Raw genomic sequence first — 72089 nt, forward strand, 5'->3', positions numbered from 1 at the left:
GATATCCAAAAATAATTTAAAATTTTAAAATATTATTCTTTCTAATATCAATAAATTTTTGTATCAAACCATATCATCTATCATAATTCTTTAACTCAAAGGGTCAACATTCCTGACTTACTCAAAGTAGTTCAGATTATCATGCTTCCGCTGCGCACTCTGATCTAACAATCAAAATTTCTTAGGTTCACCAAAAAAAATTTGATCAAATTATTTCTTTATCCTAAAATTTCAAATTTCAATTGAAATCAAAGATTAACTTTTGATTCTCATTCATACCTTTACTGATGTACAATAATCTTGATTAACCCTTGAGTCCAATATCATATTTAAACCATCATATAGATTTACTATAATCAATATGAATCAAATATCAATTCTCATATCAATTCAATTCGATAATTTTCAAACCAAAAATCTTTATAAGTCAAATCAACGAGAAAATCCTTCGATGCTCCACCAAATTTAGACATAATCTGAATATATATGAATTTCAAATCATTATTATTATTTTTTTCTAAAATTTCTATCATCAGGATCTTCAATATCTATCAAATATCCTTTCATAACAATCATACAAGCTTCAAAAAATCAAATCTCCATTTAATAGTAGATTCAATTAGGGACCTCATTAACAAAAGCAAAGGAACTCCATATCAATTCCTAAATCTAAATTTCTAAATTGTAAATTCACATGGATCCCTTAATCTGAAATAAATATAAATCAGATCTTTTATCTTAATCTAAAGATATCAATTTTTCATTAACAACCTCAACAATAATATCAGAAAATCTCTTGATCAACTTAGATACGAAATCTTTAAATTGAAATTTCATACACATCATGTAGTCTCCAAAAGACATAATAAGATCCATTATCTAGATCTAAGGATGATGATTAAAGATTCTAGTACGATGAATATTCTATAACCTCAAAATCAATTTCATCAATAAAAAATAGGCTTCTTTGCAATATCTCCAAATATGCCTTCATCCTAATATGCCACTTTATATATGATCCTCATACCAAGTTCACTTTCGATAAATATTTCAATCAAGCACCATAAAAAAAATAAAAATTTTCTTAGCCCATTCTGGAACAACATTTTATCGTCAAATCTTTATCTTTCCAATAATAGTCAACTTCTCAACTAGAAGTAATATCATAGTATTATTTTCACATCGAATTGAACTTACGATTCATTTGAATAACCAATGATCAAATTAATAACCACAATGCATAATAAAATTTTATGTCAATCTTTTTGTGATTACTTTCGATCAAGATCTAACTAATCATATCATGATCTATAGATTATCCATCATATTTCAAACTCCATATGTCATAATCTCTTGCGATCCTTTTATACATAATCTCAATATTTAATCAAAAATTTTAAATATTTCTCCCACTACAATCATCAAAGATCTACACTATAATGTCCCTGGTGTCTATCCACTTACACCCATTCTATATCTAATTTTATGTTTCATAATTCATCCACTTATGCTCTGATACCATATTAATTGTCACGCCCCCGACCCGAGATTTTGAATCGAGGGTCATGGCAACCGCCGCATACTCATAGAAAACTCTTCCCATAAGCATGCAAGGCATATTATCATGCTATTCTAAAATAACAGCGGAATAATTAGTCAATAATTTAAATCCAAGATATAATGATCTAACTTTTTTTTTTAATATCTCAATAAATTCAACAACAATTCAAAGGCTTTGCATCAAATTCAATAAGCCTTTCAACCTAAAATAAAAGTACGAAGATTCTGCTTCTGATCACTCTTCTATTCATATCTTGTATCATCTTAATTCCTCAACATCTGTAAAAACAGTAAAATAAGAGTAATGAGCTAGACAGTCCAGTAAGCAACGATCACTTCTCAACAGATTTCATCAGGCATATAAGTAAATAATCATTTATAGAAAATAAGCATATAGAGTTCATCAATTCGAAATCAATTTCAATTATGCAATATAATTCATGCCAAATTCATTTCTTTTTCGAAATTTCAAGTTTCTTTCAAGATTTCAATTTCTTTTGTTCTTCAATTTCTTTTCATCGACCATGAGCTATGACCATATTTTCTCTGTGGCAGGATCATAATACCGCGTATCTGCTTGCGGTAGGCTGCGAATCATCTGACAGCCATGTCCTTTGGAACCGCTGGTCTCGCTGGCGGTTTGTCGCTGGTCTCTCTGGCGACATGTCGCTGGTCTCGCTGGCGACATAAACCCTCAGGATAATCAATTGCCAACGTATATGCCCCCATTGGCAGGGTCCTTTACATAGTCAGGTTGTCAATTCATAATGTTTCTTATATCATAATTCTTCATAAATCATGCTTTCATATTCTAATTTCGATAATAAAACATATAAACATGTAGTATCGAAATCAATCAATGTAATGCATCATGAAATCAATATGTTTAATCATGCTTTCATCATAACATTTCAAATAAGATATTTTCATAACAAAATACCATTCATCCAATTCATGCATTGTTTCACAAATCATGTCAGAAGAATACATTATAATTTATCGATAAATCTAGAAAAAGTGAAACATTACTTACCTCGAACGCACTCCAATAAATCCACATAATTCTATAAATTTTCTTCCAAAAAATTCTGTTCGTAGATCATATCGCAATATTTCATGATCAAACATCCACAATCCTATACAGAATCAATTTCAATAATTAGAAAGAATACGAATACCATATTTCAACGGTTTAGATTGGGTCCGATCATCTAATTTTATCTAATCAAAATCTAATTAGGACCTAAACGATCCAAAGTTTGACTATCAGATCAAATCGGATTCGAAGTGATAGGACTGAGGTTTCTTCATCAATTTCATAAAATCAAGTAGAGAGAGATAATCAAAGGAGAGAGAATTCATGAGGTATAATTCGAATTGATCAGGTGACACAATCCAACATTACGATTGATCCAATATCTTGATTGGTGAAATCAACATGATCAAATCAAGTCATTACTAGATCGGGATCATGGATGATCAAATCTAAAGATTCATGATCTGATCAAGGTGGGTGCCAGTACGCTGTCTGACAATCATGGATCAGGGTTCTTCATTAGAATCAGATCAAACTTATTAAAAGAAATTTCTTCATTCACTAACTTTTTTTTAGAGAGAGAATCAATCAAGAGAGAGAATATTTTAGAGAGAGAAAATTCTAGAGAGAGAAAATTCTAGAGAGAGAAAACTCATCTTGAATTCTTCAGACAATATGATTCAACAAATTCTGATCGATCAGATCAAATCATGCTAAAATTATCATGTGGATAATTAAATAAGATCATGAGAAATAAAATCTAAAAATACCTGATCTGATCAAAGTAGATGTCGGTGTATCGTCCGACGATCACAGATCAAAAATCCATTATGAGAATCATTTAAATTCATCATCATTCTTCTCAAAATTCTAAAAATCTTAGGAGAGATAATCTAGAGAGAGAATTCTAAAGAGAGAAAGTAGAGAGAGAAAGTCCAATTTTAGAGAGAGAAAATACTAGTTCAGGCTGAAGAGAGAGAAACTCTCTTTCTCATATTTTATTATTTATATCATTATTTATTAATTTTTTATTTTTTTTCTTCTTCTTTTCTTTCCTTTTTTTTCTCTTTTTCTTCACGGAAGAGAGAGGAGAGAAAATCCTATTTATTATATTATTATATTACTATTTTTTTTCTTTCTTTTTTTTTCTTTTTTTTTCTTTTTCCTTTTTTTTTTCTTTTCCTTTTTCTTTTCTTTTTCTTCTTTTTTTTCTTTTCTTTTTCTTTTCTTTTCCTTCTTCTTCTTCTTCTTTTTTTTCCTTCTCCCGTGGGTTCCTTTTGGGCTGAAACAGGGGACCTTAAGGTCCCCTCATTGGGTGGCCGGCCGGCGGTGCAGCCAGCGTGGGACGGTCGTATGCAGGAGGGAGTGACTTGCCGATAAGAAGAGGGTCAAACCGGTGGTCGGCGGTGACCACCGACGACGGCAAAACGGCAAAAAAAAAAAATTCTTCCGCAACAAAATCCGACGACTCCGATCGTCGGCGAGCGTGCACATCGGCACGGGAAGGAAGGGGGAGAAGAGAGGAAGAGGAGGAGGCTTACCTCCATCGCCGGTGGAGCTTTTCCGGCGAGAAATTGGATGGCACAGCGACGGATCTCCGTGAGGAATTTCCGACGATTGCCGCCGTTTTGCCCCGGGATTTCTCGATGAGAGGAGAGAGGAGGGTTCTCCTCCTTAAATAGAGCCGGAGGAAACTTGTTTCCGACTCCGATTAGGAGCCGGTGAACGGAGGAAGAAGACTCTCTTCGGGAGTTCTTCTCCTTTGTTTTCCTTTTTTTTTTTTTTTGTTTTGGGCTTTGGATTCGTTGCTTGGGCCGGGCCTCACAATGTAACTGGGCCTAGGGCATATATACATACTGGTAGGCATTCTTGAAAGCCTTGCCCTTTAGACAGGGTGTAGTTGCTATGATTGCACTCTCTGTTACATACTTCTCAGAGTGGTCAATGGATAAGTGCAGCACTTTCACCCAGTATTACTTGCTTTCTACCACTTCATCTGGGGAATCGTATGAAATGTTCCATGGTAATTGGTGTTCTAGATGTCAATGGAGGTGCGATTTTTGGCACCATAGAACCTGAGTACCTGAGGCAATCATAAGAGCCTCCCGATGTATGGTAATCATGCTTAAGGAAGTCCCGATGCTTACACAACAAATGCGAAAGGTTTCCAATTCCTCGTCATCTAACAAAGTTAAACGAACCTCTCGAGTCTCCACTAAGCTGGATATACGGCAATGATGATGATGGGTATAAGATCAGGCTTCCTAGTATTAGAAATATTTGATCAGGATACTATCTTCACAGAATCTTTTCGATACCATACATAGTAGCAAAAAAAAAAAAATAAATAAATAAAAATAATCAAATACGTGAATCAGCTAAAAAAGATTTGTCTTCACAGGATATGCAAGCTTCACTATGAGAAAAGAGAAAAATTACAAGAGGAGATCACATCCTCAATCCTCATACACCCAATCTCTCCCTCACAAGAAGCTCTCCCTCACAAAAACTCTCTTTCTAGGAAGACTCTCCTGAACTCTTGAAGCAACCGCTGTCTGCTATCTGACAGTCTGTCTGAAGTATTCTGCTCCTGCACTCTATCGGCATCTCGCCTCTGCTGCTCTGGATCCTCTACCGAACAACCAACCACCGTTTCGCTCTCTCTGTTTACCTACAGAGCCTCTTAAAGACCCTAAAACCCAAGCTATATCAGAATCAAACTCCAGATTGGACTTCCATAGCTTCTCGGCTATCCGATCGCACCTCAGATCGAAAACTGACCTTTGGATTGTGTCCCATCATGCCAAATCACGCCTATGATCTCCCTGAAATGGGTCACAGCCATCCGATCGCAATCGTGATCATCCTAAGCCATCCGATCATGCACCGATCCATGAGAACCCATCGTGGACTGCGGGAATTGGCTCTGTAAAACCTCCGATCCATCATGGACCATGAGAAACCTATGGAAAACAGGCGCCCGATCCATGCGCCCACTCATGCACAGCCCGATCCATCATGGATTGGGATATTGTTGGACACCCACATGCGGTCGTGTGCGCCTGCTCCCGCGTGTGCCGCCTGGGCCCAGGCCGCACTTGCGCGGGTGCCCGCCTGGGCCTGGGCCACACACTTCTCGTGCCCGCACGTCCGCGTGCTGGGCCGCACACGATCGCATGCTCGCGGCCTCTGCCGGCCCGCCACCGGCCTCCATCGCTCCAATTTTTGTGCCATCTTCTATCAAGTGTATCTACTTCATCCGATCTTCGTTTGGGTTGATCTTAGGCTCGTTGGATTTCTTTCATCGTCTCGGACCTCATTGTAGGCTCAATATGGATCAAATCTCGAGGCATCAAATCCTAACAAATTTTTTCTCGACTCAGCATTCAGCCTCCTCCTAACTCTGAGAGCTTCTGCATCTCCTCACCCCCATGCCCTAGGGCAATCATCTGCTGATCATAGATGGACAGACATAGGAGTCGAGCCAGGTCACTCGATCCTATCTCTATCGTATGCTGTGCTCCTCCAGACCTGAGACCTATTCAGGGTATCATCCTGCGGTAATAGGAATCTCACCTTACGATATTGCCTCTCATCCTCTCGAGTCTCACATCTTGTGTCCGATCCACCTTCACCTGGAGCTCTACCTCGCTTTGGACTCCTCTTGGCTCATAAAGCTCCACCTCGTATTAGACTTCGCGCAACACCTTCAGGATTCCTCCACCAGCTACCGTCCTTTAGCCTCTCGAATTCAGTCTGCTCTGTGAGATAAAATTCTGCTTGAAATCGGATATGTATCGAATCTCTCCAATCTCCTCACTGCACCATCATGTGTCCTCCAGTTGACCATTCCGATGCCTCTAATTGCACAGCTCGATCCATCCGATAGATAAATAGTACTCTCACTGCTCTCCAGGGAGTCAAACTGTTCCTCTCTGCAACATACATAATAGGTGCATGTAGAATCTAAAATTTACTGCTGGAAAGAATTAGATACCTCGTCAGATATCTCCAGGGCATCACCCTCTGACTCGCTACTGGTCGTCGCTGCAATAGCCCTCATCTGATTCGTGAGTTGAGGACAATCTCTGTCTAGATGCCTCAACTCATCACATCGATAACATCTGATCTTGCTCAAGTCCCTCATCCTGGACTCGGACCGTCCTCGTCGTGATTTTCTGTCGCTCCGTCTACCGCCTCCTACTCCTTCAAAAATCACCAAAGCTGAGTTGCCACCTAAGCTCGAAGTTGGATTCTCTCTCCTGAAAATCTTGTTCTAAAGAGTCGCTATAGTGACCTCATCCATTTTGATGATACTCTTCTCTACTAGAAGAGCAGTCACTCAAGACTCATACGAAGAGAAAAGCGATGCTAGCAAGACCAGCACTCTGATCTTCTCCTCAACTTTCTTGCCAACGTTGAGGAGGTCAGTGAGGATCTTCTAGAAGTGGTTGAGATATTTCTGCATACTCTGTCCCTTAATCATCTGCAATTGGTAGAACTGCCTCCAGAGGAAGAGTATTAATGAGAGACTTCATCACGTACAACTTCTCGAGCTTTGACCACAGCATCATCGGAGAAGTCTTGTCAAGTACATAGATCACCACCTCATCCGTTAGGTACAAGCGGATTGTACTCACCATCTGCATCTAGAGCCATCTCCAATCCTGCACCTTCATGATGGTCGGCTTCTCCTCATACAAGAGAGCATCGATAAACCCTTGCTGGATGAGCAAGTCCTTCACCATTGCCTGTCATAAGAAGAAATTGCTTTTTCTATCAAATCTGTTGATCTCCATCTTGATTGATCATGTCTTCTCCATCATCAATTTTGCTCATCACCATCGCAATCTACGTCCTGATATCACCTCGCTCTAATACCACTTGTTGGAGAGGTTTGGTCAGGACACCACCTTCACATGATATTTTTGATACGACGCGTCATAGCAGAAAGAAAGAAGAAATAAAATAGAAACAATCAAATGCATGGATCAACCAAAAAAGACTTGCCTCCATGGGGTATGCAAGCTTCACTATGAAAAAAGAAAAAAATTACAAGAGGAGATCACACCCTCAACTCTCGTATACCCAAACTCTCCCTCACAAGAAGCTCTCCCTCACAAAATCTCTCTCTAAAAAGATCCTCCTGAATCCTTGAAGCGATCGCTGTCCGCTGTCTGATAGTCTGCATAAAGCACTCTGCTCTTGCTCTCTGTCGGCATCTCGTCTCTGCTACTCTAGGTCTTCTACCGAACAACCAACTACCATTTCACTCTCTCTGTTTACCCACGGAACCTCTTAAAGGCCCTAAAACCCAGGCTATATCGGAATCAAACTCCTGATTGGACTTTCGTAGCTTCTCGACCATCCGATCACACCTAAGATCAGAAATCGACCAATGGATTGCATCCCATCACACCAGATCATGCCTCTGATCTCCCTAGGATAGCTCATAGCCGTCCAATCATGATTGCGATCATCCTAAGCCATCCGATCGTGCATCAGTCCATGAGAACCCATCGTGGACCACAAGAATCAGCTCTGGAAATGCTCCGATCCACCATGGACCGCAAGAAACCTATGGAAAACGGGCGCTCGATCCATGCGCCCGCTCATGCACCACCCGTTCCACCGTGGATCGGGATATCACTAGACACCCGCATGCAATTGGGCACGCCTGCTCTCACGCGTGTCGCCTAGGCCCAGGCCGCGCCTGCGCGCATGCCCCCTTGGGCTAGGGCCACGCACTGTGCGCGCCTGCCCATCCGCACGCAGGGCCGCACACTCGTGGTGGGGCTGCACACTTGCGGTCGGGCTGCGCACCGCTGCGCACGGTTGTGCCACCGCGGTCTCCGCTGGCTCGCCGCCGTCCTCCATCGCTCCGATTTTCTATCATCTTTTATCGAGCATATCTACTTCATCCGATCTCTGTTTGGGCTGATCTTAGGCTCGTTGGACTCCGTTCGTCGTCGCGGATCTTGCTGTGGGCTCAGTGTAGATCGAATTTGGAGGTATCAAATTCTAACATCTAGTTCCATATTTCAAGATCAAGAAACTTTGATTATGTCATATAGAAGCGAAGTACGGGACATTTTTCAACAGAGCTTCACTGTTAAGCTAGGAAGCAGCCCACAGATTTATCTGTATCATAATGCATGGATGGGAAACGAACCTCTGAAGAACACTCCCTAATCTCTTTCTCATGGCTAACAACCCTCCCTTGAGTGTGGCTGAATTTGCGTGGGCAAGTAGTCAACAAGAATGACTGCTTTAGAAGTCTGATGAGCTCTACGACCTTGAAAGAGTTTCGGATCCTAGTTAGCCTAACTAATGCACTTCATCGCCCTAATATCGCCGATGCCTGGTCATAGATATGGAGCACTACAAGAACTTTCAGCGTTCGTTGTTGTCACTACTTTTTGATCCATGGTAGCATCGCCTCCCTACTTGGAAAATCACCGTATAAACTCCCCATCTAAGAGAAAACTAAGATTGTTGCTTTCACACCCTGATCCGAGAATATCGGCCAAGGGTCACGATAATTGCCATATACTTATAGAAAATTCTCTCTATAAGTATGTAAGACATCTCAAACAAATATCAATTAATGCATCATAGTAGAATTAATTTAAATGACTAAAAATCAAAATTTAAATTTATTGACCAAGTCAAAGAATATCCAAATTTAAAAATCTTATAGCAAATAAATCTTCACTAAAAATTTAAAATAACAATAAAAGATCTAAGTTCAATGATATAAATAGTGACAAATCTTGTCTCTAAACTTGCTCTCAAATAATGCCCATGTTTGTAATTAAGTATCTGAATCTAAAAATAAAAGAGAGATGATAAACTCGATAGTTCAATAAGTAATGAATATTTTAATTAGATATTTTAAATATTATCATAAGATATAATGTTCAAAAATAATTATCATAAATAAATATAAGAACATATTTCATGCTAAATTATGTAAATCAAATATTTTAAAATATTCATATGCAAATATAACCATAAATTCAATTCGAGTCAATAACATATAACTTAACAGCCTTAACTATGATCATACAATGAGCTCAATCAGAGTGCCCATGTATAACTCCTATCGATCATGACAGGGTCCAGAGAACCAATGCACAACCTCCATTAATATGATTCAGAAAACCAATGCACAATCCCTATTAGTAAATTCTATTAGCAGGGTTCAGAATATAGTTAGTCTGAGAGCTCAAATCCGATGCATATGAAAATATTTTTTATAGGATAACATATATATCATAATTCAAATCAACATATATATATATATATATATATTCCATAACAGATCAATACATCATAATATTTCAAAAATTTTAAAATTTTAAATTATTTTCTATTCAAAATATTATTTTATAAATCAAAGACTAATTATTTATTTTTAAAATAAAATATAAAATATCTCACAAAAATAGTTCATTATTTATCTTTACAAAAATAATGAATGAACATATTCAATCATTCTTGAGAGTGTCCTTTAAAATCTATTATTCAAAATATATTATTTTATCAATTTTAAGCCATGATTAATAAAAATCTTAAGTTTCAAAATCCTTACAAGGCTGATAGAATCAGTTGTTAGATGTGTCCCTTAGAAGCAAAGTTGGCCGACATATGTAACCTTTCTAGTGGCTTAATTTTATAATTGAATAAAATAAATAAGATTAATTTTTTATTCATGTTGAGTCATGCATCTATGAATCGTCTAAGAAATAAATAAGATGATGACATATATTCTCAAAAATTAAGAATTTGAGGTATGTATCATTAGTCATTAATTTTTAAATACTTTCAATCGAAGAATCATCATGAAGATGGTGATTGATCCAATAAGATTGGTAAACGGATTATTTTTTTCTAGATAAATGAGTCTCAAATCTGCAGTGTGGGGATACTGGAGTAAGAGTGCAGATGATTGATAGAAAATAATGATATCGAGTGTGACCAATACGAGTAGTCATATAGATGTCTATCCACTCATCAGTGACATACTCGATATTGCAGTGGTATGAGTAATCCTTAGATCTGCGGTGCCTTGACTATTTACAATAGGACTGCTATAGTTTGACTGCATAATCACATGGTTATCTAGCCATTCAAAATCTTACGGTATATGTTAGCTATATTATGTTCATTGTAAGAATAGAACATACACCTAGATGGGATCTATTGATCTTGATAGATAAGAAGTAGTCCTATATTATTCATAAGACTGAGTTCAGAAGATCATGCCATGACAAAGTGAATGATGAAAAAGAATTTTCATAGAATTTTATTTATGAACTCAAGTTGATTGAATATTACATATAAAAAAATAGACTATTAGCGATAGCTAATTGCCATCGCTAATACTAGAGTTGTCATTGCTAATACTATTAGCGATGACAAGCCATTGCTAAAATATTATCAAAAATAATGTTGTTGCTAATTATCATTATTAACGATGATAAAAATTTCATCACTAATAATAATAATTAGCGATTGTATTAGTGATAATAAAATCATCACTAATAACTTAAATTTTTTTATTAATTAAAATTTAAAAAATTATTAGCGACGATAATATAATTGCTAACATCATCGCTAATAATTTTTTATTTTTTAAAAAATTATTAGTGACAATATTTGCATCTCTAATACCGTCGCTAATAATTTTTTATTTTTAAAAAAATTATAATTAATAATAAAAAATTTATAATCAAATATTTTAAAATCTATTTTAAGCACAGTAATAAGTAATAATATTTTTTAAAATCTATTATAAATAAAATAAAAATTATTTATCATAATCATAAATATAAACTTAATTATATTATATTAAAAATATAAATTTTATAATTTTATAAATTTATACTACTTTACGAGTATCAATATTATATACATATAAAAAAAATCATGTGAGATCCTCCTCGTCATCCTCCTCATCCTTCTCCTATTTCTGTATGTCCTCTCTAGCAACTAACGGATGAGAGTTAGATATTCCAGCATCCTATAATAAAAAAAAATAAAATATTATTAATAAATTTTGATATAAAACTATATATATCAATACGGAGATGTATATTTTGATATACTACTTTGATTCTTGAACAGATTGTTCTTACACATTTCATTTGATGATACAGAGCTATAGATACTGTCGGTCCATCAATTAGATGGTTAGATTGAATTTTTATCAAAATTTCTTTCTAGGCTCAAACCTAAGCATGTGAAGCTTCTAAATATAAAAATTTAAAACAAGTAAAAAAAATTATAGCTAGACTTACCTACTAGGATGGCTGTGACAATGAGCCCAACTGATCGTGCAGATGTGGATCCCAAAAAATCTCAATAATTGTATTGTGCGCAGCATCTCGAAAGCTCTGAGGTTGCTGGCTCTAAAGCCTCCGCATGACCTCCTTCACATGGGCATCACCCCACATCTGGATTATTGCGGCTTGAGAGGAGGAGTATCGAGCTACTGGAGGGTCATAGCTATGGCCAAATGTTGCCCAGCTATGCAACCCAAGAGGGGGGGTGAATTGGGTTTTTAAAAAATTTTAAGCTTAACTAATAACTTATGAAAAGTGTTTGTCAAAAGCTAAATGAATGAGGAGAAAGACTTTAGTTCAAGATTAATTACCTAAAGCAAGAATGCAAGGAAATAATGAAGAGTTAAAGAGAAGCAATAATGCACACCACAAACACAAGGATTTATAGTGGTTCGGTGCCAACCTTGCACCTACATCCACTCCCCAAGCTCCTACTTAGGAATTCCAATCCACTATACTTGTATTCAATCCGAATACAAACGTCGGAAACTCCGACACTAGCTATCCCAAGCTAGTCCACTTATTTTTCGGGTACAAGCCAACCCAATACACTCCGATTTCAGGTTCGGATCAACCTTCCCTTATTTTGGAACCTCTCCAAAATAAAAACAATTACTCACAAAGAGTAAAACAGTTTATAGCACAAATAAGTACAAGAAAAGCTCCTTTAATGAGCGAATATAACTTTAAATACACTTTACTCAAGTGAAGAAGCCCCTTTTGGATTTCCTCAAAGTGGATGAAGAATTGAATGAACGCTTGAGGAGTTGGTGAGCTTTGATTGAAGGCTTCTTGAAGGCTTTAAGTGAGCTCTTGATTAGGACTGAAAAGTTGGCTTGAGAAACCCTCTCTTTTGAATGCTCTTGAAAGCTCTCTTGAATGCTCTTCAAATCTCTTTCTTTCTCTTCTTAATGTCTTGCTTATCTCCTGTCAATCTCTTGCTTGTTTTCCACCTTTTGAAACCTTTTATAGCTTTAAGAAATAGAGGAAAACATTCTAGGCAGAAAAAGAGCCATTAGAGCACATTAAATGAGCATTAAAAGCACCTAAAATAGGTTAAAAACTAGCCGTTGCGGACACATCCCGTTGCAGGGGTCGACTCATGAGTCGACTCATGCCTCAGCGGTCGACTCATGAGTCGACCTCTGTTGCAACAACCAGAAAATGGGTTTCTGGAATTTTTGGCCCAAACATGCAGAAGTCGACTCATGAGTCGACTCATGCCTTGTGGGTCGACTCATGAGTCGACTCACAGGTCGTGCCAAGCCAAAAATCCAGCATGCCAACAGAAATTTCAGCGTGCCAAGCTGCTCATTGTGCCATGAGCTGACTCATGAGTCGACTCATGGAATTCAAACATGCATAACTTCAAAAATACAAGTCCAAAAATAATGAAATTTTCATCAATAGATCACAAATCTTTTGTTCTACCAAATGATACTATTAAATTAGAGTTTTGGTAAATTATGATTTTGCCCCTGAAGAGCACATAGACTTTTTCAAATAAAAAATATTGGTGCCCCTTCAATCTGCTTTGTAATCATCAAAATCAATCTTGGAGCAACACCGAACCTATGACCCGGATCCTACTCACCCCTCCGATGGTCCTGAGCCATCCCTCAAGATCAAGGAGGGACTGAGAAGACGGATCCTCACCATGCTGCGATACGAGATACTTCGCGTAATCCACCTTTACAGTTTAAAAATTTATTAGTGCATATATATCAATATATATAAAAATTTAATAAATAATATTTTAAATTTATTATCGCGATCTATCGAGATCTAGGATCTAAGTAACCATCAGTCCTCCTAAACTAGTGTGTGGCCTCCCATATCTATAGCTTCCTTGGTACACATTCCAGCTACCGTGTCTGCAATAAATAAATAATAAAATTAAATTAATTAAAATATACATATGATCAATTCAATATGAAATTAATTTAAGTGTAGAATTTTTATCAATCTATCGGCCACAATATGTGTTCCAATGGAGCCGCCAGTGTGCTTGATTGGATGCTGTTGGATAGATCAATTCTGCCACGCCCTCTACCATCTATCAGAGTACTCTTTAGTACTCCACTGATCACAGAGGGCTTTCTATATGTCCATTCACATCCAGTGATCTGTATAAAACTTCTAGTCTGATGGTGACTCAGAACTAGAGTGCTCTATGGCAAACTGCTGAAGGCTGTACAGCCTATCCTGAAACCTCCACGTGGCTATCTCCTCGAAGGTCCGATGATCAGCCTTCTCATCCTGAGTCTCAAATTGATATTACCCCTGCAAGTAGAAGCAACCATATATTAATAAATAAAATATAAATCTATCATGAATTTAAAAATTAAACATCTTTGACTTATCAAGAACATCTCCCAGGCTGCATCACCGCCCCCGATAGCCAACTTGAGAACTCATTCATCGATCCTGGCATCAATCGTCGGATGATCCCGGTAACCACACAAGGCACCCCAAGCTTTGTAAATGTGTTGCAAAATTGATTTTAAACAATAAACATCAGTCTCTAAAATGATTAAATTTTAAACATATTCAATGAAATTATAGTACTTACGAGCGGCTCTGAACGTGAATGAGCTCTCTATCCTCTGATCAAATTAAAGGTGCTGTGAGCTGGACGGGTCCTCTATCACGATGCTAACTCTGAGAGCTGAGCACTACTCCATGTGACTGTGGGATCACTGGTGACCCCAGGATGTTGGAATCTGAGAATATCAAGACATCATAAAGAATGTTATATTAGATAATAAAAAATAAAATAATATAAAAAATATATATATAATATTAGAGTTTATCATATAGTATGTATGCCATAGAATCATGTGAGTTGGCTGTATGAGAGCTCTCTCCTCGACTGTAATGACTCTGATCTCTGAAAGATATGATCTATAATCTCTAAAAATAAAAATAAATAGATTCATGGATTAATTATATAATTATGGATGGCAATGCAAGATTTAAAATGATGTAAGATAAATATTTAGATGTTTGGTACCCTTCAAATATTTAGTACTCTTCAGATGGATGGCAATATAAGATAAGTATTTAAAATGAGTCAGAGGTCCAGAAGTTCATTGCAAGCAGGAGCACTACTGATCAGCCTCTTTAGATATTTAGTATTGATATATCAAGCTAGATTACTTGTATAATCATCTGAAAATTTAAGATTTTTACACAATTTACATACATCCTTCAACTGCTCTCTCGTTAAGGTATAAGTTACTTTCGACTTTAGAAATTTTCTCGGAGACACCTCAACTAGTTCTAATAGAGGATACTTGCATATATTCTTTATATCTGCTCGGGCCTTGGGATTGTCCTTCATCTTATCCTTGACATCCATAACAGTGTAAAAAATATTATCGAAGATATTCTTCTCAATGTGCATGACATCAAGATTATGATGGATCAAATTGGTGGACCAGTATAGCAATTTTCAGAAGATGCTGTGCTTCACCCAGTTATGAGTTCCACCAAACCACCGAGGTTTCTATTTATCAAATAGTATGCCAAGATGGACTTCTTCCACTTGAGATACCCTTTAAAACACTTCTATGCCACTGAGTCATGGGGATATCTTATTCTTCTCTATTTTATTCTTTCTGAAACTATCTCGCTGCTTTCAAAAAGGATAATATTCGAAAAAAAATTAACGATGACAATCAAACCAGCAAGACTGACAACCAATCCCAAATTGAAATGTTTTTGTATTCTCCATGCAATAGAGACATGCTAGCTTCCAATGAGTGCTCCATTCTGATAGCATAAGAATTTTAGCATAAAAATTTTGCTAATGGTCCACATCAATGCAGTGTTCATTACAAAATTCTATTTCTTTGATACATCAAATGTACATATGCCATCGGACCATAAGAATTTCAGCTCATCAACAAGAGGCTTTAGATATACATCAATACTTCTACTAGGGTGTTGTGGTCTAGAAATGACTAATATAAGAAAGATAGTATATTCTTTCATGCACATCCTAGGTAGCAGATTGTATGGAGTAATAAACTTTGACCAACATGAATAAGGGATCACTGTACGATTGAACAGTGTAAATCCATCCGTAAATAGACCCAGTCGAACATTGCATGATTCCTTACATTATAAGAAAAAGAACATTTACCGATGGTTAATAGCGACGGTAAAATTATCATTGCTAATAATGCTTTTTACTGATGGCAAATGGTAACCAATAATTATGCCATTACAAAAAAAAATTATTAGCGATGATATTTTTGACTTTTAGCGACGGTTGGTTGCATCACTAATAAAAAATAATTTTTTTTTAATTTGATCATAGGATTATTAGCAATAGAGTGATCTTATTAGCGATGGTATTTGTCTATCGCTAATAACCCTAAATTCTCCCCCCCCACACACTTTTTGATTCCTCATGCGTCCTCATTTTTTCCCACCCTCTCTCATTTTTTAAGTTGGCTCCCTCGCCGACGACTGACCCCCTCCCCCTGATTTCTCCTTTCTCGAGCCTCCAGCCACCTCCCCAAGCCCTCAACTCGCCTTCCCTCGACCGCACACCTCCAGTCCCCCTCTTTCCCCCACCATCGGATCGGACTTCCTCGAGTCCGATCGCCTCCTCGAGCCCTGAGCCCCCGACCACCTCCTCGAGCCCTTGGCCTACCTCCCTCCAGCTGCCTCCTTGAGCCCTCATCCTTGGATCTCGAGCCCCACAGCCGCCTCCCACCTCTCCGAGCCCCCAACCCGGCTCCTCCCGACTATTTCCAATCCCCCTCCTTCCCCCTGTCGCTGGATCCGGCTTTCTCGAGCCACCAGCCACCTTCCCAAGCCCCAAGCCCCCAACCCGCCTCCCCTCGACTGCCTCTCCGAACCTCGAGCCCTCAGCCTGCCTCCCCAAGCCCCTAGCCCGCAACCCCCCTTGCCGCCTCCTCGAGCCCCTGACGGCCTCTTTGAGCCCTCAACGCACCTCCCTCCTTCTTCCTCCCGCCTTCCTTCCCCCCTTCTTCTCCTGTCGTGCAGCACCATCTCCTACTGCATAACACCACCTCCATGCCGCAGCACCGTCTCCATGCTACAGCACCGTTTTCATGAGTTTGGTGAGTATTAGTGACAACGGCGGTAACGACTGCATAGCAGTCTCCAAATGCTGTTGTTTTAAATTTTTAAATACTTTAAAATTAATATTTATATGATTTAGTTAAATTAAATTTAATATTTAACTTAAATTAATAATAGTTAATTAAATTTAATTAAATTAGTTTTAAATTAATAATATTTATTTAATTAATATTAATAATATTAATAATAATATTATTATTTTTAATAATATTATTATTAATATTATTAATTTTAATATTATTTTTAGAAGGTAGAACCACTCTAGGAAGCTCTCCAGCGAGAGTAGCCCTACTGCCTTCGACGATAGGGATTCGAGATCGGGCCACTGCTGGCGGACCAGCTCTGGCCCGTTCATCTACTCCTCCTGTAGGTATACTTTGAAAGATCTGTCGGCTGAGCTACCTAACAAAAAATTTGGATAGTCTATGATTATGATATATTTGGCATGAGGAATGCTAAACAACTGATACATTTAGCATGAGGTATGTTATGATCTCTTTTTCTTTTTTCCATATGATGTCTTGAAGCTAATAGGTGTCGATAGATTTTGATTGCTATATTCTTATAGTTGTCTTCTTAGTTTTTCTGATGATGATCCAAACTAAATAGATATTGAAAGGACTGGCTCCACAGATTACTATGGTCTCTTCTTCTTTTACTCATGTGATATCTTAAAGCTGATAGATGTTGAAGATTAGATTTTATGAACATATAAACTTGACTTTATTCATATATATTCCATTAGATTTTATGAATATATATATAACTTCTTTAATGTTGTCCTTGATCTACAGCAGATGGTGCACCACAGTAGACCTATCCCTAGACTCGCCAACCGATATCGATCCTCTATCAGAGAGATCAGATGTTACGCAAGATTGTTAGTTAGCATATACAATGTATCAGTAGAAAAATAATTCTCATTCAGCGGTACATGATAATGTGTTGGTCTGCTGGTCTCCTGAATAAAAATAAAATATAAATAAATTGATATAAAATTATTTTGAAAATCAGATAAATTATGTCAACTACAGTTCCTAATCAAACCATTATAACATTATTTTCTACTCCAAGTAGACAAAATACCACATTACTTTTATTAACATGGTACAAAGTTAAGGTATCATGTTATACAGTTAAATAAATATGATATATAGTTATTTTATTTTGATACATAATTGATCCAATATGATACATAATTATTTTTATTTTCAGAGATTATAAATCATGTCCTCCCAAGATTGGAGCCATCACAGCTGAGGAGAGAGCTCTCATGCAGTCAGCTTACATAGTTCTATGGCATACATACCATGCAGTAAACTCTGATACTTTAGATATTCTCTTTTATATTATTTTATTTTTTATTATCTAATGTAACATTCTTTATAATATCTTGATACTCTCAGATTTGGATGATGTGGGGTCATCAATGACCCCATAGTCACATGGAACCATGCCTTGCTCTTAGAGTGAGAGGCGTGGTAGAGGATTCGTCCGGCTCATGGTACTTTCGACTCAACCGAAGGATAGAGAGCTCGTCCACATTCAAAGCCGTGCATAAGTATTATATATCTTCAGTGAATATGTTTAAATTTTAACCATTTTAGAGTCTAACATTTATTGTTCAAAATAAATTTTGCAGCACATTTATAGAATCTGAGATGCCTCATGTGATTACAGACATCATCCGATGATTGATGCCAGGGCTGGTGAATGAGTTCTCTAATTGGCTATCAGGGCTTGTGATGCAGCTTAGGAAATATTCCTAATAAATCAAAGATGTTTAATTTTTAAATTCACGATAGGTTTGTATTCTATTTATATTAATACACGATTATTTTTACTTGCAGAGATACTATCGATTCGAGACTCCTCAAGATGAGAACACTGGTCGTCAGACCTTCGAGAAGGTGGCCATGCAGAGGTTTCAAGATGGGCTATATAATCTTTGGCAGTCTGTTATAGAGTACTCTAGTTTTGAGTCACCATCAGACTGAAAGTCTTACATAGATCACTGGATGCGGACAAACATATAAGAGGCCCTCTGCGACAAGTGAAATACTAAAGAGTACTCTGATAGGCGGCAGAGAGCATGACAGAATTGGTCCGTCCAGCAGCATCTGATCAAGCACACGGTGGCTCCGTTAGCACACATATTATGATCGATAAAATTGATAAAAATTTTACACTTAAATTAATTTCATATTCAATTAATCATATGTATATTTTAATTAATTTAATTTTATTATTTATTTATTTTAGATATGGCAGCTGGGTCGTGCACTAGGACCGCTACAGATATGAGAGGCCACATATCAGTCTAGGAGGAGTGATGATTACTTAGATCCTTGATCTCAATAGATCACGGTAACAACTTAAAATATTATTTATTAAGTTTTTATATATACTGATATATATGGACTAATAAATTTTTAAATTATATAGACAGATCATACAGAGTATCTCATATCGTTGTACGGTGAGGACCCATCCTCTCAGTCCCTTCTTAACTTCGAGGCATGGCTCAGGGCCACTAGAGGGGTGAGTAGGAGCTGGGCCATAGGATTCGATCATAGTTTAGATCCTCTAACAGCTCAATACTCCTCTTAGGGATCGACAACCCAGATATGAGCTAACGCATATATGGAGGAGGTCGTGCAGAGGCTTTGGAGCCAGCGATCTCAAAGCTTTCGATACACTGTCCATAATACAGGCGTTGAGATTCTTCGAAATCTATATCTGTGTGATCAGCTGGACTCGTTATCATAGCTATCACAACAAATAAAACTATTAATAATTTTTTTATTTATTTTAATTTTTTATATTTAGAAGCTTCACATATTTACGCTTGAGTCTGGAAAAAAGATATAGGAGAAAAAAATTTGCACTACGAGATAAGAGAGTTTTTACGATGAATTTATTTACAATAAAAATATTTTCATCGTCAATAAGGATCTTCACGATGAAAAATTATTTTCATCGCTAATAAAGAAATATTTATGATGAAAATTATTTTTCATCGCAAATAGTATTTTTGTAACAAAAAAAAAATTCATCATAAATACTTATTATTTACAATACAAATAATCATCATAAATAATAAAATATTTATTTTAATTTTATATTTTCAAATATTCATAATAAAAATATTTTCATCATAAATAATATCAGTATTTGCTATGAAAATATATTTTCTGTTAGAAATAGATATTATTTACGATGATAAATTTTCATCACTAATATTTTAAAAAAAATAAAAAATTTAAAAAATTTAAAAATTATATATTATTTATGATAAAAATATTACATCATAAATAATGAGTATTAACGATGAAAACTAAACATCATCATAAATAACAAATTATTTATGATAAAAAATTTTCATTGCTAATATTTGAAAATAATAAAAAATTTTAAAAATTTAAAAATTATAAATTATTAGCGATGAAGAGGTTACGTCGCAAATACTAGAGCTTTGGTGATGAAAAAAATTTTTCATTATAAATACATAAATATTTATGATAAAAATTTTTCATCGTTCATAGGTAAAAAATATCGAAAAATTTTAAAAATTTACAAACTACAGATTATTAGCAACAAAAATATTACATCATAAATACTTGAGTATTTACGATGAAAATCAACTTTCCATCGTAAATAATCTGCTATTTACGGTGAATAATTTTTATCACTAATATTTAAAAAAAATAAAAAAATTTAAAAATTTAAAAATTATAGATTTATGATGAAAATGTTACATCATAAATAATCAATATTTACGATGGAAAGTAGCTTTTTATCGTAAATACTAATTATTTACGATGAAAATTTTTTATCATTAATAAATAAAAAAATTTAAAAATTTAAAAAAATCAAAAAATTATAGATTATTAGTGATAAAAAAAATTCATCCTAAATAGTCAATTATTTATGATAAAAATATTTTTATTATCAATATTTTTTAAAAATTAAAAAATATAAAAATTATAAAAATTATAAATTATTTATGATAAAAATATTACATCGTAAATAACTTAGTATTTGTGATAAAAATATATTTTTCATCATAAATAATCTATTATTTATGATAAAAAAATTAAAAGTTGATTATTATTTGTTACAATATTTTTCATCTTTAAGTATATCTGAATCTGTCTCATTGCTCAATTTTGCATAGATTGTTGGTTCTATAGACTGACCAAAATTCATAAAGTACAAAGATCTTATATCTGTCCAAGAACATTGAAAGGAGATGATACTGGATCTTTATAAGTTAAAGCATGATCCACAAAAAAATTATTCACATTGGTACTTGATCTTTATAAAGAACAAAAATTTATCAACTTCCAATTGTATAAAGAACAAAACTTTATCAACTGTTCGATGAACTAAATTATATCATATACTTCTAAACTATATGTGGAAGGTCTTTGCTGGGTCCTTCAGTATTATTTTTTCAGAGTGCATTCATGATCTTAATTGGTATACAATGATTGTTTATTGCAGATACTCTCAAACTAGCTGAACTCTTATTATTGCTATCCATTTCAAGATTTATCCTAAGATTGACATACTTTTGAACAGGTATTATCCTTTCTACTATGCTCCTTTTGCATCAGATCTCAAGGGTTTTAGCTACTCGCAGATTAAATTTGAGTTCGAATGTGTATTCAAACTTTTCGATCAACTCATGACAGTATTGTCACTAAAAAAGTAAATCTAATTAGTTGAATTTTTTTAGTTATAAATATAATGTGATTGTTAGTTAACACCTGCAACGTATCAGTAGGAAAATGCTTCTCATCCGACGATACATTATTACATAATTTTTTTGTATACATAATTTTTTATGTACATAATTTTTTTAGAGAAAAAATCATTAATTAACTATTTACATAAATTTTTTTATTAATATTTTATTTTTCATCATGAATATTTTTTTTACCATTATTTTTTGTTGTTAAATTTTATGGATAGAAAATTTTCTTAGTGAGAAAATTTTAAAATTAAATTTTTATGAAATTATTATTGAGAAATTTTTTTTATAAAAATTATTTCCAATGAAAACTATATTTACATTGCTAATAAGATTATTAACGACTAAAATTTAGTTTTCATCATAAATAATTTTTTTTATAAAATTTTTTAAGATGAAAAAATTTTTTAATGGAGAATTTTTTTTTGAAAGAATTATTGGCGATGAAATTTTAGTTTTTGTTGCTAATAAGATTATTGACGATGAATATTTTTTATCGTAAATAATTTTTTTATTTTTTGACTAAATTATTAGCGATAAAAATTATTTTTCCATCGCTAATAACCTAATTAATGATGCAAAGCATTTCATCGTAAATATTTTTTTTTTTTGTGGGAAAACTTTTTTAGCAAAAAAATGGGGTATTTTTTTATGAAAATTATTAGCAATGAAAATAATTTTTCATCGCAAATAACCTATTTAACAATGGAAAGCTTTTCATCGTAAATAAATTTTTTTTGGTGAAAAAATTTTTTAGTGAAAAATATTTTTTTTGGACAGAAACTATTAGCGACGAAAATTTTTTCCATCATTAATAGGCTTATTAGCAATGAAATTTTTTATTTCATCGTAAATTATATTTTTCAAGCAATTATTAGTGATGAAAATTAATTATTAGTGATGAAAATTTTTATCGCTAATAGTTCGCGTCCCATCAAGTCCCATCTCAAAACTCATTTTCTTCCCCTCGCCCCCACCATTTTGCGCAAAACCAATATCCCCACCCCTTTCCCCCTCTCTGCTCTCCCCGCCATCGCATCCGCCATCGTCCACGACCGCGTCCGTCTACCGTCACTATCCATCACCATCATCGCCATCCTTCGCCATCCACCGTCGGTAAAATTTTCTTTTTTTTTGGTGTTTTCTCAGGCCATCGAGGGGCCAGTGGGGATGGAGCCGGGTCAGGCCGGCGGGGATGGGGCCGGGCTGGGCCGGGCCAGCAGTGACTGTGATCGACCCAATGGTAAGTTTTTTTTTGGTGTTTTCTCATCACCGTCCGTCACCGTCGTCGTCATCCCATCGCCGTCGTCGTCATCCTTCGCCGTCCGTCGTCGGTAAGGTTTTTTTTTTTTTGATATTTTCTCGGGCCACCGGGGGGCCGGCGGGGATGGGGCCGGGTCGGGCCGGCGGGGATTGGGCCGAGCCGGTGGTGACTGTGATCGGCCCAACGGTAAGTCTTTTCTTATTTTTTTTTTGGTGTTTTCTCGGGCCACCGGGGGGCCAGTAGGGATGGGGCCAGGTCGGGCCAACGTGGATGGGGCCAGGGTGGGCCGGGCTGGCGGCGACTGTGACCAACCCAGTGGTAATTTTTTTTATTTTTTTTGATATTTTCTCGAGCCACTGGGGGGCCGACGGAGATTGGGCCAGGTCGGGCTGGCAGTGACTGCGATCGTGCCAGTGATAAGTTTTTTTTTTTTTGTGGTGTTTTCTCGGGCCATCGGGGGGCCAGCGGGGATAGGGCTAGGCCGGGCCGGTGGGGATGGGGCTGTCTGGCCAGCGAGGATGGGGCTGGGCCGGCGGTGACTGTGACCGATCGTGTGGTAAGTTTTTTTTTTTTTTTGGTGTTTCCTTGAGCCATCGGGGGGCCGACGGGGATGGGGCCAGGTCGTGCCGAGCCGACGGTGATTGTGACCGGCCCTGCGGGGATGGGGTCTAGGGCTGGGGAGGGTGTCGGTGGTGGGGATGGAGGAAGGGAAGAGAGAAAGGAGGGTGGAAAAAAAAAAGAAAAGAAAAGAAAGGAAGAAAGAAAGAAAAAAAAAAGAGACTGGGTCGGGGAGGGGGTGGCCGACGGTCGGGGGAGACAAGGTCGGAGAGGGGGTCTGTCGGCAGTCGAAGGAGATGGGGTCTGGTAGAATGGACTTCTGAATAGTTTGCAAAGCTTGTAAGGGTGCACGAGAGCCACTCTATCCAAATTGTATAAAATTTTTTAAGTTAGAGTTTTTGATAAAATTACTTCATATTAAAATCGTGAACCGATGAAGTCATAAGTTATTTGATCAAATTTTGACATTGATTAAAGCAGCTCTTTCCGATGGAGAGAGACTTCCGAAATCATATTCTGAAGCAAAAGTATACATGCAAAAAGTGAGACTTGACTATATTCCTATATATACCTGCAAAAATGACTGCATATTATTTTATAAGAATAACGAATAAGCAACTGAATGTCCAAAATACGGTGAGTCTAGATACAAAATCGATAATAGAAAAGCAAAAAAGATATCTCAAAATATTTTAAGATATTTTTCATTGATTTCAAGACTTCAAAGGTTGTATATGTCCACAAAGACAGCTGAAGAAATGAGATGGCATTATGAGCAGCAGATTTTGGAGAAAAATATACTTAGCCACCCGACCGACTCTTTAATGTGGAAAGACTTTGATGCAAAGCATCCGCACCTTGCAAGTGACTCGCACAATATTCGGCTTGATCTAGCAACAAATGGATTTAATCCCTTTAGCAATCTGAGTACCTCATACAGCATGTGGCCTATGATGCTAGTTGTATATAACGTGTCATTTTGAAAGTACATGAAAGAATCATTTATTTTTATGTTACTATTAATTTCGAATCCGAAAGTACTAGGTAATAAAATTGATGTGTATCTACGATCTTTAATCGATGATTTAAAGGAGTTATTAAAAAATGGGGTACAGACATATGATTATGTGAGTCAAAGTAATTTTAAGTTGCATGCTTCGATTCTATGGACCATAAATGATTTTTCTGCATATAAAAACTTATCTAGATGGAGCACCAAAGAATATCTTGCATATTTAATATGCAATAGGGATGCATCCTCCTTACATTTAAAGCATAGACGAAAAATATGTTTTATGGGTTATCGATGGTTTCTCCCTGCTAATCATTCTTAGAGGATCCGTTATAACCAATATTTTGATGGTAAGTCTGATCGACATCCTCCATCTAAGGAGTTAAGTGAAGCAAAAATTTTACAACAACTTCAAGTCATTGAAAACATCCAATTTGAAAAAACATCGGGTACTCACAAGTAGAAGTGTACTGAAGCTGAGCTGAATTAGACGAAGCGAAGCATCTTTTTCGAACTACCGTATTGGAAGCAGCTTCTACTTCATCATAATTTAGATGTAATACACATTGAAAAGAATATTTATGATAATATCATCGGTACTGTATTGAATATTTCAAAAAAAATAAAAGATGGTACAAAAACTTGTCTTGATTTAAAAAAAATAAAAATCCGATCAGAGTTGCATTTAATTCATCGAGGTAAGAGATTTTTTATGCCACCTGCATGTTATTCACTGTTTGATGAGGAAAAAAAAAATTTTATGGATGGTTCAAAATCGTAAAGTTTTCTTATGCATACGCTTCAAATGTATCGCAGTGTATTGAAAACAATGACGGTAATATCTCTGACATAAAAAATCATAACTCCCATATGATAATGCAATATTTACTTCCTGTGGTCATGCGCAGCTATTTGGATGGTGATGTTTAAATTGCATTGATTGAGCTGAAAGTGTTCTTCTGAGAACTATGTTGTCGAAAATTGAGAATTAACTTACTTGAGGGATCAGAGAAGGATATCATACTCATTCTTTGTAAGTTAGAAAAAAAATTTTCATCATCATTTTTTAATATTATGGTGCATCTAGCTGTTCATCTTCCAAAGAAAGTTCTTTTGATCGGATCGATATATTATCAATTGATGTATCCTATTGAAAAGTAAAGAAATTATATGTAGTTTATCATATCAATTATAAGATATAAATATATTTCTAAAATTTAAATTTATTTTTATTTATAAATTTTTATGTACCTTAAAAAAAATATGTGTGCAATAAAACAAGGCCTGAAGGGTCTATAGCAAAAGTATATATAGCTACGGAGTATGTCATATTCTGCTCGATGTATCTTGACAATATCGAAATAAGATTCAATTGTACAGATCGTAACGCAGACCGTGAATGGGGTGACAATAAACTGATGTTGTCTATATTTAAACAAATGGTTCAATCTATTGGTATAAGGAGATATAAATTTATGGACATGAACGAGCTATCCAAGGTACACTTTTACGTTCTAAATAATTATAAAAAAATTGAAGATTTCATTGAGTAAGTATCATCTTAGCATACTGTTTAATATTTTAAGTAAATTTTTCATGTCGATGTAAAATTAAAAATCATAACTTATTGTAGTGAGCATAAGATTATACTATATATAGAAAATAATACGGATGTCGATGATCGACATAGAAGAAAATTTGTAAAATAATTTGGTGATCTTGTAAGTTGTATTAGTGATATGTTATTTATTTAATTATAAATAATATATTTTGAACCAATATAATTTTTTATGTTATGATGTAGATGAAACATAAATATTTCAATAAAGAAGTGGGTGCGATCGATGAGTTGTATGATTTAGCATGTGGTCCCGATCGAAGGGTTAATCACTACACATCCTGTATCATTGGAGGAATGAGATTTCACACAAGAGAGCTTGAGATGCAATGACAGACCCAAAATAGTGGGATTGCTACAATAAGATATGAAGGAGAAGAAGAGATTGATTATTATGGTATACTAGTAGATATCATAGAACTGAAGTATGGATCCTGTAATTCTATATTCTTGTTTCAGTGTGAATGGTGGGATATTAGTAATAAAAATATTGGTATTCATATCGATTCATACTTTATCAGTATAAATTTTGCATGAACATAGTACCAAAATGAGTCGTATATATTAGCAACTCAAGCGAAACAAGTAATATATTTGAAGGATCTAAAATATCGAGGTAATTGGCATGTTGTACAAAAAATAATATCTAGAAGTGTATATAACATACCAACTCGATTAGAAATGGATGAAAATTCAGATTTATATGAAGAAGAACTTTTCAGCAAGAAGAACAAACATTAGCTGAGTTTTTTGTTGATAAAGAACTTGTAACGGCACCTTTGAATAGGACTAATCTGCCGTCTAACGAAGTTGAAGCTGATCATATATTTAATCTTGGTGAGTCAGAGGGCGATGATCAGTTGATAAATGATGATGAGATAGAAAACGACACATATATCGATTATTATGATTCGAAGGAGGATCTTCATATCGGAGAAGATAAGAATATTGATGAGTAGATCTATATTCTTTATTCAATCTTCTCTTGCAATAATGGTATGCGATATAATTATATTCATTAGAATATAATTTATTTATTATTATTATTATTTAATATTATATTTATTTATATGTTAATTATTGTAAATATGGCACTAGGAGATAGACGACGATGTTCGCATTCACAGTCTAGCCCGGAGGTTGAGGCGCCTTCACCGATCTCCATTGCCGCATCGGCTTTATTGTTAGAGGATCCTGTACCAACAGGTCCCAGTGAGGCAAGTCCCAATGAGATGGGTTTGAGTGGTATTATTATATTTTTTATATAATAAAATTTGATTCTTTTATTTGGATAGCTATCACACTAATGATTTATTTCAGGTCAGTCTTCATCTATAGTGAGGCGAGAGCGAGGTCCATTGAAGAACCTCGCTCTAAAGCGTTAGAGATGCGAGCATCCAGGATAGTATCTCTGGATCGAGATACCAACTGGCTACACCAGGCCTATTAGAGGATGATACGAGCCATGGCAGACTCAGCTGGGCATCATATGCCGCAGCTATGCCCTTGTGACGCTCTTCGATTGGCGTCACGTTCTACTGGCTCAAAGAGAGGTTTTGTACACCTACTTACAGGTAAAATAAATTATATTATAAATATTTAATTTGCATAGTATTCTTCTAATATTTATTATTGGCAGGGGGTATTCGATATCATTGATTTTGAGGAGGATCATGTAAGGCGAGCCATAGATACTCATTTATCGTTATGTTTTAGGGATTATCGTCATCACATGCATCAGCATTGGTACCATGTGGTGCAGGATCATGGAGAGGAGGCAGTACGGCAGCAGCCCTATGACAGCATCACTATGGATGACTAGACTGTCATATACCGGCAATACGAGGATTCGGCATATCAGATTACACATCCAAACTTCTTCTTTTTTTAGAATTTAATGATTAAATTATTTATTCTTAAATTAAATTTGTTATCTACTAATTTAACTGATAACTGTATAGAGAAGATGTGTCCAGAACATCGTGAATCGGATGAGATAGACCATACCGCATTGTGGGGGTTCGAGGTTGTTCACTCATCACATGGAACACATGATAGGTAATTTTTAATTTTTAATTAGTATATAATTCTTTAGTTATTTAAAAAATTTTAATTAATTCTTAAATTACAGAAAGATGCTGAGAGTGGCGAGCTTCCTGGTAGGATCAATATCTACCAGCAGATCCACCAGCGACGGTCAGGAGAGTGGATGACGGGGAGCCAGGAGCTCTTTGTAAGTTTTTTTAATTATTTTTTTATTCACAGTCTGATTTTTATTACAAAATTAAAATAGCTATAACTTTAATTTTCAGGACCGTATGACAGACATAAGATCCCAGCCTACTCCTGAGGGCTCGATCGCATCCACAGATGATGAGATCTGTGATGAGATGCTTGGTACGAGATTCTGTTATGTTAGGAGTCTAGGGTATGGGATCATTGTTTCCTCATCCTCACGCTCATCTAGGACTGACATCCATTCTGCGTGCGAGGCTAGGTTGACGGAGGTGCAGAGATAGGCTGCCGAGGATCGACAGCAGACTGAGCAGCGAGCTCAGGATTTGGCTGCAGCATCAACAAGTATCAGCAACTCTAGATCCAGATGATAGAGTGGATGGCATAGATGAAGCAGAAGATACAGCTGATGAGGCAGTAGCAGACCGGTCCAAGCTCTTTCCAGCGCTCTCCTTCTCCAGCTCATTCTTCAGATGCCGATACTTGATGACTTCTTCATATACTTTTTTATTTTTATTTTAAACCTCTTATAATTTTAATTTAATATAATAAAATAATAAAAATTATTAATTTATTTATTATGTAAATTTTTTATTTTAATTTTTTTAATTTATAAAAAATATTATAAATATAAATTAAAAATATATATTTATAAATTAGTTTTTTAAAAAAATATATTTAAATTATTAGCAATGAAATTATTTTTGATGAAATTTTGATCACCAAAAATATTTTAGTATGATAATTTAATTTTTTAATAAATATAAAATTATTAAAATTTTATATATAATTAATAGAGATAAAAAATATTTATCGTAAATAATTATTAGTGATAAAAATTTTCATATTTATGATTTAAGTTTTTCATCACTAATATTATTTAAATATAATTTTCAAAAAAATTATTATTAAATTAATAGTGATGAAAAATTTTTATTACAAAAATTATTATTTGCGATGCAAATTTTTCATCACTAAAAGTTTTCAAAAATTATATTTTAAAAAAAATTAATTAAATTAATAATGATGAAAAATTTTTCATAATTATTAATTTTTTATTTATTAGCAACATTATAATTCATCGTAAATAATTTTTTTGTATGATTAAAATTTTTCATCAAAAATTTTTAATGATGAAAATTATTCATCGCAAATAAATATTATTAGCAATGAAATATTTTTTTATCATAAAATATTATCAACGATGTGATTATTTACGATAAAAAATTAGTGATAAAATTTTTATCACTAATAACTATTAGCGACAAAAATAAGTTATTAGCGATGATAAATTTTCATCGCTAATAATCTGTTTTATTGTTGTATCAATCTAACCATCCAAATGATGGATTAGAGGTATTTATAACTCCGTATCATCAAATAAAATATGTAAAAATAATTTATTCAAGAATTGAAGTAGTATATCGAAATATAGGTCTCCATATCGGTATATATATTTTCATATCGAAATTTTTTAATAATATTTTATTTTTTTCATTACAGGATGCTGGGATATCCGGCTATCATCTATCAATTGCTGGAGAGGACGTACAAGAGCAGCAAGAAGATAAGGAGGAGAATCTCACATAATTTTTTTTTGGATATATATGTAATTTTGATATTTGTAAAGCAAGATAAATTTATAAAATTATATAATTTATATTTTTAATATTATATAATTAATTTTATATTTATGATTATGGTAAATAATTTTTATTTTATTTATAATAAATTTTAACAAATATTATTACTTGTTAATATGATTAAAATAAATTTTAAAATATTTAATTATAATTTTTTTTAAAAAAATAAAAACTATTAGCGACGGCATTAACAATGATATCTACCGTCACTAATAATTTTTTAAAATTTTTATTAAAAATTAAAAAACTATTAACGATGATAATGACCATCGCTAATAATTTTTTAACACTTTAATTAAGAAAAATTAAAATTATTTATAATTATTTTTTATCGTTAATACCATCACTAATTACCGTTATTAGCGACAGTGAATCTACTATTAGTAATAATCATAATTTGCGATGAGGTTATTTCTATTAAATTTTTAGCGATGGTAAAATGACTATTAATAATGGTAGTTAGCCGTTGCTAATAGTCTATTTTTTTTGTAATATGAGAAATAAAAGATAGCAAGTATCAAATTTTTTCTATGCTTCACTGTCCAACAGGTGACTCATCATATCGGTATGCTTGCAATTTTTTTTTTTATGCCATCTGATCTGTCCGATAATACTCTTGGACAAATAGAGCCTCTGAAGTCTAGGAGTGAGGAGAAGGTATCCAAGAACCTTATATGGTATGTGCTTCTAATTCTACCCTCTTACCTCAACTTTCACCGTATATGTCATATAAGCTCTTCAGTTGGTCCTTCTTATAGAAAAGCATGCAATCATTACGGCATGCATCTATCTTCTTGTATCTCATGCCTAATCTTTTTATCATTTTCTTTAAAGCGTAGAAGCTCCCAACAAGCTTCTCATCCTTCGGTAGCTTCTTTTTTATTATTACTATCATCCTATTATAATAATTGACCATCATGTTAAACTCAACATTTAAATTTAATAACTCTAACACAGCTGATAATACAGTATGTATTTCATATCCTGACCATAGTGGTTCATCAGTATCTTTCAGGATATAATAGAAATTGCCGCTGCCAGCTTCTGAATTATCTTCTATATCCCAATTAAATTTAGGACCAGCCGTATCTATAACCATGTCTACCATTCTATCTGCGTCTCTGTCTTGCTAACTTCTAACCCTTGCAATTATCTCTCACATCTCCCCATGCAAGTACCAATGCTTGTAGTTTGGCATAAATCCACTCTTATATAAATGGATAATCATTGTATCCCTATCAAGTTTATCTCTATTGACATATCTCTTACAAAGATAACGAGCCCGTCTTTGAACTAAGAGTGTAGCATTCTCAAAAGCATAATTATAGAAGTACTTGACACCCTCTTTATATTCAGCAGAAATCACCCCATCGATTACTCGACGATCCATCCAACTACGGTCCATGGCATACTATTTAAGGATTCTATATATACAAATACAAGACCAAACACTTACCAAATATTTTATCACTTAAAATGGCTTACATATAAATACATCCTATCATCAATTAATAGGTATAGAAGATCCTAACCCATTCAGAAATTACATTAATTCCATAGGTCAATTATAGTAATCAAACAATACGTAATAGAGATCGAAAAAAATTTTGATAATATTTTTTCTTAGTTCTCTCCATATGGCTGAAGATGTATGAGGAGAATTAAAAAAAATACTATCCAAAATTTTTCTTGAACCCTCAACATACTATTAATTTGATTACTGTAGTTACCTATAGAATTAATTACAATTCTCAAACTATCCAAACTGGATAGTCAATTGATCAATGTACATAATTATTCGATCTATATAAAAATATAAATATATGGATGCCGTAGAATATATACATTAATCAAAAGATGGATCTATCATTATATGTAATGCAATAATTTTAAAATTTTTAAAATACTGGATTTCTAAGTAAAAGGCATCATTACAAATGGAGATCGTTGGGATGCGCATCCCGCGTATGTACACCAATATAGCATCCAGGTAAATCCTATCTTGGAGGTTCCAAAGTATCGAGTGGGATTATAAATAGGGCTGGAAACGGGTCGAACCAGGCCACACCCCTCCTTGAGTCCGACCCAAAAAGTTTTTCGAACTTCGAACTGAGCCTAGAGCCTATAATTCAATCATCAAGCTGCTCCGACCGCCATCAGAGTAGATGAGTGAGCCAGAGCCGATCTGTCAATAGTGATCCAATCTCGAACCCTTGCTGTTGAAGGCAGTAGGGCTACTCTCATTGGAGAGCTTTTCAAAATGGTTCTACCTTTCGAGAATAATATTAATTTTAATAATAATATTATTAATTTAAAACTAATTTAACTAAATTTAATTAAAAATTATTAATTTAATTTAAATATTAAATCTAATTTAACTAAATCTTATAAATATTAATTTAAAAATATTAAAAAAATTTAACCAACGATATTTGGTGACCGCTATAGAGCCATCGCCGTCGTTAATACTCACCAAATCCACGGAGACAGTGGCACGAAGGCGGCGTTGCGTGGTAAGAGACGACACTGTGCGGCAAGAGATAATATAGGGGGAGGAAAGAGGAAAGTGGGGGGAAGAAGGGGGGAGGCGGGCTCGGGGCTCGGGGAGGTGGCCAGAGAGAGGCGAGTTGGGGGCTCGGAGAGGCAGGCTCAAGGAGGTAGGCTGAGGGCTTGGGGAGGCGGCTGGAGAGAGGCAAGCGAGGGGCTCGGTGAGGCAAGCCGGGTGCTGGCTTGGAGAGGTAGTCAGGGGCTGGAGGAAGCTAGATCTGGTGGTAGGGGAAAGAGGTGGACTGGAGGCAGCCAGGGAGGTAGGAGGCGGTCAAGGGCTCGAAAAAGCAAGATCCGACAGTCTGGGTAGAAAGAGAGGGACTGGAGGTAGGGTAAAGAGAGGGGTGGCGGGGGAACCAGAGGCGAGGGAAAGAGACGTGGAAGCAAGAAAGTAAAAAGTGAAAAATTGGACAGGAGGTGAAATAGGGTTAGTATTAATGATGATAAAATTATCGTCATTAGAGCCATCGGTAATGTTATTAGCCATTCCCGTCGCTAATAATTAAACTATCACTAATAATTATTAGCGACGGCATTCCTGTCGCTAATAATTAAGCCGTCATTAATAATTAGTTGATTTTCAATGATCGAAAAGTTTTTGGTCATAATATTCTATCGATGAATAGCCCTATTAGCGTGGCTTTTTTTCCGTCGCTAATACATGAATTTCTTGTAGTGGACAAGCGATGAGATTTGACGAGTTATCCATGACCTCCATCTTGTCAAGACTCATAATAGAAGAATCGAATCACATAATAACTGTACCTAGAGATTCAATATTTCATTCTGCTGGATTACCACTACATATTGCTAGGTATCACGGATTGATTATGAGACTCATCGAGCATCATCTTGATAATCGATAATCCTTAATGGGCAAAGTTGGAATCGTTCCAATCCATCGAAAAGAGTTTCGATGATATTATGATAGAGATCACAGTATATTTCACTATCAGACAGAATAAAACATATAAAATCATACATAAAAGAGATCTTTATCTGATTAGATAGTTGATCTATAATTATGAATCATAGAGAGATCTAATTGTCAATGTGATTGATAATTAATCCAATGCGATTGTTATAATTGTCAAACTTACTAAGTGTTAGTAAGTTGTAGAAGGATTAATTAGTAATTGGATTGCTAATTGGCTCAATTTGATTGAGCAATTGGGTTGGATCAAGTCTAATTGAATTGGATTCAATTTCACTTGATTTGGATTTGATTAAATCAAGCCTAATTAGATTATAAGATAATCTAATTATAAGGGAGATCAATTTCTTGTTTAATTAGGATTTGAGTTTGACCTAATTTCTAATTGAATTGGGATCTAATTAATCAAGAGAAATTGGATTCCTAGTTGGATTAGGATTCCTCCTTTCTTTGGGTGCACTAACTCCTAATTTGATTAGAGATTGAATTGAGTTTGAATCAAACACCAAGAGAAGTTCCAAATCACTGGGACTCCCTCTCTCCTTTGTGCCATATCCTGCCCACACCCCAATGCACCTCCATGCCAATTCTCATGTGCCCCTCTCTTCTTTGTGTGACAATTCCATGCCCTAGCCCCATCTCACATCTCCCCTTCTTATGGATTGGGATGAGATCAAATTCAAATGAGTTTGAATTGATCTGGACTCTTAGGAGATAAGAATTCTCCCTTATCCCCAACTCTTATGGATGCCATTTTTATGAGGGCATGGGAAAGGGTTTTTGCATGATGGAGTTCATGCTAAGAGGCCACACTCCAACACTTCTTACATACCAAGAAAACAGGGAGGCATCCAAACCAAGAAAATAGACTCTTATCTTAACCCTAATTAAATGCCTATAAAAGAGGGTCTTTTTGGCATGGGTTGGGAAAGAGTTTTCAACGTGAGAAAAAAAAAAGAACAGAAAAAATTTCTCTTGCACGTGGGAAAAAAAAAAGGGATTCTTCTTAGGCAAGAAAGAAAGAAGAGTTCTTTTTAGGAAAAAAAGAAAAGAGTCTTCTTATTTTTCTTCCTCCTTTTCTTCTTTTTCTCTAAGATAGTCTTGAAAGATAAAGAAGAGTCTTCATCAATCATCAAGAGGCATCTTCTGCAAGGAAGTTAGCACCTCGGTGAAGGGGCAGACCTCCAATCGGATTTGAAGACCTCGTGTGGATATTCATAGAAGTCGGATGCATGCGCGGAGAATCAAAGATCTTAGAGTATGCTACGATCATCAGCTATGGTGTTTATTGACCTGTGAAAAGGTATGGAGATCAGATCTCTAGTTAGATTTATTTTCTAGATCAAATTTAGATCAAATACTTTCACGTTCATATGATAGATCCTAAGTAGTTAGCAGATTAGATCTGATGTATGTTAGATTAAAATAATTTTAATTTGAATTTATTTTTTACTGTAATTAGATTAGATCTAATAAAAATTTTAAAATGCATGCATGTAACCACCTAAAAATCCAACACCAGTAGAGTCCAATGTCCTAGTCGGTCCAATAAAGATAAATTTATTAGATCATGATTAAAATAGAAAACAGATAGTTCAATAGAGATCAATAGTGATTAAATCTATTAGTGCCCAACAAAAGTCAAAGTAAAGGACAGTATGCCATCCAATAGTGATGGTCAATTTGATCAAGTAGCTTCATCTAATCATGATCACTTAAGATATAATGATTTAATATAGATCAATAAGTACTAGGTTTTGTGATGCTCAGCAAAGGCTCGGATGGTGTGGGCATCTTGTCCAACTAACATAGCAATTCAAAACTCCCTATTCGAAGCAACTCGAATTCAAAGTAATTGAGCTTGGGATCCTTCGTTTGGTTCATAGATCAAGTAAGGAGAGAATATCAGAGGAGAGAAATATTAAGAGGATGAAATAAGCTGATCAAGCAATACTGTTCAATATCCTAATCGGTCCGATCAAAATGAATTAAATCAAATCATGATTGAACTGGTGTACAAATGATTTAATAAAAATAATAGATGATAAAATTTAATGGTATCCGATATGGCTAAGGTAGATGCTGGCACGTTGTCTGCCAACTATGAATCAAACCTATACACTAGGTTATTCAAACTCATTAATAGTCTTTGAAAGATTTAAAAAATTCTAAAAGAGATATACAATTTAGAAGAGAAAATTGTGAAGAGAGAACCAAGAGAGATAAAGTAAAGAAAAAAGATGGAGAGAAAAATTAGACGGAGAGAAGAGGAGAGAGAGAGGATGTATGCAGTAACAGTTTGGATTCTAATCCTGCAAAACATGATGGCGCCCTTTCTTCTAGCCACCGACCAACAAAATCTAGACCATATGGATTTCATCCTCAATGGTGAAGGGTCTCATCCAGCCATAGGCGGCAAGGCCGGCCCTGAGGCAGGTCGAATTGGGCGACCGCCCCAGGCCAAGGCCCAGGTCCAGGCCCTGTATTGATATTCCAATGGGGTGCAAAAATAATTTTTTATAATATTATAATAAAAAAAATAATTACATAGATTAATGATGAGTTTTATATGCTACTTAACGAATATATTTATAAAAAATTATTGTATATAAATTAATTTTTTTAATAATAATCAATATTTAAAATATGTTAATTTTTAATAAAAAAATCTTATTTTTTTTATTTAGCCCCAGGTCTAAAAAATATCAGGACCGGCCCTGATAGGCGGTATAACTATAGTAATCTATTTCAGTGTCTACTTTCCCACGAGGCTTGCTTACTTTCATGCAGCGACCTAAATAGATGAAAGCCTCACCTGCTAACAGAAAACCCTTTTTTATGCAAAGTAAATCGTAAAGCTCTGAGTGGCTGTTAATTTTGAGCATGGATATCCCTACGAGCGGCATGGTAGGATGTGGGGCATCCATAAATGGCATCCATCATAGCATGGATGACCATCAAACAATACATTCTACGTATATTGCATGGTCCATGCTTATGCATGGACATCCATTCTTTGATAGACACCATCCACGGATGCACCACACCCCGCGGTGCTATGTGCTCTAGAGAATATGCTTGCTTGTTTATTTTTCTAAACCTTATTGGAGCCCTCTTTGTCGACCTTTGACACACATTGGGCACTCCCCTATTTACGCTCCCCTCACACCATGTAAATAATCATGTAAATATACTCACTAATAATAGCATCGGGAGAGGCCCATCTCCTCCAATATTTTATCAAGAAAAAAAAAAAAAAAAAAGAAACGAAGTAATATCTTTTAGGAATATCGTTAATTTTGAATTAATCAGTAATAATCTTCCTTCTTATACGTCAATCTCACCAAATAGCATACTTAATCGGTGTCCACCGATAGAAGGCAAATAAGTCCTATCCTCTGGGAATTTCCTGATACCGATCCAATTATGTTGGCACGAAAAATCTGGGATTACGTCAAGTCATTTCGCTAATCAAAATTGGTGCTGAGGCTTTCTACCTAATCATTGCTCTTAACAGTATCGCCCTTTTAACGATGGCCAGCACATCGATGAACGAAGAATTCTATATAAACTAAGCAAGCAAGCAAAAACTCTTGTTATTAATACCAGCAACCATATTGATGAGCATAGAACTCTGCACAAACTGAGTGGGCAAGCAAAAACTCTCATTATTAATGCCAGCATCCATGGAACGAACCAAAAAATCTGCACAAATTAAGCCTCTATATAGAAACTCCCAGCATCAATATTGGCCCACACAATACACTGGATATAGTTTTTTGTCCTTTCTACAATTATTCTTAAAAATAGAATGTTTGAATAACCAAATTTGTTTTTCACATTAAGCATTAAATTTTAATAATGGTTGAGTGTGTAATGTCCAGCACATTATATTTGTTATATATTAAGTTTAATGATAGCCAGCATGTTAATATGGATATCATTAATACTAACAACTGGACAATAAAATAGGGAGTTTCGCACCAGTTGCCTACATTTTAGATTTTATATATATATATATATATATATATATATATATATATATATATATATATATATATATATATATATATATATATATATATATATATTATTTGTACCTATGGTTGCTTTGTTGGCAATCCACATTGTCAAACCGACCTAATGTTGTTCAGCTCAAATGGAAGTTTCCTGTATATATATATATATATATATATATATATATATATATATATATATATATAAAATATTTGTACCTATAGGTTGCTTTGTTGACAATCCACATTGTCAAACCGACCTAATGTTGTTCAGCTCAAATGGAAGTTTCCTGCATCCTAGACGCCACGACAACTTCCCAACTTTAGTCTCCGCGTTAGGTTTCAAAGGTGCATGGAACGTAATATAAATAGCTGATGTCCATCGAAACGGCAGTGATAGGAAAATTAAAGGTGGGGACTTCATTCATGTTTGTCCTGTAATTGAACGTAATCGAACCTCGATAATCACCATTGCTACCTAGAAAAAGAAAATTAAAACTGGAACTTCCTGCCGATCTATAAATTAATTTTCCAAGTCACTGTCTATGTTTCAAACAAATCAGTTGGATGGAAACATATATTACTTCTTTTCTCCTTACGGCATCTCCATATTTGAAAACGGTTAGGTAGGTCGGTTACCCAAGATACCTCAATTGAATACTTGGAGCTTCCGTTGAATCACTGTAGCCTTCAGATGGTTCGTTGGAAAGTAGGAGAAACCGTTCACCCACAAAACTATCTACGTCTCCTATATAAACCCATCCCCCCTTTCTTTCTCCCTTCAACTCCAAACATAACAACTCTCTGCCCTAAAACTCTTCACCATCTCCCTTAAAAATCTTCACCATCTCCCTCACCTCTCACAATTCTGAGCGGCCTCGGTACCGGTATCAAATGGCGGCAAGAGGGTTGTGCGTCAGCTTAGCAGCAATCCTCGTCGCCATGCTATGGATGGGTGCATCAGCTCAATCGAGCAGCTGCACGTCTGCTCTCGTTAACCTGTCTCCCTGCCTGAACTACATAACCGGCAATGAGTCGACACCATCAAGCTCTTGCTGCTCGCAGCTTGCCTCCGTAGTCCAGTCAGAACCACAGTGCTTGTGCACCGTCCTCAATGGTGGAGCTTCATCACTTGGGATCACCATCAACCAGACTCAGGCTCTAGCCCTTCCCGGTGCTTGCAAAGTTCAAACTCCACCAGTTAGCCAGTGCAGTGGTAAGCATTGCCAAACTTGGTCCTCCACCATATGCATGAATGCATCAAGACTTGCAGGTGATTCTTCAAGGAAACTACTAATCATTTTCATGTTGAAACATTGTGATGGCAGCTAATGGCGGACCGGCTGGCTCCCCAACTTCACCAACCATTCCTTCAGGTATGAGCTCAAAAATATCCATAGTTCTGATCAAAGACGCAAATGTTTCATAATTAAACTAATAGGAGAATTTTAAACCTCCTCTGAATTTACTGGCAACAGTTACTGATGGTCCATACTTTATACTAAAGTATTCCATTGCCAAGCTTGCGATTCTGTGGCTCTGATTCTGATTGGAGAGTTTTTAAATTGATGCAGGTGGTGGATCAAAGAATGTTCCAACAACAGGCACTGATTTTTCAGATGCAGCTATTGTCAAAATACCAGTTTCTATCATGCTTTCCCTTCTCTTTACTGCAGCATATTTTTCCACATCTTACACCATTTTCTAAGATGTTCTGCTACTCTGTAGACTCGGGAGCTCTGTTTTCCCATAGATTATAGGCATGGATGGCATATGATGTATCGTTGATACCCGATTATTTTGTTCTGTTTTTGTGATTAATATGTACCCTTTTGGGGATTATTTGAGTTTGCACTACATAATAAAAAAAGAGATTTCTGTATCCATTCTCTCTTATCTAAGTCACTATCACAGAAAGGAATTAAGATAAATGAACACACAACTGCCTTTCGAGGAGAGAATCAAAATTGGAGCATTTAACAGAAACAGCATGATATAACACAAACAAATGAATAGTTTTAGCTTCTAATGTTTTAACTACCATCTGTGAAAATATGACTGTCAAGGAGCCCAAAAAAATAAAACAAAAGGAAAAAAAAAGAATGATATTTTAGACATCTAGAAACGATGGTTGCTTCGCATACATTTATGTTCCCTAAAGATGTTATCTGCCATGGCAATAATCTGAGGCTCTCAGCCAATAAGCCCATCTTCTTATTAAAATAGGCTTCAGCTGTTATTCCCATTGATTATCCAAAACGTGTCTTAGATCCTGATGCCATAGCACCCCCGATACTAAAAATGTAAATGTAAATTCCTTCTCTCAAAAAACTTCTTTGGATCTTCCTTGCACTTGCACAAGATATTTCTTAAGTATTCCATCATTTTGTTTTAAGTTGATCATACAAATTTTATGTGCTTGATCTCTATCATCCAGCACAACGAACCTTATAACATTGCATGTCTTGTTATTGACCTATAAATACATCAAATAAAGCATGCATAGATCCCAACACCTCAACACCATATTTCACCATTTACTAAGTTCAAATACTTTACAAAACTTCATCAACCTGCAGAAAATCCTCATTAACTGATTTCACGGACTTTTCAATTGAGAACAAAAACATGACCTGTAATCTAGGTTATTATCTCTTCTAATTAGTTAGGAAAAGCATGTTCTAAAGACTCGTATTGCCAAGGTATTCAAACAAATACATGTTAACCATGTTTGCCATATATGACCAAAGTGCAGTGCAATAGTTCTGTCAGCTATCTTTCACTCATCTTACAAGGAAGGTTCACTTTGGATATACCTTTTACATTCATAAGGATCGCCCCATCAATTACAACTGCTTTAAAAGTAAAACATAAATGGAAGCCAATGGAACGAGAAACAAAGATCCAGCTAACAAGGCAACAATTAACTAGAAAGGATTTTTTAAAACTGGTCAGATAATTTTCGCTTTAGATGGAACCAACATAAGTACACAGCACAAGGCCAAACTAGTTCTTGTGCAGGCACTAATGCAAGACTGACCCGAAATATAACAGAAACTTGTGGCTGTCACGATGAATAAAACAGTTTAGTTTTCAAACATAACAAGGTTTAACAGAAATAATTTGTTATGTCTATAGATTCATCTTAAACTGTTGGATAGCAATCAACCATAGCCATTTACTTAAATTTATGATTTTAGGAACTATGACGTGTTACTTCACATTTTACGGAGTTCGTAACTTCATATATCCAGCTCAGCTTAACTGAAGCTAAAAGTGATAATGGTTCAACATCAGGGTAACTCTGGAAACAGACCCTGAAGATGTTTCAATGTCAAATATCTTTGATCAAGTCACTATTTGCTTCTTTCAAGACAAACATGGTGCAAAATGGGGAAAATTTGTTTGACAAAGGAAATTCAGTAAAGAAAGGTGAAAGATCACTAGTGAACATATGGTCATAATAAACTGCATCTAAACCATTCTCCAACCTCAGTTCATCACAGAATCAACAATAAGGCTCTTTCAAGAGGAAAAAGAAACAAACACCTTAAGCTGTAGCAACTCCAGCATCTTTAATTGATTCACGCCATGCATACTCTCTTGCTCCATCCTTGTCAACAATCTTGATCACAAAGTTTGGTGGGGCAACAACCAATCTAGATCGGATTTCCATGATGCACTTGTCTGCCAAATCAATTGCTTCTTCTAATGACATCCCACTGTGATAGTGCCGGTCCATCATGGATAAGGAAAAGTAGGATCCATAACCAAATGCACCCTTTTCAATTTTGTGCATAGTTGCAATGTAGTCGATGTAGTAGAGAGATGGACCAATATCCTTGTCGTAACCAGCCAGTAGAATGTTCACAAAATATGGATTCTGGGAAACCAAAAATCCAAAAGGTTACCACATTAGCATGCTCATATAATACCTTAAAAAATAAAATTTATTTTATATCAACCAATTTAGGCATACATGATCTTTTATTTTTTCTCTCCACTCAAACAGAACTTTATTAGACCACATTAATGGTCCTGGGCTGTCACCCCCTTAGAGGTCCGGCTACTCCCTGGGTTCCTGATTGGGTATTGAGAGACTTGTGCAGACCGGACAACCAGGCATTCAGCTGTCATATATCAAAACGCAGACACCAGCAACAACTGCATGTCTAATGTGATGTGGGTTGCAGCGTTCATCCTGTTACCAACTTTTGCCCTTTTTCTATCAAATAAGTGTATTGAATTCAAGTTGATTAACATTTATAAAATGCTTACTGATACCATGATTGACACCAGCAGTGACAAAATATTATGACAAAGTTTCACATTGGGATTGGTATTATAATACTGATACCAGACCAAACAAGAAAACAAAAAGAAAATCATTTTTCTCATAAAAAAGCACGAAAATCAGTACCGATATCATAGTCATAGCATGTTGAATTGTTGATGCTAGAGTATCATAACTAGTGCATGGTATAATGCTAATGGTGATGCTTTATCACAACTAAAGCTAAGAAAAATGATAATACATTGAAACTAATCTGATGCTGATAAAAATAACAATAATGGCACTGAATGGTATGGTTACAAATTTCACATGTCACCTCATATCAAGCAACTATGTCATAGATACCACACTATATGAAAGCCAAGTAGACTGTAGTGGTAACAACAAATAATAACACTAAGCTGAATGCCTTTGCAGAAAAGACTTTGGTAGTGAGTAGTGAGTATAAACTCAAACTGCTAATCCATAAGAGAAGAAAGGTCTTTGAAGGGTTCCATGGTGTCACAAATACCTAGAAGTTGTGTTGGCATAGGACATAAGGTAGGGTGCCATCATGAGAGAGATCAAAGCTCCAAGGATAAATGCAAGGTGGTTCAGATCTGCATAAATTACCATTAATAGTTTTCTTACATAAATTTCATTTTTATTATAAAACTATTTGTTGTTGCATTCATCTTATCTATCTTATCCCATCCACCCATGCTAACCTACAAGCCTTGATGCAGTGGTTGGAAAGTGAAAATATGCCTAATTTTGCATACAATGAAACAATATAAAAAGCAAACTACTCCAGCAAAAGGACAGAGGAAAAACATACTGATCATGATGCATGCGCCATCAAGATGCATATAATACAACAAATGTCAAGTTACCTCATAACTCAATACTCTAGAAACTAGTGACTCATGACTCTCTGAACAAAACTGCATTTTGAAACCAAATTAATACAAGTCACTTGGCTGGATCTTCTAACACATCCAGGCATGCATGTAGTTTTATAGATAGACACAGGATCCGCCATTTAAACAGCACTTCAAACATATCATCTTTCATCCATGTTATTGGATCAGTCAGGACTTCACTTTTATTTTTGTGCAATGCGATAGAATCACATAAGCTATGTGAGCGACAGATTCAGAGACCATGCCAGAAATTCTCTGCATGTATCTTAATGATAGCAATGTGCATCTAATAGGAACTTTCAAATTCTTCTGTGTCGAATGTCACCTTGAGTTTTTATGTACCCAATATGGATAAGATACCATTGGACTTGTACCCTTTATTTCTCAGAATGCTATTTCTCCTTTACCAAGATAACTGAGAAAAGGTTTGATAGTCATGGGTGGTACTTATATCTTTAGAATGCTTTTACTCACATTAACTTTTCAAACTATATATATATATATAATTCTCAAAGCAAACAAAACCTTGCACCAACTCCTCTGGACATATGGAGGATGACTCCTTAACACCAACAAAGAACTCATTCTTCTTTTCAGCAAATTATTTACAGTGCATAAGATGATGCTCAGACTTAAAGAGTTAGACCAAAAAATCTTCTGTTGTCATATTTCTAATAAAAGAAATGTTGGGTTATTTTCTCTGCTCTTCTCTTAATTACAGATTTATAAATCAGGAATCATACTCAGGGCAAATGCTTAGACCAGCCTCTGCAGAATAAATATTCAGCTTTAGGAGAATAGCCTCACGTGAAACAAGTTTTCCAACCAGAAAAATCTGGAACAAGAGTGCATACAATTCAACAGAACTGAAAATTGAAAAGGAGATGACAACACAATTGTTGAACTCAAGAGATATTTGGTATTTTAGCTTTCATGCTATATTCTGAGTTTAGGCACAGACAGCAAAGATTCATGGCATTGCAGCATTGGAGACGAAAGATGACAGATGCATCCTTCCATCATGCCACAGTCACCTGTTTTAGGGGATATTCTTTGGCGGACATCACCATGTGCAATAGGCATATCATAAAGATCTGGAATGCTTCATTCCTGCTACCAGTATTCTACTGATTCCATGAACTCTTACATATGCAAAGTATTCTAAGCCTTTCATGCAGTGTGCATGTGAGTATACGAGTGAGGAAAGAGCATGGAACAAGCTTATGAGGTCACAAATCTCATTCCTTGTGTATCAACCAACACAACCAATATGGAGACTGCCTTATATGAAGACTGAACTGGTTGACACGTTTTAGTCCATGTAAAACAGTTAATGATTCAGTAATCAAGATACTTGTGGTTTATGCCATGGGGAAAAGAAAAATTAAAACTCAACCCCAAATAAAGTTAAGACACTAACCAGACCCCTTTTTCCTACAAAATGATACAGGGCATCTGCTGATATTAGTTAATATGCATAAATGTTGTCATGCATCTTTTCTGTTAAGTCCAACAAAAACGTACAAGCATAACTAAAAAAAGAAGTATGTTGGCAACAACAAAAAAAAAAAAAGAAAAAGAAAAAAGAAAAGAGAGAAGAAAGAAAGGACTTAAAATGAATTAGATGAAGTGCAGGAAGTAACTTACAAAAGGCTGCACTCACACAGTGAGCAGTTAATTGAGGAAACTGTGTTGAAGACTGATTCAAGAAGCCAACACGAATTGATAGAATAATTTTTTGCTGATTGCGAGTATTTTTGGTGCTTAAACAACATCAAGTGCCATCAAATACATACCTTTTATTTTTTTCTTTTCCTGATCTTTATGTATTAAGGAGAGATAGTCTTCTTTGTTAATCAGATTACATGATCAGGACAATAATTATGATCTATAATATAAACATCATAACAGACAGCCACAAATAATTTAGAAAGATTCAGCCACAAAAATATGTATGAAAAATAGAAGAATTTATGAAAATAAGTTAGAACTTAGAACCACAATACTTCATCACACATGATCTGAAAGTTCTTTATCTTAATACAGAGAGATGCAAGCCTTAATCTGCATGGCTTAAGCTACATAGATTTTCCCTTTCATATAAGAGAAGAAAATCCACAGAGAAGGTGATGCAACTAATGCAGCAAAGCTTCATCGACTTTATCATATGTGGTACCTAGAATGGCATCATTTGTACATGGGAGATGGAGATACTCACATATGGAGTGGAAAGACATGACTTTACACCCATGCCCAAATTCAATGGCAAAGGTCATGATATAAAAATTTAGATCATTGGATATGATCTACAACGCCTAAGATGCCAATAAACAAAAAATTATATGTATTGAAGATTCCTTGCCTATGCATCAAGTCAACCAAATTGATAGTTTTAAAGGAACAATTTAATGTTTTGATTATGGAATGACTTGATACATGGGCAAGGCTCTTCCAAGACACAGGCAAGGAATTTATAACCTATCCAGTCAGTACCTCTACTACATCAAGGTCAAAGGGAGTACATGCAAGACAAGAAAACTAAAGCCCAAAATCTTCAGCCTATGGGCCCTTTGAAGGTCTTAGCATGTTCCACTAACTTGACTATAATATTTATATCAAAATTATAATGATAGTACAAGGTTGAAAGCGAATCAGTTTTATGCTAGTTGTAAAGGTTTCACAATGAACTTGAAAATACTTTTCAATGGAGTTGTTAAGTTGCATTATATGAACATGCAGTATCCACAAGTGATCCTTCAATCAAACATTCTGGATTGTTGTTTTAACCAACAGTGGGCTTAGCAGAAAAAAAATAAAGAGTTTATCAGGAATTCCAACTTTAAAGACCACAGTTTTACTTTGAATAGTTTGTACTGATCGAAAAATTCTACAATTCCATTTGAGATATTGGTGTTCTATATGAAACTGCAAGTGGTCATTCCAGCTTACTCTTATTTTTTTCTGATATAAACTTTGACAATCAGACTTGCACTCACAGTACATTTAAGCAGCTAGAGAACTGCACAACATGGATTTGCTTCATATTCTTCTTATTGGATTCTCACTATCCATCTAAAGGAAAATCCTTCATATCAGTCAATTAACTTAAGTTCACAAGCAAAAATTTAATTCCCTTTGGCCCTTTTGGTAAAAGATCAAAGTTATAGTCCAGGATACAAAAATGAGAAAATTTACATTCGTTGTAGTAAGCAAGCAACTCTATAAACTACATCTTCTTAACTGCCAGCTTGCACTGACTGCATTGGACATCAACATCCAGGAAAACCACATATTAACTCCACTACTTCCTTGTCAAGAATCTTTTATTTCCATGTCATCCAATAAATAATATTTTCTCCCTTCGCTTAAGAGAAGCAGCAATAACTGCTTCCGCCCTGTCATAATCTAACACTACCTTGTTTTCACACAAGAAGAGGGGAAAAGAGAGAGAGAATCTAAAACCAATTGGTTCATTCCAACTGGAACAGCATTCTTCCGATTCTAAAGAGCAGTTTTTCTAAAACAATGGAAAAGCTATTCTAAACTCTTCCTCCCCTATTCGCTTGTCCCTATCTCCCCTTTCCAATGCTCCTCTTCCTTAGCCTCTCCTCATCACCATCAGCAGGACTTCCTTGATCCCACCTACTTGGTTGGTCCTTGCATTCCAACACTTCCCATGCTTCAATGTTTTCACCTACCCCCTCCTAGAACCCATTTTCATCATCCTTTTCTTCCTCCTCAGCTTATTTTTGTGCAAAGAAAGTTCTCGAAAGGAAGAAAAAGAAAACCAGTACAGCAAGGTGGTTTTCATTTTGAGAATTGTGGCGCCATCTACATTGAGTCTACACTCCTAACCTCCTTGTCAAGGACTTGGTCCTTGAAGTTAACTGCTATCTGATGTATTGAATCTGAATTCACAAATTCAAGGCACTTAAATAAACAAGGAATAGGCCGTCAACTTCACCAAACCGCTCATCTGGTTATGACCTCCCAATGATGTTACAAGAGCTTTAGTTCTACAGATTTCTTATAGAGTTTTTCTTAATTTATGTTTTGGGACTTCATAGATCTTGTATTTAGCTGCTCTCAACTTTCTACTAGGTGAATTTGAGACTTTATATGATTTGTTTTTGACTCTTTTTCAAGGACAATGAAAATGGAGAACAGTGAAGAGAAAATTAGAAAAATGAACTGTGGGACCAAGGGCTTAAGATATGGTCCTTTGCGGGTTTAGAAATCTCATTGCGATTGGACCATGAAACTGATTTTCATTGTTTTCCCAATCTGCAAGCTGCACAAGTGTTGGATAATGTTCAGAGGACACACTTATCACAATCGCAATATATGGCAACCTAAATGGCTTCCTTGCTTAGGAAGTCAATATGACAAACAATTGATGCTACTATTTTGTTGAGCAATGGTGTAGTCATTTACATTAATGCTACTACTAGACTTGATGACTAAGTGCTGGAGTAAGAGTAATCAGTCTGATAACCATTAAAGGAAAATGAGTTCAAGCAGTTTACAACCCCTTTCTAAAATAGTTTACTCATTTACTTTAAACTGAGTAACTACTGGAGTTAAAGCATTTCTACAAGTGTCCAAGAATCTTACCACCAAGGAGGAAAACAATCAAAAAAGTTAGATGCAATGTAAGGTAGACCTATCTAAAATAGTTTTGGCCCAAAATTATCAAAGCATTTAGAAAAGATGAGAACACTCATAAGTTTTTCTTACAAAATAAGATGTAGCTCAGCAAGTAGATCTATGATCTAATGGTTTTAAAAATTCACTAACCCTTGAAAACAGGATTAATGGGATGGTGTGGGGTGGGTTGGAAGAAAGGTAAGACAGCTAGAGCTGCCAACCCTCTGCCTCTCATGTTTCTCATTCTCCATTTCTCTGCTACCTAAGATAGCTCAAGGACAAGAAACAATTGTACTCAAGAGAAACCTCAGGCCCAGAGCCACCATACTCATGACCTGCTCCGGTAGTATAAATCCCTCTCTGTGTATGTCCTCTCAAATTCAATAACCAGCAATAGTCACACTCAGTCACAATCCCCTTAAAGAGTTTATGATAACCAGCATGGCTCTCTCTCTCTCAAAGATGAGAATGTAGCCACCCATTTCTATTCTTCCCTTATCCTTATCTTCTTTTCTCCAATGCTCACCGCATCTTGACCCTATTTGTCCTGTTTTTCATCCAACCAGTTCTCCTTCCTCCTCTCTAGAACCCCAAGGAAATGGAATCTCATGATGAAACTTTTCTGAACAAAGCTTATAATTGAGCTTAATTAAGCCAAGCCCAAGTCAGATCAAAATTAAATGCGCTGAGCCTGAGCCTGGTCTTCTCAACTCAAGATCAAGAAAAGCTTGAGCTAAACACATATTTTGGACCTAAGCTCAAGCTAGCCTCAATTTGATTGTATTTGAATAATTCACACACCTACATATAACATTACCTCTGAAAATTTATTGAAGGACAATTTTAAAGCCCTACCCCAGAAAGAAACAACAACTAGAGAGCTTGACCATCTCAAGTGCAGATTATCATTCCATCCATGTCTATAACATCAAAACTCTCTAGAACCATGGGGCCCAAATCCCTCGAAAACCATCAACTCAACAAATTGAATACCATAACCAAAAGGAATACCTAAAAAATGGGAGTGGGAGGGGGCTCTAAAATCCTGAATCTATAAGTCATTGCAAAACTTTAACACTTGTAACTAACTCTGAACCTAATAATCATACAAAAAAGATTATCCTTTGCTATATCTCACAATATCATGCCTTCAAAAATGATCAACGTCTTTCTTTTAGCCATAAAGATATTATGAAGAAATAGAAGTTACTTTCCTGTCCAATTGTTAAGCTCCGATACATGAACCATGATGTTTTCTATATGTCATCTCATATGCATCACCACTACATGGAGCATAGTCACAAGGAAATTAGAACATGCACAAGCTAAGCAACATTTGATGAATCAAAAGCAAAAATCTCCATAACATGGACCAGAAACTGTGATGAAAAAAAAAATAGAGAATCTCTAGCAAACTCTTTCCAACTATCCATTTCCATCAACAGGAGCTAGACAGGAATTCATTCAATTTTCATTATCTCACTTCATCCCATTAACAAGTCAACAGAGTTTGCCTTTAATATTTTCAGTCAGCTAGTAAACACTTACTTTCAAAAGAAGACCAATTATGTATCTCAAAGGTTGAGATCCTAAGTGCACATGACACCAAAACAAGCACCTTGATTATCTAACATCATCGATTTCTCCTTTTCAATCATAAAATACATGAAATTAAGCACACTAATGTTCAATTAGTTATGGGTTAGATAATTGCTTCCCAAAATAATCATTTTTGTTTAATAGCAAGTAGACTGCACGATAGACAAGCAAGCTAAAATTCATAACTTCGTTAGCTATTCCTCCCAAAAAATTTAAGCAATAACACTCCCACGTCTACCGAAATCAAACCCTAGAATTCGAGCTTAAACGCATACCACTACATTAGAAGTCCCAGATAACTGACTCCCATCAAGAGAAGTACCCAAAACCCCAAACATTCAACAGATTACAAAAGAACGAAACCCTAGAGAAAGGGGAAAAAGAGCGAGTGGCCTACCTTCCGTAGGGCGATGGCGAGCTCGCCGCGGGTGAAGTTGGCGGCAGCGGCGGTCGTGAGGGGAATGCCATTCCGGAACTGGTAGAGGTGGACGTTCTTCTGGATGTACTCCGTGAACTGCACCCTGCGATCCACCATCAGAGCCATCGATTGAGAAATCAACAGGAAATTTCAAGGGACAGATGTCAGGGGAGGAGGAAGGAAAGGAACGAACGGACGAACCGGTCGCCGCCCTCGCCGGAGGCGCCGAGGAGCTTGTGGGAGTCGAGGATCATGACCTTGTCCTCGTTGGATTTGTGGACCAGGATCGAGTGAACGGCTGATGTGTCCGCCGCGATCAAGGCGAAGCCATCGCCGACGAGCCCGAACACGCACTCCATCGCCGCGAGCCGAGCGGTGTGTGGAGAGATTTGCAGAGGAGAAGACGAGAGAGCGCTCAGGGAGACAGGAACCGTCCGACTCCACTTGAGGAACGGGCACAGGCGAATCGAGTGGCCCATTGGACAAACGTAACGGGACAAATGATACCACGTGGGCCTTGGTGGGCCTCCTTGGTATGCCATCGTTATTAGCTGGCGATACCATGCTTTTTTCCGCTCACCTCTCGCTTTGCACGTACGTTTATCAATTGATTTATACTAAGAAATATACACGTAAATTCATCTAAGTACTGATGATTAATTCAAGACTATCAAAATAGATAAAGCATATCTAATATATTTTTCTCATAATATGCATATTGATAATATTATTTATTTTAATTATTTTAATTGATTTTCACCTAACAGTAAATATTGACCACAACCATATTTTAGAGTTGTTCTTTTAATCTAATCCATTAGACGATTGGTGTTATAAATTAAAATCTAATCCATTAGATGATTTGTGTTATAAATTGAGATGTATAATGCAACGAAGAAGCTTGCTGAAAATTTTTGTAAACATTTATGTGACCTATTATCAAATCTTGTACCTGGTTATTTGACAATTGGCCGGGTTAATTTTTGTTTTGGTAAATCCAAATGCGTTCAATCGTTCTAGTGAAAATACAATCATGTGAGTCAAAAAAATTAATAGAATCTCTAACAAACCAGTCCTAAAATTAGTTCTTATATTATAAGTTGCATATATTGCCATCTGATCAGTTGCACTATTAGTTTTTCAATAGACGTGTTTGACTTCATAAGATAGAAAAAGAAGCAATCATTCTCCAACAACTTCTTAATAAGGGATAGATACCGGCATTAGTAGTAAAAGTAAAATAACTGAAGAGTCAATGAACCATAATCAATGAGTCACCTTCAAGTATAACATGCATTGTTTTCAAATGCATTATCATAAATTTTAATCCCTCCCATACAGTATGCAACTCAAGCATAGGTACCATTATCTTGAAGCAATAAACTCCTCTAGTTGCAACTAAAGCACGTACTTCTAATAACAAAACTAGCTCTTGCCATAATCTCCTTTATTATTCAGAACATTGCTATCAAAATTCATCTTGAGGAAATAAAGGGTTGATGACTCCTTAAAAAAAGTAAATCATCTGAAATATACAAACTGTACGATAGTAGTTATAGTTTTTCCCTACTATCAAAGAATCTTTCAAAGCAGCAAACTCTTGAGCTAAAGTTGATGGTCGGAGCAAAATTAATCTTGAACTATGAAAAACATCTTACAACACTGGTTCATTTCTACCCAACCAAATCTGATATAAAATATAGGACATCAATACTATCTCAAATCTCTAGTTATTTTATAAAAACTTCTCATTAACTTTCTAAACAAAATTTTCAATAGATAATGATAGAATAATATGTGCATTAGTAATAGGAGCCTGTCTCCAAATATGCACAGCCAGACAACAATTGAGAATGACATGGGAGATCAATTCTTCCAAACTCAAGCAAAGATCACAATTATTTGGAACATGTAGATCCACTGATGTAAAAGTCCATGACATGGAAGTTGATTCCAAGCAATTTTCCACAGAAACAAAAAATTTTAGGATGAATATAATTGCTCCAAATCTAACTAAAATTAATGGACTTTGTAATGTCATAAGTTTTTAAAAATTTGAAGCTCCAACAGACAGCCCTGAGGATGGACCCTATCCCAATCTATCAACACTATCACCATCTGAAATAGGTATAGAAAGAATTCTATCTATCACATGTCCAAAAAAAAAAAGTTGCTTAATTAGATATGCATTCCATAATTGCTCACTGTCTATCATAAGATCTTTCACTTAATGCATTGACATCCACAGGGTTAGGCCATCATGCAATAGGAATGGAAGAAATCCATGGATCTTGAACAACATCAATAGAGGCCCCCATTACCAATAGACCCACTTAACGTTAGAAAATAACAATAGAGCCGAAGAACATATCTTCCGCCAAAAAGGAGAACCATTCTGAGTCGACAGTGGATAAGATAATAAAGACCAAGTCTCATATACTTTGCTTTCATAAAAGAAACCCATAAACTATCACCAAATAAAATAAATCTTGCAATATGTTTAGCCAGTAATGCCTCAGTTCTAATAATCAAAGAAGAAATTCCCAACGCTCCTAAAAGAATTGGCTAACAAATACAATCCCAAGAAAGAAGATGAATCCACCTAGAAGAATCTGTGGAACCCCATAAAAAATTCCTAGTCAGACCTTGAAACTTCATTAAAACACCTTTAGGAATAATATAGTTAGACATCAAATGTATAGAAAGTACTGAAAGAATAAATTTAATTAAAACTACTCTTCTCATCATAGATAAAGCCCTCCATTTTTAGCTCTCTTAATCTCCTTAAAACTTTCTACATCAACCTATCAAATGATAAGGTGATCGGCTTCCACTGCCTTGCCAGCTGGGATTATGTATGTAGTTAAGCAAGGGGAACCAAATATCAAGAATCTTGACCAAATGAACATTGCTTTGCTATCTACGTGGTTATGGAAATTCATGAATAAATTATCTAACCCTCGGTTGTGTCAAGTTAAGTGGGCCTATTATTTGAGAAGGAGACTTGTTATGCATGTTACAGAAAATTATTCTAGATTCTCATAGGTTCGAAAGGATGTGAACAAACACTTAAACATGCTTTGGAACTATGTCATGTTCAAGCTTGCAGTTGGTGCAAAGATCAGGTTTTGAGAGGATAGTTAGGCTGGGTCTATCCCTTTTTCTGATTTATTCTAGGACCTCTATGCATGGGTGATCTTTACAATCATACTGTTAAATTGCAATGGTCAGCTAAATCTATCTCTTGGAAAATACAACTTAGAAGGCCTCTAACTTTAGAGCAAATAGATCAGCTTGATGTCATGAATGCTATTCTTAGTAATATAATATCATTCAAACTTGGAGATACTCCAACTTGAAAGCTTTCACAATCAGATGCATCTACTATTAAGTCCCTTTATAATTTTTTAAATAATCACTACAATAAAAAAATGACTATTAGCGGTATTTTTAAGTGCCACTATAGACAAGAAAGAATATCGCAAATATCTTTACCGATATTTTTATGAAATTTTTTTATGCACCATCTTAAGATAACCAATAATTAATTATCAGTATTTTCAAAAAATATCGATAATTTTTTTTTGTTTTAGAGGCATATTAAGTGCCTTTAAAGTTTTAATTGAGCATTCTCTGAGATTTGTAAATATTAAAGTAGATCAATATATGTATCTTAAGGTCAGTGAGAGTAAATTTTTTTTTTTTTATCTTATATATGAATGCTATTTTGTTTGCTTATAGTGACTATATTGTTGTATAAGATCAAACTATGCTATCTAAGATCTTGATACGAAGGATCTTAAAGAAATTTAATTTATTTGCACTTTGTATTAAGATTCACAGAAATAGTCTGTGATATATTGGGTTATCTCAAAGAGCTCACATTGATTAAATATTGAATGGATTTGGTATATATAATTACAAACCTAAAGATGTACATATGGTCAAGAAAGATAAATTCAGGAGAAACTGGTGTTCTAAAAATAATATAGGAAAGAATTCATAAGGAATATATTTTATTTAACTACTATGTATAGTTTGATGTATGCAAAGATTTGCACCAGATCAGATATAGTGTATATCATGGGTGTACTTTACAAATATATATAACAAATTCAAATATAGAGCATTTGGAGTATAGCTAAAAGATTATGAGATATTTATAGAAAATCATAATAAAATGTATGCTAACTTTTGAAAGTCTGATCATCTTAAGATGATTAGATATTGTGATTCCAAATTTTGCTGGTTGCATGGATGATATAAAATCTGATCTTATTATATTTTGATATTGGTAAAAGGAGCTATTTCTTAAAAAGATTCAAAACAGTTTCTTGTGGCATCCGTGTTATGCTAGCAGAGTTTGCAGCATATGAAGAGCTACAACTCATACTGTTTGGTTGAAGGACTTCATCTTAGAATTTATGATTACTGATTCTATCTAGAAATCACTTTGAATTTATTGTGATAATAGTGCAACTATGTTCTTTTCAAAGAACAATAAAAATTTTCAATGCCTCTGTCTATATAAAGATTAAATATTTGGTGGTCAGAAATTTGATTAAAAGGAAGATATTGTAATTGAATACATAGTGATTGATACAATGCTAACAAATTCATTGACCAAAGAATTTAGATCCACTTTATTTATTAAACATGTGAAAAACATAGATTTATGGAAATTTTTTGATGTGCTTGGTTAGTAGGAGCATTATTTTGCAACATCTTTTTCACTATTTTCATATATTGAAATATTATATTTACATTTATGCACATATAATTGATTGTAATACTGTTTAAATAAAAATCTTAAGTATAAAAATATTGCTTAAGCATAAATTTATTGTTTGAATAAAAGTCTTAAACATAAAAATGTAGCTTAAGCATAAAGATATTGCTTATGTGATTATTGATATCATTGATATCATAATTCATCTTGAGACATAAAAGACTCATCTTAAGATATAGGATGAAATTATGACATAAGCTTAAAATTATTGTAGCTAGCTTTCATTAGAAAGCATAAAAAAATTTCATTTGAAACCATAAAGTAGACTAATGATAAGCTTTTATATTTTGATCATATAGATACAAAGTTCACACTACATGCACTAAATTATTGGAATTTATATATATAAGATTACTAACATTTGTAACCATAGATGAGTCTAATATCAATAGATGGTATAAAAAATGCTGTGATTCAATATTGATCGTTTTAGCGGACCGGATTTCTTGACTAAAGATGTTATTCATTCAGGATATTTACATATGTGGCTACATGAGGTGCACTTAGTCCGAAAATCACTTGCAAACTACATATATGATAAATATATTTTCTTGAATAAAAAAGGCGCCTTAATCAATATCGCCCAATGGAAGAATATTAAAAATTCTCATAAGATGGGCTTTCATTAATTATAGACTAATTTCTTATTCTGATTTGTTATGAAAATATAAGCTAAGTTGTCATCTGAATGAATCGTTCAGAAACTCATGATTATTTATGATCATATTATTATTTTAGACCCTATTATCTTAATCATGTGATATAGCAGATAATGGTATAGGCGTAACTCAATTAATGGGTCCTGTGATGGGTGGATCTATTAGTATTACTCACTGGACTAGGTCCTACTCTACTTCTATATATATCTGTCTTTAGAAAAATCCTAAGGCATCAAGATCTCTACGTTCTTAGGATGGACCTATTCTATTGGGGAGACGGGTATAAAATGGAGAAAGAAAGGAAGATCTACCTTGTCTTAATTTCTTCTTCTATGGGACGTTCTAACATGGATCACCAATGGCTGTTCAGAATCTCAAGATATGATTGATTAACTACTATTATTATTATTATTATTATTATTATTATTATTATTATTTTAGGATCTATTGTTGAATAATTTTTGTGTTCTAATCTTTCACACGAGATCCATCAAATTTTTCCAACATAACATTCTAGACTTCCAAGCTTCTTACTAATATATCCATAGAATTATGCTCTCATTTGTCTCTATTCATCACTCTGAGCTATCTAGGGCCCGGAATGCACCACCAATAAAAATACCACATCTTAATCACACGAATTTTTTTGACGAAGGATCATAGAGCATTTATTGCCCACTTTATTCCTCAGGGAGCATGGCATGAAACCGAGTGATTTTTTTGAGAGACAATTCTGAATCATTAAAATATTTTTTATATATTAGCCACACCTGCACCACGTGCCCCCATTATTAAAGAAAATCCACGGCATCGATCACCGAAGAGTAGTTGCAGCTATATTTTGTGTGCATGGCAAATCTCTGATACTGCAGGCTGCCGGGCTTAATTTCGACCAGAATACCATAAAAAACGCACATAGATACAACCTTTCTTTTCTTTTTTTTTTTTAATTTTCAGAAGAACAAGAAGAGTCATACAATCCTAATATGAACATATCCAATAACATTGAGAAATAAAAGATCTCGAAAAGGGGAAGGAATACTATTATGGTTCACCTAAAAGGTTCCACCCATTTGCTCTGTCCCACGGGAGGTGATTCAGTTCGCAGCATTAATTGCCTTTCAAAACATGAGTGAGTGGTCCAAGACAAGATGCAGCTTCCCACCCTATTCCAAATATCCTACAATCATCTTTATTCATCATTTTATTGTTAAGATTTGACACCTCAAGATTTGATCACATTGAGCCCACAACGAGATCCGCGATAAAAAATAAAGTCCAACTAGATCAAGATTACCCCAAACAAAGTCCGAAAAATCAAAATACGATCGATCAAAGATGGCACAAAATCTAGAGCGATAGAGGACTACCGACGGTAGGCCGGCGAAGCGGCGGCGGCGTAGCCGCACGCAACGGTGCACAGCCCAAGCACAGCAGTGCGCGGGCATAGCCCAGGCCCAGGCGTGCGAGCGCGCGAGCGCGGCCCAGGCCCACATGAGCCTGCACCTGGGAGCTCTAGCCCGATCCACCATGGACTAGGCAGTGCACAGGGAGGTCTGTGGACTAAGGAGGCATTTTCACTCGATTTCTCATGGTCCATCATGAATCGCACGGCATTTCACGCATGTTTCTCGCGATCTATGGGACTGTTTCATAGATCGATCGTGATCGGACGGCTCTAGGAGCTGCCGGTCATGATCCGATGGTTCAAGGGAGTTTTTTAAGCCTCATTAGGAGTCCTAATCCTATTCTTAGATAGTTTTAAGCCTTTAAAAGGCTGATCTCAGGATAGAGCGGACGTGGTGGCGTGGTTTGTGTCGCGCAGCTGTGGAAAACCCAAACCCATGAAGAGAGAGATGCGAGGATGCTGAGAGGAGGAGCAGGAGACTTCTAGACAGCAGTCGCTTCAGAGGTTCAGAGGGGTCTTTCTAGAAAAAGAGCTTTTTGAGGGAGAACTTCCTATGAGAGAGAAATTGGGTGCACGAGAGTTGAGAGTGAGATCTTCTCTTGTAATATTTTTTTTTAATAGTGAAGTTTGTATGCACCGTGGACGTGAGCCTTTTTTTGGCTGATCCACGTATTTGATTGTTTTCTGTTTTATTTCTTCTTCCTTCCTGCTGCAACGCACGGTATCAAAAAGGTCCTGGAAGGTGGTGTCCTGGCCAGACATCCACGAACAAGTGGTATCAAAGTGAAGCGGTACAAGGACGTAGATTGCAGCGGTGGTAAGCAAAACTGAAGATAGAGAAGACAGGATCAATCAAGATAAAGATCAACAAGTTTGATAGAAAGAGCAATTTCTCCATGTGGCAGGCAAGGGTGAATGACGTGCTCATCCAGTAAGAGTTGATTGATACTCTCTTGTGCGAGGACAAGCCGACCACCATAGAGGTGTAAGATTAGAGACGGCTATAGATGCAGGCGGTGAGTACCATCCGCATATACCTAGCGAATGAGGTTATGATCCATGTACTTGGTGAGACTTCCCCGACGGTGCTGTGGTCGAAGCTCGAAGAGTTGGTATGGTGAAATCTCTCAGCAACACTCTTTTCCTCTGGAGACAGTTCTACCAGCTACGCATGACTGAGGAACAAAGCGTGCAGGAGCATCTCAGCCACTTTCAGAAGATCCTCACCGACCTCCTCAACGTTGGTGAGAATATTGAGGAGAAGATCAAGGCACTGATCTTGCTAGCGTCACTTTCTCCTTCGTATAAGTCCTTGGTGACTGCTCTTCTAGTGGGAAAGAGCACCATCAAGATGGATGAGATCATCGAGGTGACTCTCCAGAATGAAGTTTTCAGAAGAGAGAACCCAGCTCGAGCTCAGGTGTCAGCAACAGCTTTGATGAATTCTGGAGGAGCAGTAGGCGGTAGACGGAGTGATAAGAGATCACGATGAGAGCAGTCCAAGTTCAGGAAGGACTTGAGCAAGATCAAATATTACCGATATGAAGAGTTGAGATATTTAACTAGAGATTGCCCTCAACTCAGGGATCGGATGATGGCTGCTGTAGCGACGGCCAATAATGATTTAGAGAGAGATGTCCTTGAGATATCCGACGAGGTATCTACTTCTTTCTAGTAGTGAATTTTAGATTCTGCATATATCTATCATGTATGTTATAGAGAGGAGCAGTTTGACTTCCTGGAGAACAGTGTGGACACTGTTTATCTGCCGGATGGATCATGCTATGCAATCAGAGGCATCAAGACGGTCAGCTGAGGACACATGATGGTGCAGTGAGAAGATTGGGGGAGGTCCGATACATACCCGATTTTTTATGAAATCTTATCTGGAGGGGAAGAAGAGGAGGAGAGGATATTACTACCTGACAGGAAGCCCAGTGCGAGGTGGAGCTTCAGGATCCCAAAGCGAGGTGGAGCTCCAGGTGGAGGTGGATCGGGCATAAGACGCGAGACTTGGAAGGATGAAAGATGATATCACAAGATGAGATTCCTATTGCCGAAGGATGATGCCCCGAGTAGATCTCAGATCAGGAGGAGCACAGCATACGACGGAGACGAGATCGAGTGACCTGACTCGACTTTCATGTTTGTCTATCCATGATCAGCAGGCGATTACCCCAGGAGATGGGGACGAAAAGATCCAGAAGCTCTCGGAGTTAAGAGGAGGCCAAATATCGAGTCAAGATAGAGATTGTTAGGATTTGACGTCTTAAGATTCGAACCACATTGAGCCCATAGCGAGGTCTGCGATAAAAAATAAAATCCAACGAGATCAAGATCACCCCAAATGGAGTGCAAATGGTCAAGATACGATCGATCGAAGATGGCACGAAATTTGGAGCAGTGGAGGACCGCCGGCGGCCGGTGGCGGGCCGACGGAGCAACAGCGCCCGACAGTGCGTGGCCCAGGCACGGAGCATGAGGGCATGGCCTAGGCCCAGGCATGCGAGCGCGCGGGCACGGCCCAAGTCCACGCAAGCCCATGCTTGGGAGCCCTAGCCTGGTCCACCGTGGACTAGGCGATGCACAGGGAGGTTTGTGGACCGAGGGGGCATTTTTCCTTGGTTTTTCACAGTCTATCATGGACCGTACAGTGTTTTACACACATTTCTCATGGTTTATGGGACTGTTTCGTGAACCAATCGCAATCGAACGGCTCTGGGAGCTACTGGTCACGATCTGATGGTTCAGGGGAGTTTTTAAGCCTTATTAGGAGTCGTAATCCTATTCTTAGATGGTTTTAAGCCTTTAAAAGGCTAATCTCGTGATAGAGCTGACGTGGTGGCGTGGTTTGTGTCGCACGGCTGTGAAAAATCTAAACCCATGAAAAGAGAGACACGAGGATGCTGAGAGGAGAAGGAGCAGGAGGCTCCTTTACAGCGGACAGCGATCGCTTCAGGGGTTCAGGAGGATCTTCCTAAAGAGAGAGCTTTTGTAAGGGAGAACTTTCTGTGAAAAAAAAAATTGAATGTACGAGGGTTGAGAGTGAGATCTCCTCTTGTAATATTTCTTTTTCTCATTGTGAAGTTTGCATGTCCCGTGGAGGCGAGCTCTTTTTTGACTGATCCACGTATTTGATTATTTTCTATTTTATTTCTTCTTTCTTCCTACTGCAATGCGTAGTATCAAAAGATCCTAGGAGGTGGTGTCCTGGCTAGACATCCACCAACATTCTTCTTGTCTATCATTTTAGGATGTGGCCAGAATTTAGGATTGTAAATATATAGAACAGATTTGGATTGATGCAAATAGTTGAATTCAGATTCTAAGTTGGATCCATCACAATAAATGGATTTTGGACTTGCATTCGCTAAATCATGAATGATTGGATTGAAAGTTGGATAAAATTTTTAGTTCAAGTTAATACATGATTTAATGAGACAACTAACCAAACACTATGGATTTCCAACAGTGAGCCAATTATCGAAATAATATCAATTTCCAACAGATAACAAAAGTAAATTTCACTCTTAAAAAAATTCAATCATTTGTGAGACACATTTAAATTTTTATTTATATTGATTAAAGTATAATCAAATTTAAGTATCGACTGGTAACTTGGAACACAAATAACAATAAATACGAGAAAGAATTACGAAATATATGCATGAAAAAGAATCTAAATTTAAATATAAAAAAATAGCGAGAATCATGTAGCCAATTCCATTATATTTCTACTATATATAAAATTATATATATTCAGATAAAGAAGGTGCATCCGATTCAATAAGAAATCAATCTTATATATAAAATCTGACTTTAATCCGATAAAATTGTTAAAAATTTAACTTAGATCCCTATCCAGTTATTGTAGAATAATTGGGTTTGGTCATCGGGTGGATCAACAAATTAAAATTATGGGGCGGATGTCTGGCCAGGACACCACCTTCCAAGATCTTTTCGATACCTCGCGATGCAGCAAGAAGAAAAAAAAAACAGAAAACAATCAAAATACATGAATCAGCCAAAAAAGGGCTCGTCTCCATGGGACATGCAAACTTTACTATGAGAAAATAAATATTATAAGAGGAGATCTCACCCTCAACTCTCGTACATCCAATTTCTTCCTCACAGAAAGTTCTCCCTCACAAAAACTCTCTCTAGGAAGACCTCCCTGAACCCCTGAAACAACCGCTGTCCAAGAGCCTCCCTGCTCCTCCTCACAGCGTCGAGTTTCTCTCTCTCTTCCACGGATTCTCTGGTATTCATTGGGCTCTTCTCGGATCAACGCCACACCACACACAGTCTCACGTCACAATCAGGCCCTTTTAAAGGCTTAAGACCCTATTAAAATGTTATTATGACTCCTAATCAGGGCCAAATAAACTTTCCAAACCATTGGATCATGACCGCAAGCTACCAGAGCTGTCCGATCATGATCAGTCCACGAAACAGTACTGTGGATTGCGAGAAATACATGGAAAACACCCACGCGGTCCACACGGTGGGCTGTGCACTGTCCGGTCCATGGTGGATCGGGCAACGGGCTCCCGAGGGCACACGTGGGCCTGGGCTGCACGTTGGGCCGCACCCAACTAGCGCGCTGCCGTGCGCGGCCGCACCGCCACTGCTCCACCGACCGCCGGCGGTCCTCTGTCGCTCCGAATTTCATACCGACTTCTCTCGCACATATCTCCTCCGTTCGAGCTCTGTTTGAGATGATCTTGATCTTGTTGGACTTCATTTTTCATTATGGACCTCGCTGTGGGCTCAATGTGAACTGAATCTTGAGGCATCAAATCCTAACAATTTCTATCTCGACTCGATATTTGGCCTCCTCCTGACTACGAGAGCTTCTGGATCTCCTTGCCTGCATGTCCTAAGGCAATCACCTGCTGATCATGGATGGACAATCATAGGAATCGAGTCAAGCTGCTCAATCCCATCTCCGTCGTATGCTGTATTCCTCCTGACCTGAAACCTGCTCGGAGTATCATCCTGCAGTAATAGGAATCTCACCTTGTGACGTCGCTTCTCATCCTTGTGAGTCTCCTGTCTCATACCCGATCCACCTCCACCTAGAGCTCCATCTCGCTTTGGGCTCCACCTGGCTTCTGAAGCTCCACCTCGTACTAGGCTCCCCGTCAAATAATAATATCTTCTCCTCTCCTTCTTTCCCTTCAGAACAATCCTATCACCGCGTAGTACCTTCAGAATTTCTCCACCAGCTACCGTCCTGTAGGCTCTTGAATCCAGTCTACTCAATGAGATAAAATTTTATCTGAAATTGGATGTGTATTGAACCTCCCCCAATCTTCTCACGCACCATCACGTGTCCTCCAACTGACCGTCTCGATGCCTCTGATCGTATAGCTCAATCCATTCGGCAAATAAACAGTGCCCTCACTATTCTTCAAGAAATCAAACTGCTCCTCTCTATAACATATATGATAGGTACATGTAGAATCTAAGATCCACTACTGGAAAGAAATAGATACCTTATCAGATATCTCCAGGACGTCTCCCTCTGAATAGCTACTAGCCGTCGCTGCAGCAGCCATCGTTCGATCTTTGAGTTGAGAGCAATCTCTAGCTAGATGTCCCAACTCTTCACATCGGTAACACCTGATTTTGCTCAAGTCCCTTCTGAACTTGGACCATCCTCATCGCGATCTTCTGTCGCTCCGTCTACCGTCTCCTGCTCCTCCAAAAATCACCAAAGCTGAGCTGCCATCACCTAAGCTCGAAGCTGCGTTCTCCCTCCTGAGAATCTCATTCTAGAGTATTACCGCGGTGACCTCATCCATCTTGATGGTGCTCTTGCCCACTAGAAGAGCAGTCACCAAAAACTCGTACGAAAGAAAAAGTGATGCTAGCAAAACCAGTGCCCTGGTCTTCTCCTCAACATTCTCACCAACGCTGAGAATGTTGGTGAGAATTTTCTGAAAGTGACTTAGATGCTCCTGCACGTTTGTCCTTCAGCCATCCATAGCTGGTAGAACTGCTCAGAAGAAAAGAGTGTTGGTGAGAAACTTTGCCATGTACAACTCCTCGAGCTTCGACCACATGCAACACCATCGGAGAAGTCTCACTAAGCACATGAATTACCACCTCATCCGCTAGGTACATGCGGATGGTACTCACCGCCTACATCTGTAGCCATTTTCAATCCCGCACCTCTATGGTAGTTGGCTTCTCCTCGCACAAGAAAGCATCGATCAATCCTTGCTAGATGAACACATCCTTTATCCTTGCCTGCCACAAGAAAAAATTGCTCTTTCCATCAAATTTGTTGATCTCCTACTTGATTGATCATGTCTTCTCCATCTTCAGTCTTACTCACCACCACTGCAATCTGCGTCTTTGTACCACCTCACTCTGATACTACTTGTTGGATGGATGTCTGGCTAGGACACTACCTTCCAAGACCTTTTCGATACCGCGTGATGCAGCAGGAAGAAAAAAATAAACAAAAAATAATCAAAATGTGTGGATCAGTCAAAAAAAGGCTCGCTTCCATGGGGCATGCAAACTTCACTATGAGAAAAAAATATTACAAGAGGAGATCTCACCCTCAACCCTCATACATCTAATTTCTCCCTCACAGAAAGTTCTTCCTCACAAAAACTCTCTCTCTAGGAAAATCCCTCTAAACCCTTGAAGCGACCGCTGTCCGCTATTCAAAAATATCCCTGCTCCTCCTCACAGCGCCGTGCATCACTCTCTCTTCCATAGGTTCTCTGGTATTCACTGGGCTCTTCTCGGATCAACGCCGCACCACACAGTCTCAGATCACAATCAGGCCCTTTTAAAGGCTTAAGATCCTATTAGAATGTGATTAGAACTCCTAATCAGAGTCAAATAAACTTCTCAAACTGTTGGATCATGACTGCAAGCTACTAGAGCTATTCGATTGCGATCGATCCACGGAACAGTATCGTGGACTGCGAAAAATGCGTGAGAAATGCCCACGCGGTTCTTGCGGTGGGTTGTGCACCACCCAATCCACGATGGACCGGACAATGGACTTCGCGCCTCGTGTGCCCGGGCCAGCCCACGCGCCCCACGCGCCTGGGCCTGGGCCGCACGTTGGGCCACGCCCTGCGCGCCCAACCCGTGTGCTGCCGTGCTTGGGCTGCGCACGACCGTGTAGCCACCGCTCCACCGCCGGCCGCCGGCGGTCCTCCAATGCTTCGGATTCTGTGCCGACTTCTCTTGCACATATCTCCTCTGTCCGAGCTCTGTTTAAGATGATCTTGATCTCGTTGGACTTCATTTTTCATCGCGGACCTCGCTATGAACTCAATGTGGACTGAATTTCGAGATGTCAAATCCTAACAAAAATTTACTCCAATCGAAATTGCACAGCCAATAAAAATTTAATAGGAATCTCGACGACAGGAATCCTCTAGTTTATAGAAGACTTAACGACCCGGCCAATGTATTAAATTCTACTAGAGCGCTGATGTTTATTTAACATTCCAGGGTTCCAAGCTTCTTACTGTTGCATCCATAAACTCGCATACTCTCATCTTTATTCATCACTCTACTCTGCTTTTTAATTTACAGGTCACGAGCATTCTCTCTTATTCTCATACTAGTTAAAAGAGCCAGAAAAACTTAGATTGCAGTCCAAGGGCGGGTGCCCCTTTCCTCCTTGTGGATTTCGTCCGGGCCAGGCAAGAACCCAGCTCTCTTCTGTGCATTGAAGACCTCGTCCACCACTCTTGCTGGCGCATTGAAGGATAACTCCTTTGCTACTCTCTCCATATGGTTTAGTACGTTGTTCCCCCCTACACACAAAAATTGAAGGAAAAGAAAAACAACGAAGCCATAGAAACATATAGTTATATATGTGAACAAAAGCCACAATTAATTCATCCAAAGAACTGAAGAAGGTGGAACGCGAATCCAAGACCTGCAAGGAAGTGGACCCGATTATGCTTAGCATTCATTCCCAAGAACAACACCTGGAGGTTCTCATCCCTAGAGGCTACGGCGACCACCGGGTGACCGGCAGGGATCATAAACACCGAGCCAGGGGACACTTGTGATCTCACCGCCTGATAATGTGTACCACCTTGTTCAATGTGTGGACAGGCCATCTCAAAATAGCCTTCACCTTCTACCACTAAGGCCGCCAAGGTGGCCATAGAGTTGTAATGAGGCGCCATCATTGATCCCTACAAAGATAATTGGACGATGGTTCATCATTCAACAAAGGACTAGGAGTAATTAGTAATAGTAGAAATTAACAACAAGAGTCGAACCGTGTGGTACTCACACGACTGATGTTGGCAAAGGATATCTCTACGCCCAGGTCGCAAAGATCGCTGTAGTCGCAAGCATAGATTTTGTAGAGCTCCCCGTGTTCATTGGAATACCAGACACGATTTTGTCTGCTCGTCAGACTGACACCTGATCTCCGGCATTGCTTCGATGGCCCAATAAACCAGCCGCCAGGCGCAGTGGGAGGTTCCGTCAGTGCTTTGATCTGCTCTTCAGTTGCATTTATGGTCTCTCCCCTCTGCTGCCCAAAAAGTTTCTCTAGCCTATCCTTTGTGGTCTGCACATATAACCAATTATTTTTCAGTCTTATGTAAGCCATTAAAGTGAACGAAAAGAAGGAAGTATCATAAATTATTACAAGATCGATAGAAGAAGAAACATACATTGAAGGCAGCCTCAAGAACTTTGGTGCTGAAGCTTCTGTAGAAGCTCTCTGGAGCCCTGCCCCCTGCATCGAAGAATTCCTATATGGCAAAGATCGTCAAACTATCAATCAGTTTCTCTAAGAAAATGAAAATTAACCCATGAGCAATGCCAATAAATCTGAAATGCAATCTAGCTATAGACCTTGAAGCGACCAGGAGAGGAGACGGGATGGAGCAGCATCGCAATGCGGAGCTTTTTGTTATCGTCTTTGTTGATTAAATACGCCTGAGATCCGGCATCAAACGAAAAAATTTGTCCTTGCTCTATATCATATGAATTACGACCCGAAATCTCAAGAACATTTAGAACTCCTCTCCCTGTGATCGGTGAAATCTATCACGATTTGTAGCAGAAGTAATTGCACCAAGGGAAGGTGGTGACATATTATTAGATGGAGAATAATATTACCTTCCATTACATAGAAGAGTTCCTCTGCGTCCATATGGCTTGGCAGTACAAAAGTACGCGGGTTTGCCTCCAAGATTGCCAGCCGAAAATTCCCAATCCCTTGCAACAGTTTGAATCTTTCGGTGAACCTCTCGAGAACCTTGAAATGGCCGAGTTCGCTCTTCATCCAGTACTCAAAGTTCTCCTCACCATAGCAGTATCGATTCTGGCCTTCTCCTCTCTGTTGCTCCCCTTCCTTCTTCTCTATTCCTTCTCCATGTGATCCGTCGTACTTATCAAAGCAAATTTGCTCGCACTTTTCCAGCAGTTGCCTGTCCTGGTGGTAAAAGAAGCTCTCTTTACACTTGCTCAAGCATTCTTCTACCTTTCTAATAGGTATTCCGAAGGAGGGGATGATGAGGAGAGTTGAAAAGAGGAGGATAGGAAGGAGAACTTGGGCTCTAGTTCTCGCGATCATGTTGGCCGCCGTTTTGGCTTGTTGATGGGATTAGCTAGGATAGGAGGAGAACAGCTCATTTGTAGCTAGAGAAGGTAGCAGTGGCGGTGAGAGGAGGAGAAGGTGATACAGTTGCGCGTGATCATAGCCTGCATGCATGCCGCCGCGTGAGAATGGGGCCACGTGGAGGGTAGAAATAGTCTTTGCCCCATTTGCTCGGACTGGGGTGTATCTTGCGTGCGAAAGAAGGATTCATCTTCCTTCGCGTGAATTCACCGTTGGATCTTGCGATGGGTGCTTTGAGCTCTGTGTAGATGGATAATTAGAAATATTGTAACTGCTTGGAGAGGCGTGTAGAGCACGATCCGACGGAAGATGTCACGAAAGAAGAACAATCATTCTTTTGTACGGAAGATATAACCCGGATCATATCGTGCATCCGAGAAGGTAGCTTTCTGACGGTAGAAGGGAGGCAGAAGGGTGTGGAGGGGTGGCGAGAAAGGTTCAGGTTGCATCCTTCCAGCGAAAAACTGATTCAGGATTGCATAATAGCCCCTTTACGATCAATGCAGACAGATTAAGAAAAAAAATCGGAATTCTTCAAGAAATGTGTAAAATATGCTCAAGATGTTGCAAGAAAATTTCAAATCCAATGAACATTGACCATATATGATGGGAGAAATGAAGGGTGTATTGTTATATAGGTAGAAGGGACATTTTTAGTTCCATATCGGTTACGAGTCAAAAAGAAGTATGATTTATATGGATTGTAACATTCTCTCCCACATGAAACGTCTTTTGAAAGATAAAATCATGAGGTCTATGAATCAAAGCGGACAATATCTCATGTGTAAGACGGAGCTCTTATCCACAATAATGATTGTTGTGGTGTGAGAGGGCTTCTTTAGTCCATCAATTATGAGTCAAGAGAAAATATGGCTTATACAAATTGAAACCTTCTCTCCTAACGTGAGGCACCTTTTAAAGAACAAAACCGTGAGGCTCTAAATGATCAAGGCCTATTGAAGCCTAAGGCCCACTGAAACCTAAAGATAGTCATGAGTCAAAGTGGACAATACCTCACGTATACGGAGACGAAGGCATAAATCAACCATCTGAGCCATTCGACCCCTTAATCCATGACCACAATATTGGCACCGTCTGTAGAAATTGCTTCCTATCCACACATACTCTCTCTTGACTGGAGACCAGTATTGTGGTGTAGAGAGGGCTTCTTTAGTCTCACATCGGTTATGAGTCAAGAGAAAATATGGCTTATATAGATTGAAACCTTCTCTTCCAATGTGAGGCGCTTTTTAAAGGACAAAACTGTTAGGCTCTAAATGATCAAAGCCCATTGAAGCCTAAGGTCCACTGAAGCTTAAAGATGATCATAAGTCAAAGCGGACAATATCTCGTGTATGCGGAGGCGGAGCTATAAACCAACCATCTGAGCCATTCGACTCCTTGATCCATGGCCATAATAATGATGTTGCGGTCAAGGGTCAAGGGATCAAATGGTTCGGATGGCTGAATTGACTCCACATCAAGTCAAACAATAGAATGGCTCGGATGGCTAGCTTGACTTCACGTCCGCATATGTAAGGTATTGTCTGCTTTTTTATTCTAATCCATATAAGTCATAATCTCTCTTAACTCATAACTGATGTGAAACTAAAGATATCTTTTTTACCTATGTCACAATAGGATCAATTTTGACTCTCGCGACAAGAACTTACATAAATTTCAAAGAAGTTATTGGTCAGTGGCACTGTATGTATTGATTCCAGATCTATTCCTTTCCCATTATTTCATGATATTTTATTTTTTTCATTTTGTAGGATGTATTCATTTCTAGTATGATCCTTTTCTTCTATCAAAAAATATAAAATTATTAGCTTAACCTCATGGTTTGCTGCAACATTATAACGCAAACAATAGGAGTAAATATCTAACTATACATGTACACACGCCCGAGCGCGCGCGTGTACGTGTACACACACATCAGGAACATATCTCGTTAATTATGAGTATCGATCCCATTAATTAAACATGCCTAGAAGGACAAGACGGTAAACATGTGTAAAAAATATGTATATATTTAATAAAAAGTAATGTGCAATGGGGACCGGACTTAGCATGGCCGAGAGAGAGAGAGAGAGAGAGAAAAGGAGGTAATAACCATCTGGTTTTTATCGCTTTAAGCTAAAGAGTACAACGTTCAGTACCTGCCAATGGGAGGCGGCAATCCAAAGAAGCAAGGGTTTATAGAAAAAATCGAGGCAGTATCGCGAAAAATATAAGTGACGCAAAGTAGCATATTATCTATATGGTCCCAAGTACGCGCGCATTGGAGTGATGTATCATGTCTAAAGAAATAAACTATATTCCATTTGGTTGGAATATATCAAATTATAGATAATCTAATAATTTTTAAAAATTATTTATCTAAAAAATAATTATAAAAAAATAACTTTTACTATATTTAATTGATAAAAAAATTATTCCATAAAAGCACACTTAGAAAAAAATTACAACATTTGATTGGAGATAATCCAATATGGTAATATGGTCAAATATATAGATATTCTCATCAATATAAAAAAATATTTTAATATCAAGACAGTATTATTATCTCTAATCAATTTTTATGAAATGACTATAATTGCATAACCATTTACAGAATGTCATCTGTATCTTGATTTTTTTTTTATAAAAACTCTTTAGAATGAATTTGGCACCACAAAAAAAAATATTTTTGCGATAAAATTATTTACGACGCAAATATTTTCATCGCCACTAATAGCATTTATGATAAAAAATAAAATTAATTATAAATAATAAAATATTTATGATGAAAATTATTTTTCGTCGCAAATAGTTGCATATTAGCAATGAAAAAATTATTCCATCGTAAATACGAATTATTTATAATGAATATTAAATATTTATGATAAAAATATTTTCATCGTAAATAATACATCATTTATTTTAATTTTAAATTTTTAAATATTCATAATAAAAATATTTTCATCTTAAATAATTTAAGTATTTACTACAAAAAATAATTTTTCATCGGCAATAAATTTATTTCTAATGAAAATATTTTCATCATAAATATTTGAAAAAATAATAAATTTAAAATATTTAAAAATTATATATTATTTATGATAAAAATATTACATCATAAATAATTGAGTATTTATGATAAAAAAAATTTCATCATAAATACTCTTTATTTATGATAAAAATATTTTCGTCACAAATAGTTAAAAAAATTAAAAATTTAAAAAAATAAAAAATTACTCATTATTTGTGATAAAAATTTTTCATCATAAATAATTATTTTTTACAATGATAAAAAAAATTTTGTCATAAATATTTGATTATTTACGATGAAACTCTTTTCATCGTAAATAGTTAAAAAAAATAAAAAATTTTAAAAAAATAAAAATTACTAATTATTTATGACAAAAAAATTTTATCATAAATAAAAATTTTTATAATGAAAAAAATTTTATCGTAAATACTTAATTATTTCTGACGAAAAATTTTCATCGCCAATGGTTAAAAAAATCAAAAATTTAAAAAAAATTAAAAGTTGATTATTATTTATGATGAAAATTTTTATCGTAAATAAATTATTTTTATAATAAAAAAATATTTCATCATAAATACTAGATTATTCACGATGAAATTATTTTTATCATAAATACTTAAAAAAATAGTACTTTAAAAAATCAAAACTTGCTTATTATTTGCGATAAAATTTTCTGTCATAAATAATGATTATTTAGGATGAAATTTTTATTTTCGACGTAAATACATTTATTTATGATGAAAATATTTTCATCGTCAATATGTAAAAAAAATTAAAATATTAAAAAATTATAAAATTTAAATTTCTGATTTTGTGTAAGGCAATTACATCTATTTTTTGTAGCATATATACATCTTTTGTTTTTTTACATGGTAAAGAAGCAAATGTGAGTTATGATCCAGACTGAACTTTTTTTATGAAAAAATCATATGAAAGTTGGTGATATTCACGGATTAGAATGAATAGATCTTTTTGAATAAAATAAGCTATACGTTTATTTGCAACGTAAAATTCATCTGTTCATCACTGTCACTGTTACTAGTGATATCAATGAATCTTTCTGATGGAGTGTCAGTCTTAAGCTGTATGAAAAGTATCTCCTTTCATGCAGAAATCATATAGTTAAACAGCGCACTTTAGCATGGCTTCTACGATCTCAAAAGGTACCGTACTTTCTGCATCGATCAACACTCAAATATATTTTTGTAGGAGTTCCAATCATGAGAAGATAAATAATACGAGTACTCATCTTTCTAGTAATGCAAAGCATAAATATGAGCTTGTGCTTTATAACACAACTTGCACTATCCACAGGTCTGCTTTGATTCTGATTAATTACTAGATCTTTGATGCTCATACAATTCTTGACGAATTTTTCAAGCTCGATCTTTACATGCATGCAATATACGAGCTTCTGGACCTCTAACTTTCTGTCTCTATCCTATCCTCTAAATCTCAATCTTGATGGATTTCTCTCGCAATCTCAGAATCGCTGTGATATTCTCATACTCTGACTTTCAGAATGAGAACTCTAAGAAGACGAGCTTCTTGAAAATCAAAGACCTCAAAGTTATCGATCTCCCATTGTATCTATTCCATTGCGGAAGTCGAAGAGCTGTTCTTATAATAATTATTAGCGACGTAAATTGAACTTTTCATCGTAATTACATTTTTTATGTACGTGATTTTTTTAGAGGAAAAAAATTTTTATGGAGGAAAAATTGTAAATTAATTATTTATATAATTTTTTTTATTAATAAAAAATTAATTTTTTTGATGAAATTATTTTGGAAGACATCAAAACAAATTCAATAATTAGGGGGTATCTTTGTCAAACATATGGATTACCAGTATTCAAAAATTTATCAAATATCAATTCTCTATGATATTTATTTTACTCTCTCTTTCTGAAAAATAAATATGAGACCCACCAAATTTTTTTTTTACCATCTCTCTCTTTTATTTTTCATATCAAATATTATAATTTGATATAAAATTTATTTTTTTATATTAGATTAACTCCAATCAAATAAACCCCATGTGTATCAGCAAATATATTGTATCAAATCTGATAATTTATAATCACCTAAAAAGAAGGCCATGGGTATTTTGTCAATCTCCTAGTAGGTGTATGGTGAGTGAAACACAAAGATATATTTGTGCAAAAGGCATCTATATTATCGTTAGCTAAGACATCTCAATCAGAATTGTATTGAAAGTTTTAAAAAAATTATTGGTCAAAGATTATAACATATAAGGGCAATAAGGAGTAAGTGAGATTTTCATCGGGGAAATGTAGTATGGACGGAATCATGCCGGGGATAAACAGTATTTTCGGGGGAAGTCATTGCATATTATTTCTATGCTTGCATACTTTTTTAGGATAAAAAACAACTACTCTCACAACGAAACATCTTTAATGTATCAACTAGGATCATATGAAGTGCAGTCTATACACCATGCATATAATGCTATACAATTTTAGATGTCCACCGTCAAAAAATGAATGACTTTCAAACAACACGCATCATGTATGACATGATGCACTCATGAATTGCTTTGTTCAGTCATCATCCATGGCTGCATGTACAGTATTTTATGCTATTGTAGGTGTTCTGCGATATCGTATGCATCTATGGGGATCGGTGCTTATTATTGGGTAGCCAATCTTAAAGGTTGTTCTTGAGTGGATTAAAGGACACGATACAGCTGGTGTATCACCGGCCGCAAAGGATCCGAGCTCATTGTTGGGAAACCAATCTTGCTGGTTGGTACTCAAGTGGACTAAATGAGACGGTACACCAATCAATATATATAGCATGCACAGTATATACACCAATCGAATGCATCGCATAAGCTCCCTATATCTTACATTACAAATCAATAATTAAAGCAATCAACGGGCTACAACATCAAAAGCAACCAGAAAGATACAAAAGCAATTATAGGTACGGTATACAGGCCGAACCTCCTCAACCACTCTGTTTTGTGAGCAGTACTTGATATAATTTTTTTTTTTTTTTGAAGTAAAACCACTCTGTTTTGGGAGCAGTAGTTGCTATAATTTTTT

At 36.3% G+C, this 72089-nt stretch overlaps 3 protein-coding genes across 3 annotated transcripts; 1 reads left to right on the forward strand and 2 right to left on the reverse strand.

Moving 5' to 3' along the window:
- The first annotated feature begins 38430 nt into the window (after window positions 1-38430).
- LOC105057266 (non-specific lipid transfer protein GPI-anchored 15) lies at window positions 38431-39528 on the forward strand. The gene is made up of 3 exons (XM_010939826.4): window positions 38431-38860; window positions 38973-39020; window positions 39219-39528. Exons 1-3 carry the CDS (start codon window positions 38539-38541, stop codon window positions 39350-39352), a joined length of 504 nt encoding a protein of 167 aa, XP_010938128.1. The 5' UTR covers window positions 38431-38538; the 3' UTR covers window positions 39353-39528.
- A 1497-nt stretch (window positions 39529-41025) lies between these two features.
- LOC105057271 (proteasome subunit beta type-2-B) lies at window positions 41026-49955 on the reverse strand. Its single transcript, XM_010939838.3, has 3 exons — window positions 49706-49955; window positions 49484-49607; window positions 41026-41527 (listed from the first exon to the last, which is right to left on the reverse strand). The coding sequence occupies exons 1-3, from the start codon at window positions 49861-49863 to the stop codon at window positions 41195-41197; spliced, it is 615 nt and encodes a 204-aa protein (XP_010938140.1). The 5' UTR covers window positions 49864-49955; the 3' UTR covers window positions 41026-41194.
- Window positions 49956-63847: 13892 nt separating this feature from the next.
- Window positions 63848-65940, reverse strand: LOC105057605 (vicilin Cor a 11.0101). The gene is made up of 6 exons (XM_010940260.2): window positions 65484-65940; window positions 65217-65392; window positions 65033-65113; window positions 64645-64926; window positions 64279-64543; window positions 63848-64153 (listed from the first exon to the last, which is right to left on the reverse strand). Exons 1-6 carry the CDS (start codon window positions 65938-65940, stop codon window positions 63981-63983), a joined length of 1434 nt encoding a protein of 477 aa, XP_010938562.1. The 3' UTR covers window positions 63848-63980.
- Between the last annotated feature and the right edge of the window lie 6149 nt (window positions 65941-72089).

The sequence above is a fragment of the Elaeis guineensis genome, chromosome 2, assembly GCF_000442705.2.
Source record: "Elaeis guineensis isolate ETL-2024a chromosome 2, EG11, whole genome shotgun sequence".
Classification (NCBI taxonomy): domain Eukaryota; kingdom Viridiplantae; phylum Streptophyta; class Magnoliopsida; order Arecales; family Arecaceae; genus Elaeis; species Elaeis guineensis.

Excerpts from the sequence above, each read along its gene's own strand:
- LOC105057605 (XM_010940260.2), bottom strand. The coding sequence starts at position 65,940 with ATGATCGCGAGAACTAGAGCCCAAGTTCTCCTTCCTATCCTCCTCTTT. Across the intron at positions 65,114-65,216 it reads CCTCTCCTGGTCGCTTCAAG|GAATTCTTCGATGCAGGGGG; the intron begins GTCTATAGCTAG and ends TTTGCCATATAG. Across the intron at positions 64,154-64,278 it reads TCGGGTCCACTTCCTTGCAG|GGGGGAACAACGTACTAAAC; the intron begins GTCTTGGATTCG and ends TTTTGTGTGTAG.
- LOC105057271 (XM_010939838.3), bottom strand. The coding sequence starts at position 49,863 with ATGGAGTGCGTGTTCGGGCTCGTCGGCGATGGCTTCGCCTTGATCGCG. Across the intron at positions 49,608-49,705 it reads TCCGGCGAGGGCGGCGACCG|GGTGCAGTTCACGGAGTACA; the intron begins GTTCGTCCGTTC and ends GGTGGATCGCAG. Across the intron at positions 41,528-49,483 it reads TCGCCATCGCCCTACGGAAG|AATCCATATTTTGTGAACAT; the intron begins GTAGGCCACTCG and ends TTGGTTTCCCAG.
- LOC105057266 (XM_010939826.4), top strand. The coding sequence starts at position 38,539 with ATGGCGGCAAGAGGGTTGTGCGTCAGCTTAGCAGCAATCCTCGTCGCC. Across the intron at positions 38,861-38,972 it reads ACCAGTTAGCCAGTGCAGTG|CTAATGGCGGACCGGCTGGC; the intron begins GTAAGCATTGCC and ends TTGTGATGGCAG. Across the intron at positions 39,021-39,218 it reads TTCACCAACCATTCCTTCAG|GTGGTGGATCAAAGAATGTT; the intron begins GTATGAGCTCAA and ends AAATTGATGCAG.